At 38.0% G+C, this 72089-nt stretch overlaps 1 protein-coding gene across 1 annotated transcript; it reads right to left on the bottom strand.

Annotated features, from left to right (window-relative positions):
• Positions 1-14685: 14685 nt before the first annotated feature.
• Positions 14686-70127, bottom strand: SLC17A5 (solute carrier family 17 member 5). Its single transcript, XM_036768825.1, has 11 exons — positions 69763-70127; positions 65407-65603; positions 58970-59203; positions 51341-51428; positions 45724-45810; positions 41022-41140; positions 36786-36944; positions 31761-31893; positions 30203-30350; positions 21981-22071; positions 14686-16427 (listed from the first exon to the last, which is right to left on the bottom strand). The coding sequence occupies exons 1-11, from the start codon at positions 69854-69856 to the stop codon at positions 16290-16292; spliced, it is 1488 nt and encodes a 495-aa protein (XP_036624720.1). The 5' UTR covers positions 69857-70127; the 3' UTR covers positions 14686-16289.
• Between the last annotated feature and the right edge of the window lie 1962 nt (positions 70128-72089).

Below are 72089 nucleotides of genomic sequence, written 5' to 3'. Positions count from 1 at the left end.
CCCAGATGGCATCGGAGGAAAAAGTGAGTCTGGTGACCTCGTACACCCTCTGTCACTTAAATCCAATTCACTTGCAAGTCATGGCATCATCTTCCTGATGTCATGGTCCTCTTTGAGAATGAAGGACAAACAACAACGTAGAGGTGGATGAGAAGGGAGGAACAGGAGAGGGGGAAGAGTTGCCTAATATTAATGAATGAATGAAATATTTATTAAGCACCAACTATGTACAAAACTCCTTGCTAAACACTGGGAGGTATAAATAGAAAAGTAACACAGTCCCTGCTTCCTAGGAGCTCCATTCAAATAGAGGAGACAACAAGTATAGAAGGTTTTAACTACAAGTCAGATAGAAAGTTATGATGGTCCTTAGGGTGCAGCCGCAAAACGAATGTTAATACCTCTTGAAAGTCATTTCCATTGATAAAATGACATTAGTTTATGATGCTGAGCCATTTGAAAGTGCCAAGGATTTTGATGGCAAGAACCTTCTTTTCCGGGTCCTCAGGAGCTGTGGTTGTAGCCTCTGCTGGAGAAGTTGTCAGGCTGCATCTCCACAGGGTTGTTTCTCTGGCTGAAGGCTGAGGGCTGGAAGCATTGCTGTTCCCATGACTCTTGGGTCCTGCCCTGCTTCCATCAGCTCTGAGGGTATATGGTAGTGGAGGAGGTGGTGGTGATAGTTGGACTTGCTAAAACATGCTTCCTCTCCCTCCCTCAGGGTTCCCTGCTGTTTCAGCTAGTCAGGCTTGCTTGCCCTGAATGTGATATTTGGTGGGGATGGCTGGCCCCTTCTCCCAGGAGTTGCTTCACCAGTTGATGGGTGTGCAGGCTGGGCTGGAAACAGAATTAGTGACTGTGGGTGGACGTGGGTCTCTAGTTGTTGCTGGAATGAATATTCATTCACATTCACTGACAGGCTGCCTTTGGAGGCAGGCACTCAAATTCTGATGATTAGGCTCAAATTCCATGTCACTGGTCTTGCTGTTATGACATAGACTATCACTCACACTTTGGCAGAGTCTAAGTCCCGTCCCCCCCGCCAAAAAAAATCTTTTTTTCTCTTTATTCATTCCAATAGGTGCTTTAAAAAATCGATGTTATTGATACCTTTAGTTTAAAAAAAAATAATATCACAGTCATCCTAATCTACCTTCCAACTGTTAAACACTACTTCGTAACAAAGAAAAGTAGTGTCAACCAACCCAGTTACCCTGTCGAAAATGTATGTAAAATTCCACAACCATCATCCCCCACCTCTATACGAATGTGAGTGATGGGTGTGTATTTCATTCTCTATTCTCTGGAATTCAAATTGTTTATTACAATTAATCTGAGTTCACCTGCCTTTTGGTATTATTTTCATTTATATTGTTATAATCATTGTATATATTACTTTTTGGAGTCTGTTTGCTTTGCTCTGTATCAATTCACACACCTTCTTCCAATGTTTTTTCTAAATTTCTCATCTTCAATTTTTCATATAATACAATAATAATACTCTACATTCCTATGTCACAATTTTCCCTGCTAGTCTTCAATTGAAGGGAAGCCCCTTGCTTCCAATTTTTGCTACCACAGAGTGCCACTACAAATATTTTTGGGTACATAGCCTCTTTATTTCTGTTATTGTTCTCAATATATATTATTGTTCAGTCATTTCAGCCATGTCTGACTCTTTGTGACCTCATATGGAGTTTTCTTGGCAAAGATACTACAGTGGTTTGCCATTTCCATCTCCAGTTCATTTTACAGACAAGGAAACTAAGGCAAACAGAGTTAAGTGACTTATTCAGGGTCACACAACTAGTAAGTATCTGAGGCTAGATTTTAACTCAGAAAGATATGTCTTCCTGACTCTGCCTGGCATTCTATCCACTGTACCACCTAGCTGCTCCCTAGGGTGTATACTTCCAGCAATTATGTGATCAGGTCAAAGGATGGGTGTAGTTGAGTGACTTCTCATATAATTCATTATTGTTTTCCAGAATGGTTGGACCAGTTCACCACTTCATCAACTGTGTCTTAGGGTTCTTGTCTTCCCACTAATCCCTCCAATATTGTTTCCATTTTTAATAATGTTTGCCAGTTTTATGAATATGAAGTGAAATAGCCCGAATGATTATTTTAATTTGCATGTTTCTCTTTCCCTGTCTCATGGTACAGTGGAAAGAGGACTTTAGAGTTAGAGAAACTGTATTCAAATTCTCCCTTGGATGATCGTTAACCTGTGTGATCCTGGGTAAGTCATTTCATTTCCCCCATCTTTAGTTATATCATCTGTAACGGTTGGGGGGGGTGTGTGGAATTGAACTAGAGAGTCTTTGAGATCCTTCCAGCTCTAGATCTGTTATCAGTGATTTTTTAAAAAGCTTTTCCCCCCACATATTTATTATTTACATTTCCTCATCTTTAAACTCTGTTCATATTCTTTGGCCACTTACCTACTGGGGAATAGTTTTTGCCAATATACACTCATGTCAGTTCCCTATATACCTGGGATAGGAATAGGGACTAGACCAGCGATTTCATTAATATAGGGAACTTCCAGATGAGAAAACTTTCTCTACTAATGAAGTAGTTATCTGCACCCATAGATAGTCTTAGGGAGTTGCCTCTTGAATATCAAGTTATAGTCAGTGATAATATCACAAAGACTTTTTTCCTCACTTGGCACTTTAAAAAAATGATAGTTGTATTAATTTTGCATATATAAAAGCTTTTAAATTTTATATAATTGAAATGATCTATCTCAGAGGTGGGGAACCTGTGGCCTTAATACCACATATGGCCCTCTAGGTCCTCATGTGTGGCCCTTCAACTGGAATCCAGACTTATTTGTTCTGTGAAGTTTGCATTCAGTCAAAGGGCCGCATTTGAGGACCTAGAGGGTCACATGTGGCCTCGAGGCCCCAGGTTCCCCATGCCTGGTCTGTCTGATCTTTTATTATCACCTTTTTTCCTTGCTTGCTTATGAATTCTCCCCCTAATCAGAGAACTGAAAGATGCTTCCTTTCATTCTCCCCTTGATTTTTATGATGTGTCCATTTACATTTTGGTCCCCATAAGAGCCTTGTGAACCTTGTCAGGCAGTTTTACAGATGAGGAAACAAAGTCATAAGAAAAGCTCAGAGACTTGCCTAGAGTCACAAGGCATACCAGGAAGCCAATCAAATATTTTTAGCCACTTCAGTCCTTTTCATAATCCTTTGGCTGTAACCTACACTTTCAGAAATCATTTCTAAAAATACAGTTTCACAAAAATTTTACTTTGTAGAAGCAAGACTCATAGAGTGTTAATCCCTATGTTTCAGACTTTGAATTACAAGCATAATTTCAGATGGAATAATGTCTTAAAGAACCAAGAGTTCTAGTCCAGGAGGACGATCATTTAAATCCTGATCATTCTATGGTCTTTTCCAACTTTCGACAATCTCTCTAAAGCTGATAGGCCAAATTATTACAATGAGGAAGAGAGTATAAGTCATAGGGGAAAGAGCTCTGGATTTTGGAGTCAAAAGGCTTCTGGGGCATCCAGACTTTGCCACGCATTACTTGTTTGACTGCAACAGCTGCAAGAAATTAGTTGTAACTCACTCAACTTTTATGAACCTCCATTTCGTCCCTGGGAAAATGGGAACAATGATGTTAATGCTTTTCACTTCAGAGAGTTATGAGATTCATAGATGACGTGAAAGTGTTATTGATTGCCAGGGAAATATGAGGGATTCTTTTACAAACTTCTATTGTTATATTTCAGTTTTCTGTCATTCATTTCCCAGTATATTCCTTTTCTTATCTCCCAACCAGAGAGCCATACCTTGTACCAAAGAATTTTAAAAAAAGAAAAAAAAAAGGGGGGCAGCTAGGTGACGCCATGAGTAGAAGCACCAGCCCTGGAGTCAGGAGGACCTGAGTTCAAATCCAGCCTCAGATACTTGGCACACTTACTAGCCGTGTGACCTTGGGCAAGTCACTTAACCCCAATTGCCCTGCCTTCCCCCCTCCAAAAAAAAATCAAACAAAAAAAAAGGAAAAGAAAGGCAGTTCAGTAAAACTAATCAACACATCAACTTGGTCCAAAAGCATATGCAGTATTATGTACCCATAATTCTCCATCTCTGCAAATACGTTGTTTTGTGTCCAACTCTTTGTACATTCTCCTGTCTCTTCTTTGGGGCCAAGCTTGGCCATCAGAATTATACAATTTTACTGTTGTTGCGGTTTGCATTTGCATTGTTGTAGTCATTGTACGTATTGTTTTTCTCCTTCACTCTGTCTTCCCGAGCTCCCCTGTTTCCTTCATATTCTTTTTATGGACAGACAGAGTTCCTGGAATCTTAGAAGTTCATATAGACTGGAGCTGGAGACGTTATATCTGCCCGTGGGCACTTATGTATAATATATTATAATATTATATTTATAACATATTATAATATATACAATAATATATTATAATATTATCACCTATGTTCAGCACCATCACTTTCTCCTTCCAGTTTCTGATACGTGTGAGGGCTATCTTGAGGGAGGTAAGAAATCATAAAGAATCCAAGGGTATACGGGGAATGCTGGGTAGTGGAGGTAAAGGAGGTAAAAACGGCACAGGGCAATAACAAACATACCAGTTTTGCTATGGTGATTGCATTGGTGGAGTTTACAGTCTTATCATCTATACATACAAGCTTAGATCCTGACTCAGTCAGGAGGTACCCGGGTTCAAGTCCCATCTCTGACACCTACTGACTGTGTGACCATAGGCAACACACTAAGGATATTTTATTGCTAAGATGCATCAATATAGAGACTTCCTTTCATGGGTGAAATCACAGCTTTAGACAAAAAAAGACACCTCCTCCCCTACAATGGGAATGATAACATGTAGGCCTTAAAGTGATAGGTAAAGGTAAATAAATGTTAATTTCTGAAGTACTGAAGTAGTACCAACTGTCCAGAACTAGTACCAGAACCAGTACCAACTGTCCACTTCTTCTCCTATTGGGATGCTCAGCCATCATCTGGGAGGTGGAAATGGATGAAGGGATTAAGCACAGGCTTAAAATTGTAGGATCACAGATTCAGCTTTGGAAGGGACCCTAAAGGTCATCGAGCCTGTCCTCTTACCCCAAAGGAGTGAAAAGACTTATCCAAGGTCACATAGGCAGCGAATAGGAGAGCCAGGGTTTAATCCTAGTTTCTCTGTCTCCAACTCTCACGCTCTCTTTACTACATCAAACTGCCTCAACCTAATGAGAATGTAAGCCCCTTAGAGGCTGAAAGGGATTTTGCTTTTTCATGTTCCTCAGTGTTTTACATGGTGCCTGTCCTGTGGCAAGCTCTTAATGTATGCTTGTCAATTGTAGCAACCTAGAGACGGCTCTGTTCTTCCAGAAATCATCTGACAAAAAACTTCCCTTTTGTATGTTTCCACCAACTCCGATTTTTTGTTGACAAAGACAGATCAAATATTTGATCTGCGTTAAAAAATATATAGTAGGCTGTTTTTGTAGGTTGCACTTTTGGATACCTAAGAATTTCGATAATGAATTTAGCTAATTGATATTAGATTTTTTTCTACATGTACAAATGAAGCGTGGATATGTGTGCATATAAGAATATATAAAAGAGACAGCCTTTTTTTGAAGGGGGAGCAAGAAGCAAGAAATACACGCTCTGTTGTTGCTAAAATGTGAATTTTCCAGTTTCCACAGAATCCAGTCATGCCATTTTAGGAACTGAACTAATAAAGGCTAGTTAAAATAGTGACCTTTTATTTTGACGTGATATAAAAAGTTGAGTAAAGAGAATGAATCATGCAGCTGCGCTGTATTATTGTCCGAACATCTTCATCAAATTTAAGAGGAAAGTTTGTATCTGTAACTTGAGTAGTCAAACCCTTGCACCAGGAAGCCTGGAGTGATTCCACAATATTTGACTTTTTAATTTTCACTCACCAATTTAAGGCTGGGGGATGGGATTTGGCCCATTGATGTAGGAGGTAGAGCTTTTCTTTCCAAATAGCTTTCTGGAGATAGTCAAGAAGCTAAAGGGACTTCTCAATAGTCAATACTTAAAGCAAATTAGGGTCTCCGAGTGACAGTTAATCTCTATTTCCTCTTAGCGGTGGGTGATGCTGAATTTGGGTATGATATTTTTAGTTTTATCTTCTTATTTATACCGTCCCTGAGATAAGGCCCTGTCAAATACAGCATTGAGGGGTTTTCTTATTAACCAGAGTTTTCATATTGTAGTCTTAATAACTTGTGCTGTGTTTCAGGATCAAATACGCTGAATGAATGTGAAAGGACTGAATGTTTTCCTTCCAGATTCCATCATAGCAGGGCTTCAGCTGTAGCAACCAACATGGTATGGGGGGGAGGGGAGGCCAGGCCCAAGCCGCCCATTGTTTGTAAGAGCTTGCACAGTTCAGCGGCTTGGAGTATCAGTCACTCCAAACTCTTTCTTTGTGTTTTCTAAGCCCTCAGGGATGAAAGTTCCACTGGGAAACCTCCTATTCTAATACAAAAAGAAATATACCTATTTAATTCTAATTTGTGGCTTCCCAAAATATGATTCTTTTGCAAGTTTCTTGAGAGTTAACTGAAAATACCACTCCACTTCGCTCTATTCTAATACGCAAATCTGTTTATATTTCATCAGCCTTCCTTTGTTCCCCACTGTTTGCCTTGATATTATCAGTGACTCGTTAGTGAAGACTTAAAAAAAAAAGCTGTTTTATTGATACCTTTTGTTTATACATTACAGTCATTTCTACATATACCCATTCCTTTTCCTTCCCCCTACCCATTCAATTTGCCCTTATAAAAAAGATAGTTAAAGCAAAACCAATCAAAGCAATGACCACATCCGATAATGAATGCAACCTTTTATTCTTTGAATCCCTTGCCTTTCTGCCAGGTAGAGAGAGGTTTGTTTCCTTGTGTGTTCTCCAGCACCATTATTAGTCTTTCATTAACTCAGAGTTTAGCTCCTTTTTAGTGATCTTTTCTTCTATGTTATTGTAGCCTCTGCATATATTGCTGTTCTGATTCGACTTACTTGATTCTGTATCAGTTCATACACACATTCCCATGTTTCTCCAGATTCTTGATATACCATAGGGTTCCAGACTGGGCATTTGCATAAGGACTCTATTTACTCATTGGTTGAGAGAATGATTACTTGATGTCTGTAACTGGGTGAGAGGTGGAGCTGATAGCTGGGGAGAGCAGAGTTTTGCAAAGAAGCTGTTATATACGCATAGGGGGCTTCTGCCTTGACTAGGTTCACATTTCTAGCAGGCCAGATTAGAGACTGGAAAAATTTCCCCTTGGGTAAGATTTGGGGGACATTCTCTCAGTTGAGCTGACATCTCACTCCAAGTGGGAGAGCTTATTTTTTATAGGTATTGTTTGGTATGTGCTAATCTGTATAACTGCTCTGTTTTTCTGCTATCAGTTTGGACAAATGGGTTTGTTATTCACTTTGTGATAGTCTTTGCATAACTGGCATTTGGTGAGGAATCAAGCCTTTGGATATAGTTTGGGTCATTCCTGTTATGATACACCAACCAGGACAGCAGCATGAAAACAAATTTCACTTCCCTTATTTATTATAATATAACATAATATATAACAGGTTCTCCTGACTTTAGGGCCGGTGCTCTATCCAGTGCACCACCTTGCTGCCTGAAGGCACAGTTTTGAGGGCACTTAGGGAACAATTATTAGGATATCTGAGGTAAGAGAGGAAACCAAATGCCTCTAAAAAACCATAGTCATTATAATTGAAAAAAGGTAATCAAAGAAAATATGTGTAATTGCTCACACATATGCCTACTTTCCCTTCTCTACAAAAAGCTTAATTAGAAAAATGCACACATACACCCTTGATGCGGTTTTGAGAGGAAACAGGAAGTATTTCACAGATGATCTTCTGTAGCAGGCCATATTTTTATACTTACACAGGGGACTGAATTGCCAAGAATACACAATGCCATTGTACTTATTTTTTGAGAATATTGCCAAATTATTCCATATAGATTGTTTGTACTCTGCTGTTTACATGCTGTCTCCCTCATTAGACTGAACTCCTTGGGAGCTTTGTCTTTCTCTGTATTCCCAGCACTCAGCACAGTGCACGGTAAATAGTGAGTACTTAATAAATTTTTATTGACTGACTGACCCTGCCAGGACCCTGAAAACCCTTGAGAATTAGCTATGCCCCCAGGACATCAAATATGCTTCTAGCTCTGCTCCCACAGCCGTCACAGAATGGAGAAATCTTTTTTTTTTTTTAAATTTAATTTAATTTATTTATTTTGGTGAGGCAATTGGGGTTAAGTGACTTGCCCAGGGTCACACAGCTATTAAGTGTCAAGTGTCTGAGGCTGGATTATGAACCCAGGTCCTCCTATCTCCAAGGCTGATGCTCTAGCCACTGCGCCACCTAGGTGCCCCGAATGGAGAAACCTTTGTGGAGAAGGGACCCACTTTCCTCACCACCACCACCAGCAACAACTGCTGGCCAACTGACACCAACAGGTGTTAGGTATGGGGGCAGTAGGGGTGGTAGCTGCCCCCCACCCCACCCCCAATCCTGCTTCCAGCTTAGCCCTCCTGTCCATTGTCTAGAGAGGCAACTCAGCCCAGCCATCCCCACCAACTGCCTACCAACTGTCACCCCCACAGGAAAGGCAGGCCAGCTTAGCTGAAGCAGCAGAGCACTTTATGGAAGAAACGGGAAGCAGCAGTTTGCACCAGAGTGATCAAACCATCACAACCTTGATGATTATCTCTCCTCAGACCCCAGGGAAGACAGCCTAGGATCCTGAAACCCAGGAGCCTTTGGAATAGCAGTATTTCCATTCCAGTCATCAAATGGTTCAATATCAGAGACCAATATGATTTTATTAGTGGAAATAACATTAAGGAAAAGGCATTACCATCTGCTTTGAGAATATACTCTAAGGACTATTAGACCTTTCCATTTCTCTTGCAGCTGAAACCTTCCATATGTGTTATCTCCCCCATTAAAAAGAGTTTCTGTATTTCCTCAGTTCTTAGCACAGTGTACATAGTAAGCACACAATAAATGCTTCCCTCACTCACTCATTCATTCATTCATGATGAAGTATTCTAGGTATTCCTGTTTGCAAAAGACATTGCGCTGATTGCCCCAAGCCCCAGAATACCGTAGAACTTAAATGAAATAATCAATATCCACAAGAGAAAAACGGGCAATAGTCCAGATTATAATATGCAGTTGGATGGACATATCCAAGGAACAAAGATTAGTCCGGCAAAGATTTTCAATTGTAATACCCTAGAGTTATGCAACTCTTCACACATAATCATATAACTTAATTTTGTAAACAGAGAGAAGCCCAATACATTATTTACAAAACTTTTCATGTTTTTCTCATTTTGAGCTTTTGTCCCATAAATGGCAATTGTTTTCCATCTTAAGGAGCAATAATACTAAAGAGAAATAATATTAAAGAAGTCTTTTACTAATTATTACATAGTTTGGGTCCGTTGACTTGATTGAAGGTCAGTGTTGGATGCTATATCCCTCATCCCAGCTAGTTAGTCTCTAAAATTGTTAGTCAAAAGGGGGATAGTGTGGACAGCTCGGTATACACTTACTGTTCTTATTGGAAAAATAGGGGAAAACACATACGGTACTGACAATTCTGTGAAATCATCATTGTAGACAGAGGACAGTGCTGTACAATTTGCTTCCCTCTCTGGATGTATGCGACCCAAGCTAAAGATTTTGCATTGTGGTGTGGAAGTTATTAGAACAAAAACGAGGGGATGATAACAGTAGTTTTGCTGCAGCTACATCCGTGGTGTTTTGTGAGAAATGTCATCCACGTGTCTGTTTCACTCCAGGAGGGGCGAATTCTAGTGCCGGTGAAATGGGCACAGTGAGGTGTTCCATCTGAAGAGCGCTTTATAAAAATCATCAAGTCCTTTGTGGGGTCATAAGGTTTGCTTAGCTCTTGCTCCACCAGGCTGAGGAGAGCTATGAGGGGACACACACAAGGATTTTACAGTGGCTTCAGCTCAGTTGCGTAAGATTGGATCAGCCAGATGGACTGCTTGGTGACTGCCACAGGAAATCTAACCTTCCTTCTCCTCATTAGTCTCCTCCCCCAACATAGATAAAGTGAAAGTAAACAGGAGCTTGGAAAATTACCAGTTTTCTTTCTAATTGCTCCTCACAGAACAAGGGTTGAAGACCCGGATGCTACGCTTCGTTTTCCTAGTCAGTGTGCCTGTTTAGACATACTTTTCTCCCTTGTAAAGCTTTTTGCTAGAACGTATTTTCCATGAGATTCCTTCTCTGCAAGAACCACTTTCATTACTCGCAGTTCTGTAATAATTGGCTGTTTGCCTGAATTTTCTCTAAAAGTCAAAAGCAGCTAAGGAGGATTCATTTGTTTCCAAGGGAAAGAAAAACTGACAACCCTGCTTAATTTAGGATTTTGTTTTTGCCATTTCTGTGAGGGCCCAGCACTCTCCCACATTTCTGGTTCAATTGATTTGGTTGAGGAGGACTCAGAAGGGCCATTTTCCTCAGTGATATTTCCCCCAAATTATTTCAAATGCTGCATCAACATATTACTGTTCTAAGAAACTTTATTTTGAACAGTGAACAGTGTGCTGTCATCGAGGAGATGTAAAATCTAATCCTTAACAAATTCCTCTTTCTGTTGAGCGTAATACTATCCTCAAGCATCCAGGTTCTTTCCCCTTTCCTTTTCTGTTCCATTTTCCTTAGTTCCTGCCCCCCTTCTTTAACCCAGACCATTGCAATAGTTTCCTAATGTGTCTCTCTGCTTCGAGGCCCTCACTTCTCAATCCATCCACATGACTGCCAAAGTGATATTCCTAAAGCACAGGTCTAACCAAGCCACTCCCCAGCTCATGAACCCTTCACAGGCACCATCTTGCCTTTTGCTTACATTCCATTAGGGAAAACAACACATCCATATAGAAGTAAAACAAATACCATATTCTATTTGGTATTTAAAGTCCTGGACAATCTGGCTTCATGTAACCTGTCCAGGCTTATCACATGTTACTGCCTCCTTCCCCTGCATTATGTTCCAGCCAAACTGATCAACTTCCTGTTTCCCATGCACAACATTTCATCTTCCACATCTGTGGCTTTGCCGACACAGGCTGTCCTGGAATGTTCCCATTCCTTATCGCTACCTCATGGAACCTTCAAGGCTCAGCTCAAGGGCCTCTTCCTATTGGCCTATCCTGTCCTCCAAGTTTGTCGTGCCCTTCCACACTCCAAATACTATATACAAATAGAAATACTATATGTAAACCTTATGTCCCCCACAAAGGTCTTAATGATATTTTAAAGGGTTCTTCAAAGGGAACACTAAACTGTGCCCACCTCACCAGCACTAGTATTTATATACTAATTTGGTATATAAATTTGTATTTACTTATTTGTATACACTTTCTTTCTTCTACCTTCAATTAAATGTAAAGTCCTTGAGGGCCTGCAAGGACTATGTTACTTTTCTCTTTGGCACGTAGTTGTTGAATGAATAAATGAAAATTTATTTAATCTCAAACATCTTAAAGTTTCCGATTCTTAAATGAGAAACAAAACAAAAAAGAGGAAAAATAAGCAGTTCAGCAAAACTAATCAACACTTCAACTGAGGCTGACAGTAGATGCAGTGTTTTACCCAAGGCCCCTACCTCAGCTAAGAAAGGCAGGAGTGACCTTTTCTTATCACTTCCCTGGGGCAAGGCTTGTGCTTTTTAATTACAAAGCAGTTTTACTTTTTTTTCTTTCCATTGACAATTTTTGTACACATTTTGTATGTTATTTTCTTGGTTCTATTCTTACTCCTCATCAGTTCATGTAAATCTTCCCATGCTCTCAGAATTCTTCTTATTCATAGTTTGTTACAGTATAACAATATTCCATTATATTGTCATTTGTTTGGCTTGTTGTTCAGCGGTGTGTGGCTCTTCTTGACCCCATCTGGGGTTTTCTTGCAAAGATCCTTGACAGGTTTGCCATTTCCTTCTCCAACTCAATTTGCAAATGAGGAAACTGAAGCAAACAGGGTAAAGTGACTTGCCTAGGGTCACACAGCTATTAAGTGTTTGAAGTTGGATTTGAACTCAGGAAGATGAGTCTGTTGTTATATCCACTGTGCCACCTAGCTGCCAATTTGTTTGGCTATTCTACAACTAAAGGACATCTGCTTTGTTTCTTATTCTTTGCTACTGCAAAAGTACAACAAATATTTTGGGGTACGAGGGACTTTTTTTCTGACTTTTTCCTTGTTGGGGTATATGTCTAGCAGAGGGATCTTTAGGTCAAAGGATTTGGACATATTAGTCACTTATAAAAAAAAAACAACTTAAAGCATAATTCCAAATTGCTTTCTGGAATTCAGGGTGGCAAACTTTTGCTCTCATCAAATTAGAATCGGGGTTATCTAGCCTGACCTCCTGGTCATAAAGTACAGGTTTAAGTTCTATCCCTAAAATATGTGACCCTGGGCAAATCACTTAATTTCTGGGCCTTGGGAACTTACTACAAGTTCCCATTACGGAGTTAGAGAACAACAAAAAAAGTGGACATCCAAATATTTAAAGAATGGGTGGTTAGAGCATCATAGGTTTCAGAGCTTGATAAGAACTTAGAGGCAAAATCCAAAGAGAGATTAGGTGATTGCCTAGGGTCACACAGCTAGTAAGCATCTGAGTTAGGATTTGAACCCAGGTCTTCCTGACTACAGGTCTAGTATCCTATCTGTGACACTATGAAAAATTGGGCTTTCCAAAGAAAGCGATGATGTAAACAAGATATCAAGGGAAATGGTTAGTCTATGGAAGATTAAACTGTTTGCAAGCTAAAAAAAAAAAAGAAACCATTTGTTATGAGGTCTGGTACCATGTTTAGTCAGCTTTTTTGTTTGTTTGTTTGCAAAAACCCTGAAATTTTTGGTACTCAAAAGACCAACACAAAAAGCAAAAGATATGAGCATTGTAGAGATACAGCTTTCTTTCTGTTCTTATCCATTAACAGATGTAATAGGAACAATACCGACTACTAAGAAGACCAAGGCTCTTGGCGCATAATCAAGTTTATCTCCTCTCCCCTTTCTACCCCCAAAAGCCAATGAAATAGTTCTCAAGATTTAATTAGTCAAGGGGACTAAGGCTTGAACCTGTTGACATGAATCAACACATCCTTTGGACCAGGCAAACACAGAGGTGAGGGAATTTGTATCTAACTGAATCAACACTGTGTCTTTGCCGAATATCCTTTCCGTTCTATGGTTAAGCAAACTTCTTTTGTTGAGTATTACATGATCCATGACTCTCATTTTGTTTCAATCCTAAGCCTAAACCACTGGTCCAGTCTGAGACCCAGAACAGCAGGTTATCCCTAAGTAATAATAACCATAGGGATGGCTTGTTATTCTGGGTTTTAGATTGCTCCAGAGGTTTAGGCTCAAGATTGACTCTCTCTAGCTATTTCAAAAATGTATGCTTTAGTTACATCAAGGAGTGAAAGTTGTATGGATGTCTTAGTGACAGTCTGTCAGCCCAACTAGAAAATTGGAAAAGGATATACTATACTTTGCTATCTTGTGGATACAAGGAGACAGTAAATGGATGGCTAGGCTTAAGTAATACAGTGGCCTAAAGCAAAGTTCTTTGGACTTCAGTTCACAGTACCTCATAAAGAATATTGAAAAGGCAACTTGAAAAACTTTAGATATAGTTGAAGCATAGAGTTCCATTGATTAAAAAAGATTACAGTATATTTATATAGTTTACAGTATATTTATATAGTTTAAGAAGTGATGAAGGGGTTGTGAGTAGAAAAAGTTTAAGAAGCCCTGGACTAGGGTACATAGAAGTATTTGAAAAATATATAAGGGTTTGGGTGTGAGCTTTTAAGGACCCCAGCACTCTCCCTGAAACAAAAGTCCATCTTCTGACGTGGGAAGTCTGTAACACATCCACAGTGGAGACGGTGATAGAAGTGGCATAAAAGGTGCTGTCAGTGATGTGACCAGAAGAACAATGCTGGTCATATACTATGAGGGAGGAGGGATCCTTGAAGAATAGCTTACAGGCTTCTCTGGTATCTGCCCCACCATGAGAACTAGAAGAAGGCCCCAGCATGCCTATAGACCCTGTATTGAGGGTTTGCTGAGGTGAATGGACAATAATCCCACACGATAGGGAGGCACAGATGGGTTGTGATCTGCTTCCCTGGAAGGAATACCCACATGGATGAAATCACAGATCTATTTTGGTATTAAAGGAAGATACGGCACAGTGAAAAATTGTGTTCTTGTTTCAAGACAACTTTTTTTTTTTTGCTTTTTGGCAGGGCAATCGGGGTTAAGTGACTTGCCCAAGGTCATACAGCTAGTACATGTGTCAAGTGTCTGAGGCTGGATTTGAACTCAGGTCCTCCTGACTCCAGGGCCGGTGCTCTACTCACTGCACCACCTAGCTGCCCCATATCAAGACAACTTTTTAAAGAAAAAAATGTGCTTATTACATGTAATCCCTTTTAAAAATGTATATGGTATTAATTTTGAAGATGGAAAACATTTTAGTTCTTACAGATAGCTGAGAAACTATAAATCCTTATAAAAGCTATAAGAAAACAGAAAATTCACATTTAATCATTTTAATGACTTATAAAAAAGTAATACAAACATGACAAATTAAAACTATTTACAATAAATGCTGGACTGAACACAGTTTGAAAAATAAATTACATAAAATTGCACCCAACAGGTAACAAAAAAGTTATCCTGGACAAGATAAGTAAATAGGACTAATAGCTACAAAACATTAGCCAAGACCTAAATCAAATAAAGGTTCTTTAAAGCATGCTTTGAAATCACTGGCAGAAAATTTGGTGAAAATCCCTTTGTATATCCCATAGAGGTTTAATCCCAGGGACCAGAAGCAGCAGGGACTACCCCCGGATGATTTGGGACTTTAAAAACCACTTTTACTGTGAATTGCAAACAGAAGCTCAAGTTAAGCCTGGCAGAGGAATGAGGATGGGTTCTATGCCTTTGCAACAGCTCAAGAAGCAGAGACCTATATTTGGAACCAGAAGAAGCAGTGTCATGGATAGCTGGTCCCAAGCATGGTTCGTGGGATGATTTAGGAATGACCAGAAGTCTAAATCTGTGTTGCAGACTATACAACTCAGGGTTCAACTTGCTGAGCAGGGTGGGTAGAAATTACCTCAGATACACACAGAGAAGTTGAGACTTCCCCCAGCCTTGGCGACTCTGAAAGTGCAGCTTTAGTCCCGTAGTGAGAACTCTACCTGAAGCAAGGATACTGAGCTATTAATGGCAAATCTTAGTCTGTGTGGCAACAGGTGGACTCCTTGCCCCAGGAGCCAGAGAAGAAATGTCTAGGTAAAAATGGTTTGTTGGTGAAAATGAAGCTGCCCCAACTCAGCTACCTGGCCAAGAGTAAACTCCTCCCTCATTATCTCTCCAGGAGCCAGCACAGGGCTTTACACACAGTGGACCCTTAATACATTTTGAATTGTTCCAGAACAATTGCAAGGCCAGATTCTATGGATGCTAGCAGCACCATGGAAACTGTAAATTTTCAGACCTGAGTATGAGGGAGAGTAGATTAAAAATAGCTCTGACTTAGAGAACATGTTGTGCTATCCCCACAATAACTCTGTGAGGTAGGAAGTGCAAGTACTGCTATCATTACAGATGAGGAAACTGAGGCTCAGAGAGGTTATGTGACTTAGCTGAAGTCACAAACGCTAATAAGTGGCAAAGCTGGGCTTCAACTAGGTGACGCGCTCATGAGAGAAGTTTAGATGAGAACAAATCCTTACCAATACCTGAGAATCTCCATTTGGCTTGTGGAAAGGTCTAGGGGTCACTTTAGCTTGCTCTCCTAAGTGTATAGCTCTCTAAAAATAAATTGCACTCCTAGTTTATGTTTTTTGACGTTTAGTCAGTATGTTAATCCTGAACTACTATGCATAATTATGTCATTATAGCTGTGTATATGAACCTAAATTACAATTTCTAGCACAGACTTTCTCACTATAAATGATTAAAAATATTAAATTTCACAAAAATCAATTAGTGACGTTTCATAATTTCAAGCCTTAAAATTATATGAGTACATTTTTTGGCGGAATTTTTAAGCATTCAAATATCAAAGGCACTTTTAGGTCACATGATGATAAAAATGAATCAAGAGAATGGTTTTCTCCATGGTTCTTTTAGTTTAGATGCCTGTGATAACTGTTTAGAGCCCAGTCCTGTACTTCACCTCTGGAGAAAGCTGTGAAGAAAAGTGCTCCAAATACATTAATACCAGCAGCAATATAGAACACCATCTGCCATTCTTCCACTGTGTTCTGTAGAGAAAAAAAAAGGAATTCAAAACACTGATATTAACGGCATTCTCTAGGGTCAGGTATTGCTAGTATAAGAGAGTTGATTTCTGGGCTGGGGTGGAGGGAGGGGGAAGGTCAATGGCAAGTAAACACAAGGCATCAAACTATAAAATTTGACCCCTCTGATTACTTTCCGAGATGTAAACATCTTCTTCTGATTGAGTTATAAGGAAATGACCAGACTGGATGAGCAAAAAAAGAGGCAGAGTGCTTTAAATAGTTAAGTCCTGGGCAATTTAGGAGGGCAAGAGAATTCAGACTCTGGAGAGCTTTGTGGAAGAGAATCCTGGCTGGCAGTTTGGGGGAGGGGAGTGGAAGGGCATGAATAAGCTTTCAAAGACTTTCTCAAAGTCTTAACACATGCACCAGTATTGGCTTTTGCAGATCCCAACCAGCCTTCCGTCCTGCATAGAGATGCCAGCCTGGAATGCTTAGAAGCAATCCTGTACCAAGAGAGTAATGGTCACCAGAAACTAGTTATTTTTGCCCACAGAGGCCTGAACAACAGCAAGACTCCTTTACCCATCCACAAACAGTAATTCTTGGCTTTGAAGCATGTGTCACTCAGAAGTCCAAAGACAACATAAAGAGTGAAGTTGTGAGTGTGAGCAGACAACAATCTACTGAGAGTCTAACGTGCCAACTTAGAAGGAGCTTGCCAGAGACGGCAGCAACATTAGCCAACTATAATTCAGCAAACACTACTAGACAGGGAAGACTAATGTGTATGCAGATGTTCTGTCCACAAAACACTGAAACTAGAGTGATATCTAAGGAACGAGTGAAGTCTATGTCCTTACAGAAATGGGACAGTGTGGGAAGGAGTAACACTCAGGAAGCTTCGTTCCAAGCAAATGACAGTGTAGCTTAGGAGCTTGGGAATTCTACCAGATAGCATCCCAGTTGCATATGGGAATTTTGTTTCACTGAACTCATTTTCTCTGCCTTAGTTGTGTGTAGATGACTGGCAGTGAAAGGATTCAAGTTCCAGTTTCCTGAAGCCGCCCCGCTATTGAGACAGTGGCAAAAGTTGAGGTCGTGGCTGTCATTTATGATACCAGGAAGCAGTGAGTGCTGCCCAGGGCATATCATGCTCTGGCCATGAAAGCCTTACATGCTGACTTTGGATATGTGGGTCAAGATATAGGGATATATGTCTTGAGGAGATATGATTCTCTAGAGAGGATGGTGGAGGTAGTAAGAAACATTTTATTGGCCCAAGATGGCTGCAGACCTCACTATGAGTAAGACACACTCATTATGGGAAAAGAAAAGTACTTTCAATTTTTGCTCCCATATTTGGAAAATATAAATGCTAGCAAACTCTGAACTTTTCTGCATTGTCTCATCTCTCTTAGGGGACAGTGAGAAAATAAAAAGGCATACATGGGCAGACCAAAACTAGGTGTCAAAATTTCAACTGTCGATAAAGTATTGTGGGTATTACATAGAGCATGGTCTTTCTACAAAGATTCATTTGCACCAGTGCTAGGCATATACCTCAAGGAGGTCACTGCTAAAAACAAAGGTTCCAAATATAACAAAAGATTTATAGCAGAACTTTTTGTGGTAGTGAAGAACTGGAAAAAAAAGCAGATGTCCATAAATGGAGGAATGGCTAAACTGACTGCGGTTCATGAATATCATGAAATATTACTATGATTTAAGAAACTACAAGAATAATGAACACAGAGAAGCATGGAAAGACTTATATGACCTGATACAAAATGAAAGAGAGTCAGGAAAAAACCATACACAATGCTTACAACAATGTAACTGGAAAGAACCACCACCACAAGATGACTGAAACTACAGAGTGTAAATTTGGCCTCAAAGGTGCCTCTTCCCACTTCTTTGTGGAGGATGAGGTCCAGGGGATGTGGAATATTACATAGAACATGAGACTCTTTGGATGTGTTGATCAGTTTTGCTGATTTTTTTTCTTCATGCCCTTTTAAAAAATATTCTTTGTTATAAGGAATAGCTCTCTGGAAGGGGGGAAGGAAAGGGATTCAGAAAGAAATCTAGGTGATGCAAAAGCAAAAGATATCAATACAAATCTCTCTTTTAAGTTTAGTAGTGCAAACTCTATTAAATTTTTTGATAATTTGCCCAATTTGGACAACTTTTTTCCTGCTGAATTTAATAATTTAAGTTCAGCCAGAGCTGAATAAGCAATAAGGAGAACAAGTAGTGAAAAGAGGAGAGAATTAGGGCAATCAGGGTGAGCTTAAATGGCAAAATGTGAACGGTACAAAGGAGAAAGACAGGAATACTACTGAAAAGTCATACTTGTCTAAAATGAATGTATTTTGTCAAAAAGGAAATCATAAAAGTTCATCTTAAATGTGTTGTGAGTGAGTAATCAGAGAGGCAGGTGTGGTGCCATGGCACTAGAAGAAAAGGGAATAAATCAATGATTATTTATTATACCAGAATAATATGTTTAAGGCAGCTTCTCAGAATTCCTAAGACAAAGCTGCTCTGTTTAACCTACAGCACAAAATAATACTTCAGTGTTACTTTGAGGCAATGGGTGGCTTACAAACCAGTCAATTCATCAATTGTACTGTAATTCCCACACAGCTCCCAGTTTTGAAGATGAAAATTCTACTAGTGATTTTAAAATGTTTCCTTTTATAACAGAATAACTATCCCACAAACACATTTTGGATTTCAATTACATACTTTTTTAAAAAAAAAATTCAACAAAAATTTTTTAAAATAAATACTACTGCACTCAGAGTAACATGCTAGGTTCTAGTGATACAAAGATGAGAAACAACACAGTCTCTGCCTCCAAGGAAATTGTAATCTAATGAGAGGGACAAGGCATGCAAAAGAATAAGCAGATATTAGGTACAACGTGATAAGGATAAACAAGGGTTCCAGATAAAATCTTGTAAGAAATCTGAAGGAGAATTCATCTTTAACTAGGGGAGAGTGGGAAGTAGTAAAGGCTTCATAAAGGCTTTAAGACCTTGGAAGGAAGAAAATAATTTCAACAGGCAGAGGTAGAGAAGGGGTGTTGCAGGTATAGGGGAAGGACCTTTGTCACTGTGCAGCTATGAGAAAGTGCAAGATGAACTAGGAGAATGATAACAGTCTTGTCTGGCTGAACACAACTGTCTATAAAGTGGAGAAAAAAAGGAATTAGAGATAGATTATGGAGGGTCTTAAATACTAAGCTAAGGAGTTTGTCTTTTATTTTACAGGTAATAGGGAGCCACTGCAAGTTTCTGAGCAAGGTAGTGTCAGGGTCAGACTTATGTAAGAGGAAGATGATTTTGGAAAAAGATGCAAATTTAGTGTCAAGAATACTAGGCATAATAATAAAAAAAACTATAACTGTTCTTTTTTGTGGTGCATAGGGCAGTTTGAGACCTATCAGTCCTGGCTCCAAAGTCAACCAGAAAACTCCTTGTTACCACAGGGGTAGAAGTGTGCCTCTCTGTCTGGGGGAATATTTTTGTCATTTCTATCCTTTGCTATCTCTTCTCAGTAAATATTTTGTAAAAGCGAATTGATATCAACTGGCTAATTGATATGGGGGGAAACACACTGGCTGGGAGGGTATAAGCAATAGAATTAGAACTCAGTTCATCCCCCAGAACCATGAAGGGAGTAGGAGTAGTTACTAACCTCTGGGGATTCAACCTGAAGGCTACTGGTGTTAAGATTGTCAGAGGAGGAGAAGGAAGAGAGTGCTACAGAGATATCACCACCAATAACAAATAAAAGTAAAAATGAAACATGCTTTAAGTTCTTATCTTGGCACATCTGAGAAGAGAGTAACATTTGTTATCCAAATTCATATCTTGACCTGGAAGTTCTTAAGTAAACTTTAAAATATATATTTTTTCTCAAATGGTAGAGTAGGAAATAAAAATGGAAGATGGAAATGAGGGAACTATTTAATCATAGCCATGATTAAATATCGTGTACGAAAATTATACATTGCGTTGTAAAAAGCAATTCATCTTAAATGTACAGATATGTTCATTATTTAATTTTCTTAAACAGACCACTTAAAAAGAGAAGGCAGCATAGTGTAAGGGGGATGTTTCACATTCTCCAACCCTAACTAATATAACTGACAGGATGCTTTTCTCTTAACACCTTTATCAGCTCAGCAGGCCTCTGACTGACTGAATCAATCAAATATGTAAACTAGGTGTGAATAATTTGTAGACACCTCTATTGAATCAATCAAAAATATACAATAGGTGCTAGAAACAAAGTGCTTGGCCACTTGATGAAATCAGATGAGGAAGTATACTGAGATTGATTAAAAGTATTAGACACACTTCTGGGCCTGGAAGGTTCCTAAAGAAAAAACATTCTAGCAACTGCTTCCGGTGTGAAGCTTTGAGGAACCAGCCCCTTATACCTATAACCCAAAGCAGCAAGGTGGTTAGGAATGAGCCCAGTGATTTAATATAGATCATTAGGATTGTTTACACATGTTTTATACTTTTGATTGATTCATTGATTCTGCAACTCAGAGAGGTGTTCTCACCTAATAAGAGTGTAAGGGAGTAAAAGCATTTTTCAGTTATGTTAATTGGACCTGATGGGTGTCAAACACTCTTGTTAACAATAGTACTACTGAAAGAATGAAGGATTGGAGTCAGAGGACTGAGGTTCAAATGTTAGCTTACTGAACTTTATTTAGTTTACCACTGGTGTGACCTTGGATAAATCAATTAACTTCAGCTCCTCATCTCTTTTTCTTTTTAAAACAGAGGTATATGTGTGCGGGTGCTACAGATGTGGAATGTTGCATGCATTTGTAGATGAAGTCACTGTATTATTAGTTCCATTAAATTATTTTACTTTGACACAAGACACCTCTCACAGAGAGGGGATAATCTGTAAATGTTTATAACATAAAACCAAAACAAATCAATAAAACTTAAAAACCATCTGTCTTTGCTCATGTTCTCTCCAATCTTGGGAACGCCCTTCTTCCTAACTCTTTCCTTGCTGAATTCCTAGTCATACTTTAAAGCCCAATTCAAATACAGCCTTTTCTGTGAAGCTCTTCTGGACTTTCCTGGTAGTTTATGACCTTCTCCCTTAGAACACCATGGCAAATTTTGTTTTGCAATTCTCTAATGTACTTATGTATTATTTTATAGTTATATGTATATGTGTCATATTCTCCACTAGACTATTGGCTCCATGAAGGCAGGGATTGTATCTTATCTAAGTTCTGCTATCTTGCATAGTGCCCTTCACCCTGAAAGTGTTTAGTAAACATTGGTTGAATATCGACTAATAGAGATAATTCAGGTATCACAAATGTCATACAAATTTAACTATATGGGGGCTTTCAGGCACAAAGTCTTCATTTAACCTACTACTTACATAAAAAGCAATTAAACTATAAATGTACAATAAAAATGAATTTCATAAGCAATAATATTGAAGAATGCACTCAAAATGTTATAATCTCAATATATTCAACTTTTAACTGCTTGTAATGTTTTATGTAACAAGATATTTACTTACATTAGGTGTTAGACTTTTAGCAATGACTGGTCCGATCATTCCTGGAATTGTACCAAATGAATTTGTGATGCCCAGGAGGATACCAGCATACCTATATAAACAATTCCCACAGCAGTTTATTAGTTGATGATAACACTTTCAGTATCATTGTGCTTTTTTGTTACAGCTCTCCTACTGTGAATTATAATCTTGTTAAATCGTCAATATGAGATACTTTACTGGCTGAGCTAATATGGAGGGAAACATGCTTGTAGGGAGTAGGGTTGAATATTTAGGTGAAACATTAATTTTTATTTTTATAGCCAGTAGCATTAAAATTAATTTATTAATATCCTTTAAAAATCACATACTCTGCTAGGGAATTTTAATCAATATTTTGCCAATATCATCATATTTTATTGGTTTTTTTTCCATTCCTTGTCACTTCACTTCCTTGTTGACTGATGTTTGTAACTAATGTATAAAATGACTATCTTGTAAGTGTGCTGTCCTGATAACAGCACACTGACTTTTTTTCCTCTTCCACTAAAGATACATGGGTGTATATCATAATGATGGTAAAAAACAAAACAATAAACAACCCAGATGTAATTATTCAGATTTAGGATCAGTGAGGATAGCTCTCTCTCTTTTAAAAACTATTTTCCTCTTTTAATTCTAAGGTTAATTTTGTTTTTTGCTGATCCAATGTGTATTCAGTCAGCCAGTGAAGAAACATTTATTAAATGGCTACTATATGCCATGCACTACCCTAAGCACTAGGGATACAAAGAACAAGAAAAGGGAATCTCAAGGAGCTCACACAAAGAGGGAGAAAATATGCAAACAACTATGCACAAACAAAGTATATGTAGGATAAGGATATGTAGGATAATCAACAGAAGGAAGGCACTAGAATTAAGGGGTTTGGGGAAAGGCTTCCTGTAGAAGATAGGATTCTTGCTAGGACTTGAAGAAAGCCAGGATAGCCAGGAGGTAGAGATGAGAAGGGAGAGAATTCCAGGCATGGGGGACAGCCAGGAAGTTGCAAGAGTCTAGAGATGTAATGTTCTGTGTCACTAGATCGCAGGCTACCGCAACTGTCCATTGGTGAGATGATGAGGGCCTGTGCCAGGGCAGCAGGCAGTGTCAGAGGAAAGAAGGAGGCCAATATAAGAGAAGTTACAAAGGTAAAATCAACAGGACTTGGCAATAGACTGGATGTGGGGGAGTAAGAAAGTGAAGAGTTGGGTGGAGGGGGGCACTTTAGTTGTGAGCCTGGGTGACTGGGAGAATGGCTATACCCTAGACTGTGATAGGGAAGAGGGGAGGGTTTGGGGGGAAAGATAATGAGTTCAGTTTTGCACATATCGAGGTTAAGATGTCCATAGGACATCCATATGTAATAGGCAGTTGGATATATGATACTGAGGTCAGCAGAGATGTTAGGGTTGGATAAGGTGATCTGAGAATCATCAATTTTGAGATAACTGAATCCATGGGAATTGGTGAGAGAACCAGGATAGAGTAGTGTGACAAAAATCTAGAGAGAAGAGAATTGGGGGTGGGGAGGGGAGGGAAGAAAGGGTGTTCATTAATTGGGAAATGGTACAAACTGTGGTACATCTGTGTAATAGAACATTACTGTGCTTCAAGAAATGACTAATATGGAGAAGGATGGAAAGAGATTGAAACAATGTAAATAGAAAGAACAACCACCTTAAAAATGGAAAGTGATCATTACAAAATCACAAGCATTACAAAGTTATGAAGAACAAACAATTGTGGCCCAAAAGCAGAGATGTAAGAAAACGCCTTCCCCCTACTCCTTGATAGGTGGGAGCTCCTTGGATGTGGATCATTGCATGTTATTTACACAGTGCTGTTCAATTTTGCTGTCTCTTCCTTTTTTTTTTTCCTTTAAAAAATAATCCTTGTTATACAGAACGACTAGAGGAAAGTGGGAGTAGGGAAAGGGGGAAATTTAGGCAATGCTAAAAAAAAACAATGAAAATTTGTTTAAAAATACACAGTTCACTGTTTCTACCCCCACGGAACTTACAATTTTGTAGAACTGAATGAAAAATTTTAAGTTCACGAAGTTGTCTCGACAGTTCAACTAAATCTATTTTCAGGCAAGGCAGTTAATCCTTTCTTGTCCCATACTTGTCCAGAGTAGTATCTCACTTAAAATTATAAGTTTTATTTCCTTACATGCTCTCTGTTCAGAATTTTCTTCTCTAGCCTAAATAATTTGAATTATTTTGGTATACCTGACAAACTATTTTCATAAGTTCTGAAAGAAACCAAACAAGTTTACTTAGCTTGAAGAGGTGTGAGGGAGGAAAAATCTAGCAAAATGCCTGGACTGGATCCAGGTATTAACATTAGACAATCTTATAGTTTTCTATATTCAAAACACCTAATGATAATGAAACTATGGGGCACAGACTCTTCTCTAGTTTCTAATGCGTCTTAAATAAACCAAGCTGGCAGCATAGATTTTTTTTTTTAAAACACAGTTAACATTTTGGCAATAGGTGGACACTGACTGTAATGCTGCCAGAAGTTACAAGAGCCTGTTACTAAGTGTAAGTGTATGCTGTGAAATTCTCAATGTCAGCACCCAGAAGCTTGATTGAGTATTTTTATTTTGGTTGGCCTAGAAGTGCAATGAAAGCATGATGCACTGCTGTGGGAGAAAATGGATTATAAGGATTTTTGTGGGATTTTTGCTTGCATTTTGCGGTATAAAAATTGAAAAAACTTCTCTAAGATTTCCTTCAGGCTGGTCAACAGCCCTAGAACAAGTACAGTGAAATCTTTATTATCTAAAGGGTATATATATTTAGCTGTTATTTCCAAACACTTAGAAATATATTTTTTCTGCCTCTTTCTATTCAGAGGAACTACAGTTTTAAAAAAAGTTCTCAACTTAATAGAAACACAATTTTATCTCTAACAAAGCTATTAAGTGAGTATCTTGCTCCAAGGCAAAATATGGATTTTCAATAAAATAGAGGACTTTCAAGCTTTCTCAGTGAAAAGACCAGAACTGAATAGAAAATTTGACTTTCAAACACAAGAATCAAGAGAAGCATGAAAAGGTAATCAAGAAAAAGAACAAGAAAAAGAAATTGCAAGGGACTTACTAAAGGTGAACTGTTTTGTTGACACTCCTACATGGAAAGATGACAAGTATGATTCATGAGACCTCAGTATTAGGGTAGCTGAAGGGAATATGCATACATATATGTTTATGTATATATATGGGTGAATGTGTATGTATGTATATATCTATGTGTATATATATATATATGGATACCATAAAGGTGGTAAGAGGAAGCAGTTCTGTGGGAGGAGGGGAGAGGGCAGGTGGGGGGGAATGAGTGAACATTGCTCTCATCAGATTTGGCCTAAGGAGGGAATACCATACATACCCAATTGGGAATCTTACCCCATAGGAAAGAAGAGGGAAGAAGATTAAAAAAAAATGGGGGGGATGGTGGAGGGGAGGGCTGATGGGGGTGGAGGCAGTCAAAAACAAACACTTTTGAAAGGGGACAGGGTCAAGGGAGAAAATTTAATAAAAGGGGATGGGTTGGGAAGAAGCAAAATATAGTAAGTCTTTCACAACATGAGTATGGTGGAAGGGTTGTACTTAATGATACACATGTGGCCTATGTTGAATTGCTTGACTTCTTAGGGAGGGTGGGTGGGAAGGGAAGAGGGGAGAGAATTTGGAACTCAAAGTGTTAAAAACAGATGTTCAAAAACAAAAAAAATGTTTTTACATGCAACTAGAAAATAAGATACACAGGCAATGGGGCGTAGAAATTTATCTTGCCCTACAAGAAAGGAAGGGAAAAGGGGATGGGAGGAGAGTGGGGTGACAGAGGGGAGGGCTGACTGGGGAACAGGGCAACCAGAATATATGCCATCTTGGAGTAGGGGGAGGGCAGTAATGGGGAGAAAATTTGTAATTCAAAGTCTTGTGAAAATCAATGCTGAAAACTAAATATGTTAAATAAATAAAAAAAATAAAAAAAAAAAAGAAGACAGAAGCAAAACATACTATTACAACTGGTGCCTCATATTAAAAGCATTCCTTTTCCCTGACTTGAGTCTTTTCTTTAGTCTTCCCTTAACTTTAAATATTTTTCATGCCCCCCCCACTTTTATGAATTGCTTCTTATTTCTTTCTTCTTACAGACTTTTGTCTCTTATTACTTGTATCCCCTTGCATTTCTTTCTTTCTTTCTTTTTTTTTTTTTTTTTGTAAACTGGCCTAGTTTCTACTTTGTAGAATTCACATTTTTCTTTCAGGTCATTATGCTGCTCTTTGTTTAGTCAAGTATGCTTCTTCCCACCCTTCCCATCTTCGGCATAATAAACATAGATTCTTCTTATGTTCTTACAATTGTTCCTTTGAACAAAATTCTACTTTCTTAAACTCCTTTACTGCTTAAACAGCCTTCCTACCAAATCTTTCTGCATATATCCCCAGGCCAAGTAAAGTGGATATTCTTGAAATTCATGTTCTCTGAAATTCCATCATCATTATGATCAAGGTTTACCTTCAACTAATTTTTCCTTATTTTATAGGGATTACATCTTGAAGGCATAGCTTCTTTTTTCGTTTCTATTTTCTCTCTGAAATTATAAAACAGTCTGGGGAAGATTCAATTAAATTTTACGAGGTCTTACTGAGTGCCTAGTGTCAGGCACTGTGCTAGGTATTGTGCATACAAGCACAGAAAGAATGAAGCAATCTGCTTTCAAGAAGCTTGCAATGTAAGCATTTAATTTTAGGATTAAAACAACAGACACTGGTAAGAATTTTGGGGTCACAGATTTATGCTGAAAGGGACCAGGGTCATTATGTCCAATAGCTTCATTTTATAGATGAGAAAACTGAGGCCCATAAAGCTTGCTCAGAATAATATAAGTAATAAGGGGCTGAGTTAGGATTTAAACCCAAGTCTTTTGATTTCAAACGTAGTGATCTTTCTACTACACTAAGTCTCCTCTCTCTCTCCCTCTCTCTCTCTCTCTCTCTCTCTCTGAAAACATGCTTATCTTGCCAGATAAGAGATAAGACACATTTTAGGAATATTTGCTGGTTGTGATAAATATGTGTCTCAGTTTACAAAAAACATACAAAAAATCTTGTTCAGTTGTGTCTCACTCTTTGTGACCCCCTTTGGGGTTTTCTTGGCAAAGATATTGGAGTTGCCATTTCTTTCTCAAGCTTATTTTACAGAAGAGGAAATTGAGGCAAACAGGGCTAAGTGACTTGCCCAGGGTCACACAGCTACTAAGTGTCTGAGGCCAGATTTGAATGTAGGTCTTCCTGACTCCAGGTCTGGCACTCTGTCCACTGTGCCACCTAGTTGCCCATACAAAAAATGATGGTCAGCTATTTTGAATATTAGGATCCTTATGCTTTTATGTATAATATAATATGGGATTTATATCCTTTTTTTGAAAACAAAAAAGTAGATTGGATACAATGGAATTCAACATGAACTTCTAGTTTAAAAAGTAAAAGCTTTATGAAATTGGTTTAAACTTTGAACGTTTAAAAATTGGAAAGAAAATAATGCTTGCTTTTATAATTACATAATTTAATATTAAATTTGAATCAATTTTCTAACTCACAGGTTTTATCAGGTTTGATAATTATATATTCTTTAGCAATGAAGATAACTATGTGCACTGGATGGATGTTTTGTTTAAGAATTAACACAAAACAAATTCATGTCTAGGCAACTTCCAAATCCCTAAAGGAAAAAAGTTTTATAAAGTTTTGTTAAATTAGCAGTTAGCCAGTTTCTGCCTGTTACTACCATATTGTAAGGAAAGTGAGTGCAGCAGGCTAGTGAATTTGATGAAAATTGAACCACCTGTTCTAATTCTAGGCCTAAGGAGAATCTTTCCAACAATATAATGATTAGATTAACATGACATCAATTCATGAACTATTCCTGAGAAGATACTTAGAACTACCTACAGAAATGATCCTGAATGCCCAAAGCCTATCTACTAACCTATTCATTTTAAAATGACTATATCTGCTTTGTGCTATTGTCCCTGCTTCTTTAGAACCCTCACATCAAAGGTGAATGCATAATTTACTGTTCTCATCAGAACCTACTTTTATACTTTAATTTGAGATTTAAATATATTACTTTTACTAAGATTTTTTATTTTAATAAGTAAATACTTTACAAGAAGCAAGACCTGTATGAACTGATGCAGAGGAAAGTAAGTAGAACCAGGAAGACAATTTACACAACAACAACATTATAGAGAAAAACAACTCTAGAAGACTTTGGAATGACAGAAAGACACACAATATAACAAAATATTGAGAGAAGCACTTTTTGTAGTAGCAAAGAACTAGAAGCAAAATGGGTGTCCATAAATTTAAGACTAAACAAATTGTGCTCCATGAATATAATGAGGCATCACTACCATAAGACGTGATAAATGTGGATGCAGAGAAACTTGGGAAGACCTGTATGAAGAGTTGCAGAAAGGCCACAATAATGTGAAGGAAAACAACACTAAAAGACACGAGAATTCAGATCAAAGTAATGACCCACCGAATAAAATATCACTTAGAGAGCTGATAGACTAGGCACATGTTATCACTTGTATCTCCCTCACATCTCTCACGTGTCCTATTCTTTACACTCACGAAGCCACTACCCTAGTTTAGACTCTTATCACCACTTCTGATCTATTGTAACAAACTGCTCATTGGTCTCTCTGCCGCCTCTCCAATTTATGCTCCACCAAAATAATATTCCTAAAGCATAGATCTGATTGTGTCACTTTCCTGTTTAAGAAGCCTCGATGAATTGCCTCTAAGACAAAATAGAAACTCAACTATTTGGAAATAGTCTTTCACAATCTGGCACCAACCTCTCTTTCTAGACTGATTTTTATATCATTGCCCTCCATTCACTCTATGTTCTGGCCAAAATGAGCTCCTTGTTTCTCATATGCAACATTCCATGCCCATCATTTGTGCCCCCAGGCCTGGAATGCTCTCTCTTGGAATTCCTAGTTCCCTTCAAGTGTTGCCTCTTGCATGAGGCCTTTCTTGACTGGTTGGTTGCGAGTGTATTCTCTCAAAATTACCTAGTATTAACTTTGTTCAGCAAATTGTTTTTGTCTGAACCTGTGATTTCATAGGTATGGGGAACTCTCACTGAGGAAGTACATTCTACTAATGTAGATCAGCAACTAATCTTAAACTTAGAGTCTTAGAAAATTGGTTGAGACAATAAGTGTCACACAGCCACTATGTGAAAGAAGCATTTGAATTCAGATCTTCCTGACTCCTAAGGACAGGGGCAGAGTTTCTAGAGAGTTGATGTAAAAATTATCTAGGAATCCAAGTATATTACAAATGCACTAATAAACAACACTGTGATTTGGTATCTAAAATCACTGTGAACCTAATCTGTATTAATACAAAAAATATCCAGAAGTGAGGAAAGCAGTCAACCTATTGTAATTTTCTCTGGTCAGACCACATATGGAATATCGTATTCTATATGACACATTTTAGGGAGGTCTGTGACAAAGTGAAGCATATCCAGAAGGAGAATGTTTAAACTAAATAAAAGATGTATGGGGCATAATGGCAGTCATGTGGGTGTAGTGGAAAGAACACTAGACTTGCAGTAAGGAGCCCTGGGTTAGGATCCTACATATTAGTGCCGAGACTAGGCAAGTCACCTAAACTCTTTAAGCCTCCATTTCCTTATCTATAAAATGGGGAAAATAAACCTATACTATCTACTAATTAGAATATTATGCTCAAGAATTTATTATTGTCAGGCCTTTTTTTTTCTCTCTCTCCTCAAAAGAACACTGGTAGGAATACCTTTTTTGAGGTAGACACCTGCCTTAGTCCTTCTAAGGAAGGGAGGAGGATCTTTTCTCTTTCCTCCAAAAAGGTGACTTCATTTACATTTTTTAAAAATACAGTTTATTAAATGTTCTCTATTATCCTCATTTTATAGAAAAAGAAATAAAGACACAAAGAGGTTAGGTGACCAGGGTCACATAACCAGCATTGAACAGAGGACAATTTTGATATCAGTTGCTTAAAATTGGCAGTTGCCAATTTAAAATTTAAATCATTTCACATTTTATACTATCTCCATATAAACTGACACCCAATTATTCAAGAAATTCAAAGCTTTGATCTTCATATTAGTACTTACGAAGGTGCAATATCCAGATGGTTGATGCTAAACCCAGAAGTGCAAAAACCTCCTAATGTTGTAGATACAGTTAGGAAGGCAATTGCCAAGTAATAATCACAGCCAATGAATCCAGCTGCTACTAGGAATACTGCTGGCCCAATCATTCCTGGAATTCAATTTTTTTTACAAAAAAGAGAAAACAAAACTATTATGAAAGCACTGCATACAGTAGGGTGACATGTAATTCTGACTCATGGTGTTACTGCCACCTAGTGCAGAAGCATTGTACTACACTACATTCTCCCAAAGAACCAGGAGTTAGTCTGTCTTTAGGCATTTCCTTTAATGTTGCTGGGCCAAAGTGTTCATCATCTGCTAGTCCTACTTTTGGTGGTGACTGTAAGCCTACAATCCTTTAAAATATTTACATAAAGCTGGTAAAAGCTTTGCTAACAGGATAGAGACAAGAGTGGACAAGTTATGGATAGTAAATTAAAGGGACAATTAAATTATATTAAATATACACATTATGAACAATGTGCCTAGATATGATAAAACTAAAAATATCATGAAATGCAGTGGGAAAATTATGGGGAGAAAATAACTGCCTAAAAATCCAGGGAGAAAACTATAAAGTAATAAGCTATTTTTCTTGTTGTAATTTTAAATTTGCAAATACAAGATCAATAAAAATAAATCATAAGCTTTGATGCAAGTGTTAGAAATACACAAACTGACAATATTTATAACTGTGTAATTCACAAGTCAATACAGGCAGTTAGTATGATTTAAAGAAAAATAGAAAATTCTAAGTACAGATACACACACACATGCGAAGGATTATTTTTTTTATAAAGAGGATGCTGACAAGTTATTTTCCATGTTCTCAAAGGACAAAATAAGATGAAATAGGATTATATAAAAGAGTCTTTAGCTGCATATATGGAAAAATTTTTTTTGATTGTTAAGGAGAGCTAAAACCACAGAAGGAGCCCTTTGCATTGCAAACATATAGAATGGAGTTACTAAAATTATGTATGGGAATAGAGGTGGTAGAATTTCCATGCTTGGAGATCTTTAAAAAGATAATAACTCTTTGTTTTGGGTGGTTTAAGACATTAATATTTATGAAAACTGGGACTGAAGGCTAAATCAGATCCATGACATGCAGCAAAATTCTGTTCCAGCAAAGTTTTTATGTTTTTTCCCTAATAAGGGGGCTCATAGCCATAATAAACAGTGTTTCCATTTTAAACAACTTTCCTCCCCCAAGCCCAAGACAAAATATAATATACTATAAACATAAATCCAAAAGGCTGGACCATGTTTATAAAACATAGGGGCTTAACGTTAACATTGTTAGAGACACTTACTAAACTTGTGAAGAATATCACATTATAATCCTTTATCTGCATATTAAATACATTGATTTAGGAAATACACAGATGTCATTTTACCAAAATGCACATAAAAACATTTTATATGGAAATAAAAGAAATGACCAAAATAACTCATCATTTTTGCTTTAATGTAAACTGTTCAATATTAAAAAAAAAAAATTAACCGCCGTACCTACCTATTAAGCTAAACACTCTACGGACCCATACCGTTGAAAAATTCCATGTTACTCTTAAGTAGTCAGCTGCTTGACCAGACAAGAGCATACAAACCCAACATCCGAAATAAGGTAGTGCAGATAAAAATCCATTCTGAAAAAAAAAAAACACAAGCATAATAATATTGATGGTAATTAAAAAACTAAAATTAAGCATAATTAGACACACAGAGAGATTAAAATCCAGTGTCTATTTTTCATGGAAGCAGTTTTTGTCAGTAGGAAAATCCTTTGATTTGGTATAAGACACTAGGGCCTTTCATAAGTAGATGCAGAACCCCTAAACTGAAGTAGACATGAAGCAGCCTCAGTGGAATAAGACCTGGGATGAGAGTGAGAAGTTATTCACCTTGTTCAATGCTCTTCCTTGTCATACCACAAAACCAATGTTCACTGCCTCTTTCTAGGATGTACCAGTTTAAAAAATATTGTTTATTATTTCTTTTAAAATGAGGATAATTATACTTATAACACCTGCATTAAGGGGGCTATGTGGAGACTGTTAGGCAAATCTGAAATCATCATATGAATGTGAACTATTAAATTCTTTTCTTTCATGATACTTTCGTCTAACAGCATATATTGGCCTTTGTAGCATGATGTGAGAAGTATTTAGCAGACAGAATATTAGGTTAGGAATCAGAACACTTGAGCTCTAGTCTTGACTTTACCATTTACTAGCTTTGTTTTCCTGGACAAATTACAACTTTTCTGAACCTCAGTTTCTTCATCTGAAAAATGCGCATAATATCACCTATCTTGTTTACCTTACAGAGCTCTTGTACAGATCACGTGAGAAAAAGGATGTGGAATACTTAAATGGATCTATGATCTATAATTTGGAAACTCCTTCCAACAGCACAGATTACGACCTCGTCCACGCTTGACCATTGTGTGCTACTCTTGTCTCTATCTTCCCATAAGTTCATCACAGAGGGTTCACCCAATGTGATGGATGTCTTCCTTACTTTCTCTTGACATTGAGAGAGTAACACTGGTGTACTCTGGTTTTCTGTCATCTCTCATCCTTGCTGTGCAGTCATTTTCTCTATCATGAAATTCCATGATGACATCTTTTATTGTTCTTCTTTGAAGTTATTCACTGGATATATGTTGTATCCTACTCATACCCATCATGTACTCTTCCACTGCCTTCTATGATGCTCATATTTAATTCTTTGGAGATGGTTATACATTTCTATTTTGCTGTAATAGGGCAGAATTGGTAGACTCTTGATATTAAAAAGATAGTTTTGTTTTTATGAGAAGCATGATTTCATCAAAAGAACTTCCTATTCAACTATGAGTGCAACTTACTGTCCATCAAATGCACACTGTAATCTGGGCAATGAAAATTCTTCATCCCATGGTCTGTGTATATTGTCAGGCCAAAAAAGAATTTTTGGGATCTCTCCCAGATGGCTGTGATACAATAAGCATAATGTCATCTGCAAATAGACACATCTGAAAAACCTCACCATTCACAGGGAATCCTTCTTCACCTGGGATTCTGTGCTGGCTCTCCTCTACCACAATGGCAAATACTTTTGATCAGCATACAATTCCTTCTTTATGTTTATGATTAGAAGGGTTGTTGAGCAGGGTCATTTCTGTTTTATCTTTTAAGGACCCTTGGTGTTTTTAACCTTTGGACAGGGGACACTTGAATGAAAAAGAGACTATAATTTTTGAATTATGAAAAAATAATTTTTCATAACAAATTAATAAGCATCTTATACTCTACATCTTTCACTCAACTATGAAATGGTAAAGATGTTGACTACTACTCATAGAGGCTTGCTTGCTTCTAGCTAATATCCTCATCAACCACGTCCTGGATTCATGTACGGAAGACTCACATAAATATTTTGAACAAATATGAGTAAGTAAATAGGTGGGTAGTTAACTGAAGTTTTCTCAGCTCCACTCCTACCCCTTCTCTTTTATGCATTAGCAAGAACTAGGGCTTTTCCCATACTTTAGTATTATCTTTTAAATTTTTTATCTGTTCATTGTCCTTCCATTTACATTTTTAAGTGCCCTTAGTATGACTTGGTCATACTTAAAGGGGTTTTTGCTTAAAGGGGTGTTGGCCAAAATGGTTTTTCTCTTCATTTCTTCTTTGTTTTCTGAAACAATATTGCTCTTAATCATCCATCATTTTTAAGATTTTTCAAATGAGTTTATATTCTAACCCAGTGTCATCTTTGGTAGTCATTTCTATCTGTGTGGCAAGTAAGTCAGATGTCTGCTGACTAAGGAGGTTCTTTCAGACTCTTTACTGTGGGAATTAGTTTATACTAGTTACTTACTGCATAAAATTATTACTATAGGTGTAAATTTTGTTTCCTCCTGTCCATTTCCTATTTTTGACTGTCAATTATTTGTGTAAATGGTCTAGGATTGAGTTGTTTCTATTGTGCACCACATCTTTTTATTTATCTTCTTGCTTTTTACAAAAACCAATCTTAGGTAGGACAAATTGATGGTCTGAATACAGACAGACAGCCAAATCACGGGTAATTTCCACATCAATCAATGAGTCTCTTCTCATCTGTTAAAATAGAATCTATTTTGTGTGTGTGATCATATGGCATAGTAGAGAGAAATCTGGCTGTAAATCCAGAAAGACATAGGTTCAAGTCTAGCCTTAGCCACATACCAGCTATGTAACCCTGGGTAAGACACTTAATTTCTCAGTGATTTAGGCAACTCTCTAAGAGTAACACTATGACTCTCTAATTGTGCAGACAGTGCCAACTTGTATTGGCAGAGGGAGTTTCCTCACCTGGAAGCTCACTATACCCATTAAATCACAAGTCCAGTTCTTTTCCCTATCCACATTTGGTGCTCCTTGTGTTTAGCATGTATTAATTCTTTTCTTGAACAAAGCAACTGTGAAATAAGCTGTGGGATTTCAGTGTAATCTATGAGTCTTTGGTATCTCTCATTCCTCCTTCCTGAACCATGTTTTCCCATATACTTCTTCTCATCCTTAACTTTTCCCATGTTTGCAATGAAGTCAACAAGCATTAGAGTGTATGTTGATTTAATCTGTAGGGCTTATTAAATTCTAAATAGTTTTTCTAACAGTTCACTTTCTGCAACCAATGCTGGCATAAGCTACAGCAATCTTAATGGTGATTTTTTTTACAAGTCCTTATCTATTACAATGTGATTAACAAGTGATTAACAAGTAATGACAATAAATAACAAGTAATAACAATAAATAAAAAATAAATTAACAAGTAATAACAAATAATAAAAAACAACTCCTTTTTTTTGGGTATCTCCATCAAGTACCTACTGTGTGCCAACTTTCTATGTAGCTGTAACTTCTTCTTTTCTCCTGGCTTTATCAACAGCAGAAATATTAAGACTGACAAATTTTGGCTTCTCTAGCAGTATATGCTAAATTATTCTTTATTTTGTAGGTGGTCGTCACCACGAAAAATTCATTACTAACAATCTAGTCTACTGGTGATTTATCTTTCTGTACTTAGCTAGGAAAACAGATTCATTCTGTTTCTGGGACCATACTTAAATCCTTTCCAGCATGGCAAAACCTGGCATAGTACACACTTCAGTAGCACAGCCTTTAGGAACCCAAAGTCACCACCATATTACAATGAGTTACTGGAGGATGAACTTCTAAGAACCTGTTACTAGTGAACATCTGGGAAAGGAAGTGGTGAACAGAAAGAAGGTAGCATGGATGGCTCTACCAAAAACAGGTCATCATTCATAACTACCTCCAGTTCCTTTTTTGAAAGGTCACTAAGTAGAGCTCTTTACCATTAGTTCCTTATATCAATGAAATCACAAGCCCAGTCTCTCTCCTTATCCCTACTAGACTGGTAGAGCAGGGGAATGCTGGATATACAGTTTACCCAAATGATTAAAAAATATTTTTATTGATATGTTTTTTTTAACATCACTTAAATTTTGCAATGAATCCCTCCCCACAATTCCACAGAAACATGTATAACAGAATAAAAAAAGAGAAGGAAGAAAAGCAGTTCAGGAAAATCAACCAATACATCAAAAAAAAAAAAGCCCAACATTACCATTTCCTTTGGGTGAATATTTCCCTTAAACATTTTATTTGGGTTTCTACACAGTGGAAATTTATTTTGTATGACTGCTATACAGATGAACTATAAAAGACTGAATTTTCTAGTTCTTGTATGATTCAATAGGGGCATAATGCTGGTTCTACAATAACAGTGCCTTAAAGGAGACTAGTTTTTCAAAAAGATACAGTTCCATTTTTTTTTCCCACAGAATCTGAGAATTGGAAGGGACTCTGCAGGTTAACCAGTCCAAGTCATACTTGAACAGAAATTTCCTTTACAACGGTTAATGTAAAATCGCAAATTAAATTCTCCCTTAACATTTTAAATTGGTTCCACATATATTTGCCATTGTTAAGCTATACATTCTAAGGATATGATCACATTTGGCACTGGTGGCAGGGGGTGGTAAAGGTGGGGAGGGAAGCTTTATGGAAAAATTCTATCAATTACAGGCAGCACCCTATAGAAGGAATACTGAATTTGGAATCAGAGGACTAGGGTTTAAAACCCAGCTCCACTGTATTCTGTGGTCCTGGGTCTTAAGTTTCCCCATCTGTAAAACTGGAAAGCTGGATTAGATCTTTAAAGTCCCTTTAAGTTCTAAATCCTATGATCTTATGATCTTTTATAACTTTCCTAAAGACTGTGTGTTGCATATAATTTTATACTTCACGTCCTTCACAGTGTCCTGTAAATAACGGAATAAATACTTGTTGGAGGCTTAATGGTTAAGAAGGAGGTAGAAGACCACAGAGGGGGGAAAAAGTAAAGGTGCTATATATAAACCCTGATAGAATAAAAGTTGCAATATTGAAAAATTTCAGAGAAATGTACAAATAACAATGTTATATATATCTACAAACATAGCTACAAAAATACATAAGAAAGGAACTATATTTTTTTCTCTTACCTCTTGAGCATCAAATCTTAGTATCTCTTTCATATATGTTGGCAACAATGTTAATAAAGTATAGAAAGTCCAGTTGTAAGAAAAATGTGCCACAACAATAGACCAAAGTGGTAGTGATTTCAGCATGGATATCCATGGTACAGACTTCTGTGCAGAAAGCTAAAGAAAACAGGTGAGATTAAGAAAAAGATTTATTTTTTATATCTGAAAGTTTTGTCTAAGACCTAAATCTAGAATTCCTATGGGAAATAATTCATATCACCATATTTTGGTGTTCTGAAAATTAATTTACTGAGCATCAATACATATTAACTAAATATAATTTAAATTACTTTAGAATCTTTATAATATGACTAATTACTAACTGTAATATGATTAATTAATCCAAGAACCTGTGGTGCAAATTAGAAGAAAAGCACAAATCCTGGCTTTATAAGGCCATCTTTATAGCACCACTGTAAACTCCAGAAGTCATTCGTGATTTCAATTTCTCTAGAAAAGATGCTATATATTTTCTATAGAAAAGATCAAATAGTTTTAACTATCTCAGAAAAAAGGATTAGAGCTACATATACAAAATTCTGAGTTTCTCCCCCAGTAGAACCCCCTTGCCCTCTGTAATAGAAAAAAGTAAACAGTTTCTGCTACAGAATTTCCAAAGTAGTTAAGTAAAATGTTTATGATATTCATATATTACTGTTTTTCATTCTCCAATAAAAATTTCTGTAAAATGTGCATCAGAATTTTTTTTATATAAAACTGTCTATAGGGTCAGACCATCATGATTCCTATATAATAGTAGGTATCTAATGACTGCTTTGATGAGTTGAACTGAATTGATAAATAGGAGCAAAGTTTATGCTAGCCATTTTTACAAATTACATTCACAAATATACATTTTTACAGTTGCCTTAAAAGGACTGAGAGTGGAGTAACCACTAGCAATATCAGCTATTTATTCCTACTGAGGTTATAAGTAAGGAATTTACTCCCCAGATTGTTTGCAAGGATTGAGGCAAAGAATAAAAGCAATTTGAAGACTTTCATGTTTGAAGGAAATTGTAGCCTAGTTTCTCTTAATCTTGAGTTCATAGGATCATTGGTTCAGATCTAAGGGGCCTTAGAGGTTGTCTAGTTTAACCTTTTTGTCTTCTAGATAAAGAAACTACTGAGGTCACCAAATAGTAAGTGACTTACTCAAGGTAATACAGGTGATAAGTAGTGATATGAGCATTTGAACCTAGGTTTCCCTGATTCCAAATCCAGTACTCCTTTCCTCTATACAGATAAAGTAGACATTGTTTTAAAAAATAATCTAAAATTCAAAACATAAGCAATATTTTATCCATATCAATATTTAAAATATTCTACTATTGGCCCAATGTTTCATAATTTTTCTGAACCCCAAAACCTCCCCACTCCTCATTGTTATGGCTTGAAGATGAGTTTTATGACAAACCCTGAGGTAAATACCAATACTAAACTCACACATAAATCTTTAGTTTAGCTCTTCTATACAAATTAGTGAAGTCCTCAGCAAAATGAAGAGACCAACTTTATGATAACATCTAGTTGCATTTTTATTCTACAAGTTATTCTGAGGGGAGAAATTCCATCATTCGTAAATATTGTCATACTAAATATGCTTTTCCAAAAGCCATTAGGCTGAACAAACATCCTAATATGTTAGATGTAGTCTTTAGACATTTAAAAAAACCCTCTTCGTAAGTCTAAGTGAGGAGAATAATGAGAAAACTTGGGTACAAGTCACTTTTTCAAATATTCTCATTGATGAAACGCAGAAGTTCAGAGCTAAAGTTTATCTAGTTTCACTTATTTTTTTGAAATTAAATTTGGAAAAATTATTAATGACTGGTATTGCATAAAAGTAATTTTGTATAAAAGTCATTTCCTCACTTGCTACAGAAGCCTACCTTGTAATAAAGAAAAACAGTTAATCCAAATCAATGGACACAGAAATTATTTCCGACAGAATATGCAATATTTTTCACCAATATAGTAATCTGTTTCTCTCCTGAGAGGAAGAAACTGTGCTTCATCATCTGTTCTTTAAGACCAAGGCTTAATCTAATTAACTTAACAGATAAAGAAACAGAGGTCCAGAAGGGTTGAATGACTCAACTAAGGTACTGCTTCAGTTGGTTGTTGTCCGTCGTTCTCAGAGGACCAAAATGATATCACTATGCTAGAGTCAAGTTTCAGTGTGTCTGACTGTGGCTGATCAGACCAGTACAAGCTTGGAACGCTCTACCACAGGTTGGGCACAAATAGTCCATGTGAACATTTGGGGTGGATTCTCTAAATTTGCACATCCTGCGTTTCCTTTGAGCTGTTTCAATTCTGCTTTGCTCACAGAGCACAGCACCTTCTCTGATGTGGACACGCCATGCTGAATGGTCCTGTGCCACTGTCTCCCATGTCACTCATAGTTGTCTCTATAAAATAGTCTTTATGGTAAGCGTACATTTTGCATTCAAACAACATGACCAGCACACCAGAGTTGCACTCTCTGAAGCAGAGTTTGAATGTTTGGCAGTTTAGTTTGAGAAAGGAGCCCAGTGTCTGGTATCTTATGCTGCTAGGTGATCTTTAGAATCTTCAAATGGAAGTGATTCAGTTTCCTGACACAGCACTGGTTAACTGTCCAGGATTCATAGGCATAAAACAATGAGGTCAGCACAACTGCTCTGTAGACCTTCAGTTTGGCAGTTAATCTAATACCCCTTCTCTCCCATACCTTCCCAAACACTGAGCTAGCTCTGGCAATGTGCGAGTCAACCTCATTTTCAATCTGTGCATCCCTGAAAAGTACACTACCAAGGTCAGCTACCACACTGATAGTAAATTCTTCAACTTGAAAAGTCTACAAGTCAAGACCAAAGTGGAGGGAGTGCTGGGGCATGATTTTCTGCTTGCCAATGATTGTGCACTCAGTGTAGCCTCTGAAGCTGAGATGCACCAAAGTATGGATCAATTCTCTGATGCTTGTGCTAATTTTGGCCTATAATTAACACCAAGAAAACACAGGTGCTCCATCGGCCACTACCTCACCATCCATACGTAGAACCACCTTGTTACAGCAAATGGAGAAGTTGTGAATGCTGTGGATAAGCTTACTTACCTTGGTAATGTACTTTCCAGGGATGTACACATTGATAAAGAGGTGGATGCGGCTGGCTTTCCCTGGATAGCCTACTGCCTATTGTGTTTCAAATGGAGTTACTGGACCACACTTTTACACCCAAATAACTCTGGCTTTCTTGAATGGCCAACAGCCCCCAGCCCAAGCCTTTGTGGCTCACAGTTTAGATGCTAATGGCTTAGAAGGAGTGTAAATAGTAATTATTTTCTGTTCTGGTTAGAAACTTGGAGAGCCTACCCCTCCCAGACTGATATTTTTGCGATAGTAAATTAGGCTATCTTTTGTCTCAATTCTTGTCTAGCCCTTAATCATTGAAGGAATCTTGCTTCAGAAAGACAGAGGTCAGAGAAATGACCTTTAGAAATCCACTATATCCCTGATCATTGCCAGTTGTCCTGACTTTTGTTTTGCCACTGGACTTTGACGACTCTGGAAGAAAGAATGAAGCTGACCAGAGACCACAACTCTGCCTCAGTTAAATCCAATTTATTCCCAAGTTAAGACATCACCCTGGCGATGTCATTGGTGCTCTTTGAAACCAAGAATGGAACAATAACAAAGTTAAAAAGGAATTCCTTGTGTTGATAACATCAGCATCACAAAGGCTTGTTCAGACAGTACTCCCAAGTGACAATATTCTACTAGTAAATAAATGCAACAAAGTTAATGGGATTTAAAAAAAACTTTCCCAGTGAATGCAGATTGAAAATCTTCATGGAATATATCACTTCCTTTTGTGTTCTCTTTTATTTAAATAACACCAACATAAAATAAACAAATACAATTCAAGCAATCATCTAAGGTTAGAATTTAAAAGAACAAAAATTTAGAACTTAGTCAATAAGCTTCTTTTCAGTTATGTTGTAGTTCATTTCCTATTTACAACGGTAAATTTGTATGATTCTGATGGAATGACAGCTGCCTTAATGCATATCACAACAAAACCACATTTACAACTTTTATTTCACCTGCTCAGGGGTTTTAATAAAAATATTAGTGTAAACTGTGTCAACACAGAACCAGACTTACTTTCCTCGTTAACGGTCAAGCAACAATATGCTAAAAGTCCATACCTGATCTTTCAGAGAACAAAGAATGTATTCCTTTTCCGAAAGAGAGATTGTCTTGTGAGTTTCTGGTCTATCACTAACCAACCAGATCCATAAAATGAACCAAAGTATTCCAAGAGCACCTTAAAATTGAAAGGCAAGTTTAAATTATGTAAATATGTATAGTGAAACATTTAGTATAAAGGGATAAAAAGGATTTATTCAAGTAATGAAAAAAAAAACCTATTTCACAAAATGTTACCATTAATCACTGAAACTATCAACATGAAACTGATAGGGATGGGATATATGCTGGACGCCTAAAAGGAAAAGACCATGTCTTTGGGACCTGGACCCCAAAGCCCCTCAACCAAATCTGCGGCATTCACCAGAGGCATTGCCCATGCCAGTCAATAATCCTTTTAACTGCCCTTTCATTGTGGCCCTCATTGTCTGCACTTGGCTCCACCCCAGGCTGTTGGCCACTCCTGTATCACATCCAGATCTTTCCATGGTCTATCTGTATAAAAGGTTTATCTGCCCCCATTAAATTACTCGGATTCTTAAAGTCTGGCCCCCTTGTATTGGTGTTACAATAAATCTTGTATCTGACTGGAAGGAGGCTTGAGAGGTGGAATTCTTTCGAGGAAGAACCTGTGCCTTTTGCTCTTGAATTTCGGGGTTCCCAGCACCCCTAGACTGAAACATGTGGTTCCCTATGTTACAAGATGGACCCTATGTTATGGGCAAGATGGACCTTTTATAGAAGAAGACCATGGGAAGATCTGGATGTAATCTAGGAGTGGCCAACAGCCTGGAGTGGGGCCAAGTGCAGACAATGAGGGCCACAATGAAAGGGCAGTTAAAAGGATTATTGACTGGCATGGGCAATGCCTCTGGTGAATGCCGCAGACTTGGTTGAGGGGCTTTGGGGTCCAGGTCCCAAAGACATGGTCTTTTCCTTTTAGGCATCCAGCCCAAATCCTGTCTCCGCCATTACCCTTATTAGAATGTGAGCTCCTGGAGGGCAATTCTACATACTACGGGTAGCACATAGTAGATACATAACTTTTTTCATTCCTTCTTGAGTCCATGGTGTCAGAATAGATGGGATTTCATACACATTTCCCTCAGCCCCTGTGTGAGGTTAATTTCTAGAAACGTATCATTTCCTAAAACGGTTACAGAAAAGGGAAAGAGTTTCCAACCACATGACTTGGATACATAGTCTGTCGCCTAAAATGATTTCCTGAAAAAATTTCCAGACTATACCTAAAGCTTCTGGTTTTTGTTTTTAAATGAAAAAAGCTGGAGAAAATCATGAAGCTGTGTTGACTGGGTCCACTACGAGTTTATGTCACATAATCTCGACTGGATCACTGCATCAAGGCAGTCCTTTTACAATTCTCTAGTTGATTCACTATCCCACTCACCACAGTGTCTTTCCCAAGCCATTTCACCCCTTCTCAAACCTCCCATGGCTTTTCCTACCCTCGCCTTCTCAACTCAGAACCTTGCTTCCTATTTCGTTGGAAAAAAAAAATGAGGCCATTAGCAGAGCTCCATCTTCTCCCCTGCTCTTCATTTCACACCATTCAGATGGCTCCAGTCACTATCCTCTCCTTCGCCCTTGTCTCACATGAAGAATTAGCCCTTCTCCTTGATATGGCCCATTCCTCTATATGCACAAGTGATTCCATTTCAGCCTGTCTGCTCTAATGGATCGCCCCCTCTACCATCCTTACTCTCTCACTACTCTTCAATCTCTTTTTGTCTTTGTGCTGCTTACAAACACGACCACATCTCTTCCATCCTCAAAAAAACCCTCACTTGCTCAATCTATCCATGACAGCTCTTGTCCTGTATCTCTCTTCTCTTTTATGGTTAAACTCCTTGAGAAGGTCATCTACAGTGGGTATCTCCACTTCTTTTCCTCTTCCTCTCTTTAACACTTTTGCAGTCTGGCTTCTGACTTTATCACTGGACGGAAACTACTCTTTCCCAAGTTCTAATGATCATTTATTTGCCAAAGTTAATGTTTTTTTTTTTCTCAATCCTTATCCTACTGGACCTCTGCAGATTTTAACATTATCAATAAGCCCCTTCTTCTTGATTCTCTCTTCTTTCTAAGTTCTGTGGCACTACTCTATGTGAGATGGGTTCCCAAAGTGGGTGATGCTGCCCCCTGGGAGGCTCTGGAAAGATCCAAAGGGGTGGTAGTAGCCTCGGGTACAGTTAAGGGGGTGGTGGAAGCATAAAAAAAGAAGAAAATTTTGAAAAAACGTTCATACATGTTTCATCTGGTGTTAAAGTTTTAATGATTACATTATTTTCCAAATAAACACACAAAATGCAAGTTATAACTGACCAGTGGTTAGTCCGTTGACAGGTCTTAACAAGCAAGTGTTGGCAGGTGAGCATGGTGGGAAGTCAAGCATGCACTGGCAGAATATAGGCATGTAATGACTTATTTACAATATGATACTATATGGTTACATGATGCAACATTCATCATTAAAATTTCAATGCAGGAAAAACCCTACAAATTTACAATAAATTATTAAGTTTAAGATGCATCATTTAAAAAATATTTTATATATTTTTTGAAATGACACAAATTAAAAAAAACAAAGCTGTTAAAGGAAGTAGATTTCCAGGGGGGCATCAAGTAATTTTTCTTTTTTGAAAAGGGGGTGGTAGGCCAAATAAGTTTGGGAACTTCTGATCTATACTATCTCCTCCTACCTTTCTGATTGTCTGTATTCTTTTATGGTCTTCCTTCATATCATGCATATTGACAGTGGGAGTCCCCAAAAGCTCTGTCTGGAGCCCTTGTTTATTCTCCATCTATACTGTTCATTTGGTGAGCTTATCAACACTCTTAGTTTCAAAGGTCATTTCTATTTTGATAATTCTCAATTCTACTTATACAGCCCAGACCTTTCGGCTGAACTCTAGTTTCTTCTCCAACTGCCTACTGGACATCTCAAACTGGATATCCCACAGAAATCTTAAACATGACATGTTTAAAACTGATCTTTCCCTCCCAAAATCTCCCTTCTTCTAAATTTCCCTATTACTGTTAAGGGTACTACTATCCACCTAGTTACCCAGAAGTCATCCTTGACTCTTCACTCCCCCCTCCCCTCCTACATCCAACCTGTAGCCAAGGCTTGTTTCTTTTCCCTTTGTAACATTTCTTGTGTAGGCAGGGCCCTCTCTGACACTGCCAGCACCCTTGTACAGGTCGTCATCACCTCATGCCTGGACTACTGCAATAGCCTCCTGGTTGTTCTCCCTGCTTCAGGCCTCTCTCTGTCACAGTCCATGTCAACTTAACTATCAAACTGGTATTCCTAAAATGCAGGTGTGACTATATCAACTTCCTATTCAATAAAATCCAGTGGCTCCTTATTACTTCTAGGATAAAATATAAAATCCTCTGTCTGGCTTTTGAAGTCTCTCATAATCTAGCCCCATTCTACATTTCCAGTCTTATTATAATTTTACAATCCTCCATATTCTCTGTGATCCAGTGACACTGGCTTCCTTGCAGTTCCTCAAACAGGACCCTCTATCTCCAGACTCATGGTATCTTCACTATCCGTCCCCTATCACTGGTATTCTCTTCCTATTTGCCTTGGCCTCCTGGTGTGCCTGGATTCCTTCAAGTCTCAGGTAAAGTCTCACTTTCTGCAAGAAGCCTTTCCCAGTGCTCCTTAATCTAAGACTACAACAAATTATCCTGTATATGGATTATTTGTACATAGTTGTCTTCATATTGTCTCCCCCGTTAGACTATAAGCTTCCCAAAAGCAAGGACTGTTTTTAGTCTTTCGCTCTGCTCCCAGGGATTAGCAGAAAGCCTGGCACAGAGTAGGTGTTTAATAAATGCTAGGTAACAAACTGTAGGCATACTTCCTGTTTTTATCCTAATACGCATAAATATTAAGGCCTTAGAATAGAAATATTTGTGGTACAACTTCATTAATGAAAAATGTGTACAATCTTGCCACTAGAATTTTAACAAACAGAAAACTTTGAGATGAAGATGGAAAAGAACTGAAAATGTAAGGGAAAGGAATTATATAGCAGTACTCTATACGAGTATTTATTATTATAATTTTTGCTAATGAGACTCTCTTAATGATTAAAACTTGAAAAGTTAGGTGTAGGGGATTTTTTCCCTTCAAGTTTCAGATCATTACTCTAAAACTGGTACAACTCTTTACCAGATAATTTTAAGAGATGCATATTATAAAAACCTGAAGAACAAGTTACCTGTGAGTTTTTTTGGAATTGTTTTAGCTCTAATACATGGCTATTTTACTAAATGGGTTAAAATTTCTATTCTAATTTTCAAATTTTTACCAAATTAGAAGTTTTTGACACACTCTATTTTAAGGAATGTATACTGGTTTTGTTGTTGATGTTGTTTTGTGAAGGGAAGTAGGCTTGGACCTGTTCATTCATCCCTCTGGGGAACTCCTGGTGTGAAAGCTTCCTCCACCACTACAGATCTGCAATCTGTCTGTAATTTCTAGGATCAGAGTTGCCTGAGGTACTGAGAGATTAAATGACTTGCCCATGGTCACACAGCCATTATTTTTATATAAGAAGCAGCACTTGAACTTAGGTGCTGTGATTCCAAAACCACCCCTCTATCTACTTTGCCATATATCTTCTATTAAATTTTTAAAAAAAATTATGTTTAGAATAAACTTACCAAAAAAGTAGAAGACATAAGTCCAATCCATATAGAAACAAATTATTCCAGACAGTGGAAGTGAGATGACCGTTCCAAGCTGCGCTCCTAGGCAAGAAAAAGTCAGTATAGTTACATTAAGAGTAAATGATCCGGTTGGGAGAAGCCATCTCTTCGGAGAAAAAGGTTGGTACATTGCAGGAAAAACATGAGCCATCTCCTACTTTGTTTCTGCATTGTCTACCAATGAAAGCGATTTAAACAAAAAAGGGTAGAACAAAATTCATTGAAGGTGTCAGCAAGCAGTCATAAGTGCAGAGGACCCCTTAACCACCCTTAACAAAAGCAGGGATTCAATCAATCAGCAAGTGTTTAAGAGCCTATGTGCTAACCCAAACTAACTCAACCAAAATTAGAAACAAAGCAGAAAACTGGGAAAAAAAATCTACAGCAGATTTTTCTGATAAAGGCCTCATTTCTCAAGTATATAGGGAAATGAGCCAAATTTATAAAAATAAGAGCCATTCCTCTATTAATAAGTGGTCAAGGGATATGAACAGGCAGTTTTAGAAGAGGTCAAAGCTATTAATAATGACATGAAAAAAATGCTCTAAATCAGGGCTGTCCAAAGTGCAGCCCATGAGCCACATGCAGCCTACAGTGAGATTTTATGCGGCCTACCTGTGGGTTTTAATTTTCACGAGCAAAAAAATAAAATAATGATTTTAATGGGATGCTTATTAGATTTTTAAATTACATCACTAATAAATGATCTCAATATTAATTTTCTTTGGTGTTTTTAAGCAGTATTAAGGATGGAACACGTTGCACGCAATTTTCAGTTGATCTGTGGGATGCGTTTCGTCTGTATGATGCAGATTAGTCACTATGTACCTACCTTTATACTGTTGTGTTGTCACTTTGTTGTTTTGTGTTTGCTTTCACACTTCATGCCTTTGCCTGTCATACTGATGACACATGTTCCCCTACTTTCTATTAGTGTACTGTATTTTTTATTCTGGGTGCGGCCCTTGAATAATTATTTTATTTTAATGCAGCTCTAAGATAACCTAAGGTTGGACAGTGATGCTCTAAATCACTATTGATTAGAGAAATGCACATTAGAGTAACTCTCAGAGTCCACCCTACACTAATAGATAATGTGATAGAAAGGAAAATGACAATGCTGGAGGGAATGTGGAAAAATTGGAACACTGTTGGTGGAGTCATGAACTGGTCCAACCATCCTGGAGAGCAATTTGGAACTACATCCAGAGGGCTACAAAACTCTGATGACTAACTTTGATAGACTTGGCTCCTCTCATCAATGCAAGGTTCAAAGACAGCTCCAAAAGACTCATGATGGAAGAAGCTATCTATGCACATCCAGAGAAAGAGCTATGGAGTCTGAATGCAGATTGAGGCAAACTACTTGCCTTCTTTTTTTTTCCTTCTTTTTTGGTTTTGTTTCTTCTTTCTCACGATTCATTCCATTGGATATAATTCTTCTTTACAACTATACTATTATGTAAATAAGTTCAATGGGAAAGTATATGTAGAACTATATGAGATTACATGCTGTCTTGGGGGGGAGGCAGAGAAAATTTGGAATTTAAAAACTTGTGGAACTGAGTGTTGTAAACTAAAAATAAAAAATAAACTTATAATTAAAAAAAAAACCAAACTGTATGCTCAGTTCATACTGCCTTTCTTTCTTTTTTTAAATTAATGTACATTTTTAGATATATCGTTTTCCCCTGGAGAAGGCTTTAGCTGTGGCCCTGAAATTTTTGTAAGCTGTATTTAATTGCTATCTTTCTTCTTCATAGTTATTCTTTCCATGATTTATTCTTTGGCCCTGTCATTATTACTATTCCAGACATTATTATTAAGTTTCCATTTAGGTCTATCTTTTGGCTTTGTTCCCTATGTTAATGACTGTTTTTACTGAGTTATAGTCTCCTTCCTTCTGGACATCATCTTCAGCTCCCTGATACCAGAATGCTGTACTCCATTCCTATGTCCTCTACTCTGATAGGTGAGCTTTCATATTCTATATTACCATGTGCAAAACTCTCCCTCAACCCCTTGTTTTCCAGCACACCTTGATGTGTCATCTTCCCTCAATTGAATGTAAGCACTTGAGGGACAAGGACTGTCTTTCTTGTTTCTATTTGTATCCCCATTGCTTAGCAGAGTATTTCACACAAATCTTTCAATCTGTACAGGATATGTTCAGAATTTCTGTTTCATATTTATTTGTAATTTCCTACTGCTCTAGCACATGATCTATTTTGCAAAGATAGTACTTGGTAATATGTATAGTCTTTAATGTTCCCATTCAGAAGATGCTTTAAGTCAATATTATTCAAGATAAGAGTCCCATGTGGAGGTTTTAACAATTTAACAAGTCATTTTAAATTACTTTTTATCTCCTGACCCAAATGAACACAATGATATGGAAAAAATCTTGCAGGTATGACTGCAGAACCACTTGTAAATCCTTGAGAAATAACTAAGGAGTAGTGCCAAAAGACCAAAGATGGAATGCAGTTACCACCCTCTGAAAAGTCACAAATAATCTTCTAATGGATATTAAATGCCAAATCCATTCCTTTTGCAGCATTTGGCACTGCTGTCCATTACTCCTTAATATTTTTGCCTCCCTTGGTTTCCAAGATATTGTGTTCTATAGATTGTCTCTGAGAACTATGTCTCCTTAACTGGTTTCCCTTCTTTTCACACTCTTTAAAACCTGGAATTTTTCAAAGCTCTGCCTGCAACTCTCTTCTCTTTTCATTATATACATTCTTCCTTGGTGATCTCATACACTCATATATAGTTTTAACTATCATTTCTTTGACCGTAACTCTAAAATCTATATCTATAGCTCCAATTTCTCTCATAAAGTCTAGAATAGACAATTTTCTGGCTGATGTACCTGGCTTCTTTTGGGAGTATTGAAACAATTTTTGCACTAGGAGATTTAAGTTTAAATACTAGCTCTGCCACTTAATATCTGTGTGACTTCAGTCAAGTCACAACCTCTCTATGCATTGATTTCCTCATTTGGAAAATGATGAGCTTGGACTAGTTGATCCTTAGGAACCTTTCCAACCTTCAAACTTTATGATGTTAAGCCCAATTAACTATTAAATAGTTCCACCTTGATTACCCATTATTAGTATTTCAAATTAAACATGTTTAAAAATGAACTTTTCCTCCCCTGGAAAATATGGTCCTTCAACAAATTCAATAAATAATTAATAATTATTAATATTTCATATTTATATTACATATTATTATATAACATTATCATATATTATATATCATTATAATATCAATATAATCAACATAATGTATATTATATAATTATAAAATATAATGAACATAATCATTACATAATTCATTAATAATGATATAATAATATAAATATCTAATAATTAAAGAAATGTGCTAGGTATTGGGATATAATGGAAAAAGTGAAATAAACAGTCCCTTTTCTTAATTAGCTTACCTGTACATTATTTTTTTAAATGTTAATTTTTTATTTTCCCAATTACATGTAAAACCAATTTTAGCCTTTGTTTTTTACAATGTTAGTTCCAAATTCTCTTCCACTTTCCCTTCTTTCTCACCTGATTAAGAAGGCAAGCAATTTGATAAAGGTTATACATTTGCAGTCATGCAAAATATATTTCCATATTAGTCATGTAATGAAAGAAAATACAGACCAAAAAAAACTCAAGAAAATAAAGAGGGTAAAAAGCCATCATGATTAATTTGCATTTAGATTCCATTAGTACTTTCTCTGGAGGTGGATAGCATTTTTCATCTTAGGTCCTTCAGAATTATCTTGGATCTCTGTATTGCTGAAAATAGCTAAATCATTCACAGTTAACCATTGTACAACATTTCTGTTACTATATACAATGTTCTCCTGGTTCTGCTCACTTCACTTTGCATCAATTCATGGAAGTCTTCAAGTTTTTTCTGAAATCATCCTGTTCATCCTTTCTCATAGCACAATAGTATTCATCACGATCATATACCACAACTTGTTCAGCCATTCTTACCTGTACGTTGTTAATTACTTCAATAAGCCAGGTCTGAAACTTTACAGTCATCTTTGAATCCTTGCTTTCTTTCATCTGTCACAAAGGCTGATATCCTAAGTTCTGTCCATTTTTCACAATCTCTCTTTCATCCCTTCCAACCTGAGTTCAGATCTATATTACTGTTCTCGACTATCACAATAAACCTTGATTATTATCATAGTCCTCTAACTAAATTCTCCATACTGAGTCTTTGTCCTTATTCATCTACCTTCCTTACTAGAATACTTCAAGGGTATGTAATCTCACTGACGTGGATATTGCTTTCACTGATACAGATTAAAATCTAAGTCCAAGAACACTGATCAAGCAATAAGCATTTAGTAATATCTTTGTGTTGTTGTTGTTGTTGTCAGGCACTCTGTTAAGTACAGGGAATATTAAAAAAAAAAAAGCAAAACAGTCCTTCCCTCGAAAAGCTTATATTCTAATGGAGGAGACACTAATCTTGAAAATGGAGGCCTGGGAGGACCCTGAAAGGCCTCTCACAGAAAATGGAATCTTGAAAGAAACCAGGGATTCTAGGAAGCAAAGGTAAGTAGGAAGAGCATGCCATATACAGGGGACAGCCATTTATATCTAGTAAAACATGCAAGGGTACCATAGTACCCCCTTGGAGAACTAATGACTTAGAGCGATCAGTGGAAGAGGAACTAAGGGTCGTTAGTCATATTTCTAATGCATATGCTTTGCTTCACCTCTGTGCGCTTGTGTATAGTCATTTCTCACCTGTAAATTAAAATGTCTACTACAGCAGCAGTTCCCAAAGTGTGGTCGGAGGACTCTTGAGGCTACGTTAGGGGGTCTGTGAGGTCAAAACTATCTTCATAATAGTACTAATACATCATTTACGTATTAAAATATTCATTCATTTTCCAACTGCAAATATCTTTGTGAGGCTGAATTTTCTTCACATATTTCAACCAAAACCAATATATTCCAACAGACTGAATGTAGATGCAGATATGAGAATCTAGCTGTCTTCTATTAAATCAGATCTTAAACATATTTGCAAAAATAAGTGAAAGAATGCCATTCTCACTAATTTTTGGAAATTTGGTCATATTTCATTAAAATGTCATTTATATTAACATGTAATAGATTTACTATTATTTTAAAATAAATTAATAAATATTTTAAAAAAATTATCAGTCTTAACTTCTAATATAGTAAACACTAATAGATATAACCCATATAAGCGAAAGCTTTTTGGGATCCTCAATAGTTTTTAAGCTGTGTAAAAGTGTCCTGAGGCCAAAAAATTTGAGAACCACTAATTTAAGCTATAATGCATCTACGTATAGATACAGAGAAAAACTGTATAAACAGGAAGAGGCTGAAAATCATGTTATGTGCTTTAGACACCACCCCCCCCCCCAGCCCCCATCAAACAAACATTGATTTTTTGCTGGGAGGCAGGGGAGGAACCCCTTTGTAACAATTATGCATGATCAACAAATCCCTACATGTTCCAAATATGTGTGTTTAGATATGCTTCTTAAAAGGGAATTTAATTATCTTACCTGCATATGAAATACTAAGAAGTTTGCTTCTTTCAAGAGGAGGAGCCCAAGAGGACCACATAGCATGCATAGCAGGATATGTAACACCCTGGACAATAAAAAGAAATTCTGGATGAAATATTTTGTTTGTATCCCCTTAATAATTATTAGTCACAAATGTTATTGCAAACTTGCTATTCAAGAAATTCTTGAAATAATTTCTTGAAATAGATGAGATTCTCACTACATCATCCTAGAGTTCAATACCATGAAATATGGCATATAGTGTAAGTGGAATTACCAGAGAATGCAGTCCTTTTGTTAATCTAGCAATTTAATCTACCTCAACAGCTTGGAAGAAAAGGCATCATTTCATTGCGTTTGTTTCTAGAAATTTAGGATAGATTAGGTTCCAGGCATTCTCTTCAAGTTTTAAATATCGTACTTATCACCCACTTACTAAAGGCAGTGCAATGAAAAGAATGCTGGGAGGAAAAAGACCCGAGTTCAAACCTAGCCTCAGGCATTTACTAGTGGGGTGAGTTTGAGCAAGCCACTTAATCTGTTTGCCTCAATTTCTTCAACTGTAAAATGGCACCTACCTCCCAGGGTTGTTGTAATGGTAAAAAGCACTTTTTATCTTAAAGTACTTAAAGTGCTAGCTATCATTAAGTATTAAAGAGTTAATAGGACTTTTTTTTTTATAAAAATGTGATTAATTTAAAAAGAATTTCAGTTTTGATATAACTGGAAGAATGATTAGATTTGTCCTGTGTAGCCCAGAACCAGAAGCAATGTGTGAATGTAAGAGGGGAATTTAGGCTCTAACAGTCAGAGCTGTCCAAAACGAGAACAGGCTGCCTTGGGAGCTGGTGGATCCTCCTTGACTTAAGGCCTTCAAGAAGAAGCTGTCTGACCACTTTTCAGGTTTCCTATAGTGGAGAACCTTTTTGAGGATTGGTTTGACTAGTTGGTCACTGAGGTCCCTTCAAACCCTCAAAATCTATGTGGTGTCTTACTGAGATCTACACAAAATCCCAATTCGTGCTTGTATGATGTGAATCATACAACTCCTAAGACAGCCAGGGTGTTTGTCTAAGTTATCGCAAAAAGATGCTCCCTGGCATATGGTCTAAAATTCCAATATTTATTAAGCATCCAGTGAATGAATGAATGAAAAAGCATTTATTAGGGAATTAGGAAGGGAATAAACATTTAAATAGTGCTTGTGATGTGCCAGGCATTGTGCTAAATGCTTTTTGAAAATATCTCATTTGATCCTCACAACAACCCAGAGACAGGTAGGTGTTGTGATTATCCCCATTTTAGAGCTGAGGAAACTGGGGCAAACAGGTTAAGTGACTTGCCAGTAAGTGTCTGAGGCTGAATTTGAACTCAGGTCTTTTGACTCCAGCTCTCATGCTCTATTCATTCATTCACTGTAGCACCTTGCTGCCTCTTGACACTGACAAAGCCATGAATACAGAACTGAGTCAAAGACTGAGATAATAAGGCTGTGTAAATGGCATTGTACCTGGCATATGTAAAACATTATATAAAAGTCAGTTATTAAAATCTAGCTGGAGGAGACTATATATATATGAACATCAGGTAATTTTAGGAGAAAGATGAGAGCAGCTGTTTATATGGATTTGATTACTATCTCTATACCATTGCCTCCCAGATTTATATATCCAGCCCTAATCTCTATCCTTTAGTCCTATAATCACTGTCAGGTATTGTACTTGTTTGTCCCCTAGGCATCTCAAAGTCAAAACAGACCTTATAATCTTCCCCTATCACTACCCTTCCACCCCAAAACGCCTTATATTTAGTTCCCAGTCCTTTGCCAAATCTTATACTTTCTACCTTCACAGTATCTTTTTAATGCTCCCTGTTACTTTAGTGACTTCCACCACCCTAATTCTGACCCTTGTCTCTCTCCTCTGGCATCAGCTATTGCTCCTACTTGGCCAGTCCATCCTCCACATAGCTGACAAAATGATTTTTAGAGGTTCAGGTTTAATTATGTCATTCTACTCAATAACCTCCAATGCCCCTATTTCCTTTAGGATCCTATAAATTCCTCTGTCTAGGATTTAAAGACCTTTACCTTATTCCAACCTACCTTTTCAGTCTTATTACACATTACTGTTCTTTTTTTTTTTGAGGCAATTGGGGTTAAGTGACTTGCTCAGGATCACACAATTAGTGTCTGAGGCCACATATGAACTTGGGTTCTCCTGACTGGAGGGCTCATGCTCTATTCACCACTTATGTGCCACCTAGTGGTCCCTCATATTATTGTCCTTCACGCACACTACAATCTATCCAAACTGGCCTTCTTCTATACATCTTACTCTTTATTCTTTCTCCATGCCTTTGCACTGCTATCTCTCACATCTAGGAATGTTTTCTTTCACCTTCACCTTTTAGAATTCCTAGTTTCCTTCAAAACTCAGCTCAAGCACCCTCTTCTGCATGAAACCTTTTCTGGACATGGCAACGCTTGAATTTATTTTGCTTGGGGTTTTTGTTTTTCTCTTTTTTTAATGGTAAGGAGAGGGTGAGAGAAAAAAATGATTTTTGTTAATTTAAAAAATAATAATTAAAAAATAAGGCTTTTTCAAACAAAACCCCCAATAACACCCCCATCCTTAAAAAGTACATTCCTCTCAAAACTGTTTACCAATTGTTACAAAAAAAGGATTTTTGTTACCAAAAAAAGGGATTTAAGTTTCCCAGCATATACTATTGAAAGTAAATTTCTGGAAGAACATAACTGACTTCATTTTGTTCTGTATTAACCATTTTACTGTATATGACCCCTTGTGAACTGCAAGACCAGATGAAGCAGCTGGTGTCCTTTAGTGACTCCCTTTTTCCTCTTATGTGTACAAAAAGACTTAGTTGCTGAAGGTTTCCAGAGTCCTAAGAATGACCTCCTCTCTGTCTGGCCTGATAGGCAGTTTGATGTTGTATAATTAGCTATGCTAAGAAGATAACTTCCATATCTATCTCCTGTAGCAAATGATACACATTTTCTTTTAACAAGTATACTACCAGATTGGCTAAAATGATAGAAGGGCAAAGTGACAAAAGTTGGAGAGGACGTGGAAACATTGGGACACTAATTCATTGTTGGTGGAATTGTGAAATGATCCAACCATTTTAGAGAGCAATCTGAAATTATGCTCAAAGAGTTATTAAACTAACTATAGGGTATACCCTTTGACCCAGCAATACCACTACTTGGTAATTAGAGAAATAGGAAAAGAACCTATATGTTCTAAAATGTTTATAGCAGTTCTTTTTGTGATAGCAAAGAACTAGAAATTGCAGAGATGCCCATCAATTGGGGAATGGCTGAACAAGCTGTGTTATATGAGTGTGGTGGAATATACTACTGTGTTATAAGAGGTGATGAGCTCAATGATTTCAGAAAAACATGGAAATAATGAAATAAAGAAAAAATGAAGAGAAATGAGCAGAACCAAGAGGATATTGTTACAGTAACAGCAATATTGTTTTGAAAATGACTGAGTGAATAATTTATTTTGTCTATTATAAATACCCAAATTAACTATAAAGCACATATGAAAAAAGATGTTATCTGTACCCAGAAAAACAACTGATAAATAGATGTATAGAATAGTTTTACATATATATATATGTGTCTATGTGTATGTATGTGTATGTATGTATGTATGTATGTACATACACACCTATTTGTGTCTGATGGGAACCATATGAGGGTGCCAGTGAGAAGGGAAGGAAAAAAAAAGAAATTTTCATGATAATTTTGGTATATATTTGAAAAGAATAGCAAGTTGTACATAATAGATTTGCAGTTTCACGTACAATCATCTTTTTTTATTGTACTATGTTATGGAAATACTTGGTCTATTCCATAAATTAAAAATAAAATTTATTTTAAAAAATCCCAATTATATTACATTTCTTTGTCTGACCACCACATTTTAATGAAGATGGTCTTTCTTTTGTTTCATGTAATATATAAATATTCCTTGCTAAGTTGTGAATGACACGTTCCCCATCAACTGCTGGTGGAGGATGCCACACTTTTGAGTATGATAAAACCTGTTTCTTATTTGTTTTGGCTTCTGGCACTAGCTAGTCAAATTGATTAAGAAGTACTAACACAGTCTATTGTCTTTGACAACTTCTGTTGTCTCTACCTGTTGATTTTGTTACAGTTTGAAATCAATAAGTATATTGTTCTGCTTTTTTCATTCTGTCTCACTTTATACATATTCACAGTGGTTCAATGAATTACAGCTGTAACAGAACTTAAGAAGTCATTTAGTTAAATTTCCTTATTCTACAGACAAGGAAACTGAGTCCTAGGAAGATTAAGTGACAACTGGTAAAAATCTTTTTATGTTTCTTTGAATTCTGCATATTTATAATTGCTTATGGAGCATTAAGAGTCTATTTCATTCACGTATCACTCTTCAGTCTATGGGTACATATTTTTGTTTCCAGTTTTGGTTATGACAAATAATACTGCTATGAACTTTAAAAAAAATTACACACACACACACACACACACACACACACACACACACACACACACGTATTTTCTTACAGTCAGTCACTTCCTAGGGAAAAGCAGCATCCTCACAGACCACTGGCTCTGCTTCTAATCTAGCTCGAGAAACATCACCTAGGGGAGCAATTCTTGTGGTGAACGGGCCTGCCATCCCCACTACCACCTCCACTACCACCACCAAGGAAGTAGGTAAGCCAGTCTACCTAAAGCCCCAAAGCACCTTGAGGGATTGCCTTATATGTAAGTGTTTTAGGTAATGAGAATGTAGTGAAGAATATTTATCTTAGAGCAATAAATCCTGGGCTCAAGTTCTAACACTAATGTTTATTGTGTGATTTTTCAGAGCCTCAGTTTCTTCAGTTGTAAAATGAGGATAATATTGACACTTTCTACCATGTTGTCAGCAAAGCTCTTTCTAAATCTTAAAGTGCTAAATAAGTATGAACTACTGGGTGTTTAAGCTACTAAAGTTTAGTAGATTAAAGCTGTTCTAAGACTTTGGGGACATCCTGTATTATTGTTACTTATAAAAAGAATAGTAAAAGAAAGTATATTTACTTAACCTTTTATTGCCCAGTTAAAAAGAGAACATGAAGCAAAGAAAAGGATTAATAAGAGAAATGAAGAGCAGGTTACACATAAATAGAAGTCATGAATGAGGACATAAAAAATAAAAGTGCTATAGAATAGTGTGAAATAAGTTGCACATCCAGACACTGAAAAGGGCAGAGATAAATAAGTGCAAAAGCACAATCAGGGTACAGATAATTAACCTGAACAATATTAAGTGGTTCAATTTTTTTAATCTTTTACACTATGACCAATTTAGAAGTCTCTCTTGGGAAATACTGTTCTCTATTACTGGAATGAGACTTCTGGTTTGGGGCTGCTCCTTCTAAGATATGATAATTAGCAGATTCATGAGAGCTCATTAGTTACAACTTAAAGTTCAAGTAAATTTCTAGTTTTTCTTTCCTACAAGCAATCCAAGTTTGATTTTGGATACATAATGCTGTCCAACAGTGAAATTCTTTATCTCCAGCAGAGGCAACTGTAAGTGTATGGAACTCCTTATGATCACAGACACAATTCTAACCAAAATAAATGAGTAAGTTTATCTGTATCTATGTAGTGACATCTTCAGGCCCAAACAATGAATTGCTAGGATTGAAGGCAGAAGAGTTCTGGCCTAGAACTCTCATGCTGGCCCTCTTTCCCCTCTAAACTGACTAAACACAAGGCCTATACCAGGGTACCCCACATGGATTCCTTTCCTTAGTCTCCATTTCCCTTCCCCCTCTTTATATAAGTATATGTTGTCTTTGCCACGAGAATGTAAGCTCCCTGGGGGCAAGCTCTATTTGACTTTTATGTCTTTGTATACCCAGTGCTTAGCATAATCCCTGGCACATAGTGTTATTTAATGTTTTGACTGTCAATAAACGAATATGGTAAATTTATAACAAATGGGACAAGGCTACAGGAGTTCCTCAGGGCTCTCCCTCCAGTTCCTAGGCTACACATTTACACTGTAAGGAGGGCCTTTTGGAGACATAGAAGTATTATCTGCTACTTGTTGTTGAGTCATTTCAGTCGTGTCTGACTCTTCATGACCTCATTTGAAGTTTTCTTGTCGAAGATATTGGAGTAGTTTTCCATTTCCTCCTCCAACTCATTTTACACACGAAGAAAGGGAGGCAAACAGGGTTACATAACTTGCCCAGGGTCGCATAGCTAATTAGTGTCTGAGGGCGTAGTTGAACTCAGGTCTTCCTGACCCCAGGCCTGGTATTCTATCCATTTTGTCACCTAGTTGCCCCATCATTATCTGCAACTAGCATGATACATTTCCCAAAGCCACAAAAATTTGTAAAAGAGGAAACTGCAGAATGTTTAAGACAAATGGAAGAAGAAAGAAAGAGATGAAGAATTTAAATGAAAAAAGACAAAAGAAGTGGGAAAAGCAAAGAAAGAATTGATAAAAATCAGCAATAATGATTCCACTTTCACAAAAGACTGAAGTCCCTGTTTAGGGTCTGAGGTGCTTAATAAATATAAAACTTAATAGTACAAATGGAATTTCAAAATACAAATTGTTCATCAGTATAGATAAGGTTGGTAAAACAATCTCTGGTACTAATCGAAAAGTACATATGATAATATTCTTCAAAAAGTTACATTGTAATGTAGAGGGAGAAATGAACCCAGGGATGTAGAACTCCCAAACCAAAATTCCCAAGGCAAGGCTGCATGGAATGAATTCGCGGACCCAAGCATTCTTACGTCAAGGAGGCAAAGATTTATTACGCTTTACGTAAATAAAGCGGACAAGAGTTCTTAGGGAATCTGCAACCACACAGGGCTACAGGGAAAGTTTAAGTACAAGTTTTAGGGATGAAACCAGTCAATTAGGTGTGTTGGGGTGGGATTAGGAAGTGGTCAAGGCGTGATCAGGGGGTTGGTCAGTTCTTAAAGGAACATATACTTTTTGTATCTACTACATAGTTATCTTACCCAGAGTTCACTGGGAAATAGCCCACAGAGGGGCTACCCAGGGGTGTGGTTTTGCCTGTGAAATGTCACTAAGTCACCAAAAGTTCACGGCTGACTGGGAACATCCAGGTGGATTCCATCACATGTCTTGTTAGACAAGATTAATGTAAGGGAGTATACATTTGACTATGTCTAGGATACATGTTAGACTCAGTGTAGTCAATTATCAGATCCTGAATCAATCTATAATTGGGCATAGCTGCTTACTGAGGAAGAAGCAGAGATAATTTTGGGGCACACTGCCCTTTAGCTAGAGAGAGGCTGCCTGGGAAAGAATATGTTTGAGAACTAGATGTGTTCTGAAATTGGAACTCTGCCACAGGCACAGGCACCCAAGCAGAGGCTAAGGGGAAATGTGAGGTTAGAATTAGGGTCCAAGCACAAGCACCCCATCACTAAGAATATTACCAAAAAATGGCCATTTTACCTCAAAAGGATACTGACCCCACCCCTGAAGTGTGGAATTTTCAAGAAACTTAAGAGAGAATGCAGGATGAGTAATGAAGCAATGATGAATAACTTACCTCTCCTAGTCCTTCTAGGGCTCGGACGGCAATGAGAAAGCCCACTCCCAAATCTGCAGCAATGGGGGTCAGTAATGTGAGCAAAGAGGTACCAAGAATTCCAAATCCCAAAAGCAGCTTTCCACCCACTTTACTGGCAACATATCCACCAGGAATCTGAGTGATGATATAGCCATAAAAAAAAGAGCCAAGAATCCATCCCTGAGTTTCGGCATCCCAATGGTATCTCTTTCCCTAGAATAGCAATAACAATTATTTTAGTATTTGACTTTAGTATTTGACTTTGAGAGCTTATTTTTCACTACAAAATTAATCATCTTTGTCCACTATTTTAACCTATGTGATAGTCAAGAAATGAGAACTTTTTGATAGCTAATGTGACTAAGTGAACTCCAGGAATACAGTCTGAAGGAATTGTATTGATATGCAAGGAGCTGAAATCTCCAAGCCTTAGCAAAAATGGCTGTTTTATGGAACACCTTAGGATAAAGGAAACAATCTGATCGGCTGAAGGTGTTTTATAACTTAGGAGACAAAGAGGTCTTTTAGATCAAAAAGCTTCATATGCTTTATTCAGAATATTAAACATTCTCTTTATGTTCACATTCCTTTCAACTTTAGAACAAGTGCAGAGATACTTTAATTATCCTGGCATCAAATAATATATTGTTGCTATTCAGTCATTTCAGTTGCGTCCAACTCTTTGTGATCCCATTTGGGATTTTCTTGGCAGAGATACTGGAATTGTTTGTCATTTCCTTCTCTACTTCATTTTACAGATGAGGAAATTGAGGTACACAGGGTTAAGTGACTTGCCCAGAGTCACACAGCTAGTATGTGCCATTTTCTTCTCCAGCTCATTTTTACAGGTAAGAAAACAGAGGCAAAAAGGGTTGAGTGACTTGCCCAGGGTCATACAGCTAGTGTGTCTGAGGCCATATTTCAACTCAGGAAGAGTCGTCTTCCAGTCTTCAGGCCCAGCACTCTATCCACTGCACCATCTAGCTGCTCCCCAAATAATATATATCCCCCATGTGAATTATATTGTCAACTCACTGTAGGTAATGATTTTATTTAATTTGCGGGGGTGGGGGGAGCTCAATACTTAATTTTTAAGCCTCAAATAGCTTTGTTTTAACTCAGTTAACATGTGAAAACCTATCAAGAATTTCTTTATCATAGATATATCTGCATACACACACCCACATATAGATATATCAACAACATTTTAATTATACAGTCAGCTTTTGGATTATATGTACATAGCCTACATTCAATTTGTGGATTATCTGTGGTTATCTGCCCACCAAACTGGACTGTGGATTAAAACCAGAAATGGATGTCAGGACTATTATATACATCTGACTGTATGATTTATCTCTATTCCAAAGCCAAACATAAAGATTTTGAAGCATTCACACTCTGTCCTTTGGTAATATCATTCATTCCCACAGCATCAGCTATGACCTCGATAAAGATGACAGACAAATCTCTATTTCCTACAGGTCAGCTGGGTCAAGTGGCACATCAAATCCCATATACTGAAACCAAGCTCATTATTTCTACTTCTAAACTTGATTTTCTTTCTGACTTCCCTATTTCTACATGTGGTACCACCATTCACTCAGTCTTTTAAATTTGAAATTTGGTTGTTTTTTCTGATTCTTCCTTCTCTGTCACTTGTCATATCCAGTCAATTATAAAGTCTTACTAACTCTATCTCATTAATGGAAGCATAGTACTCTAAATAAGGTAAGGGAGAAGTCCTATTAGACTCTGATCTGGTCAGACAACATCTTAGAGTTTTGGATGCTGAATTTTAGGAAGGATGTTGATAATTTAGAATGTGTCTTAATAAAGGCAACTAGGATTGTGAAGGAATCAAACCTGCCATGTGAGGTTTAACTGAAGGAACTGGCTATGTTTAGCCTGAAGAAGAGAAGATTTGGGGAGAGGAGAAAGGCTAAGGAGGGGGGCCAAATGACGCGGCATTAAGAGGGCTGTCAGGTGAAAGAGGAATTAAAATTATTTTGCTTGGCTTCAGAATCTTCAACAACCATGAACATTACCTTGTACAAAGAAGGTCAGCAAGTGGGGATCATATGTGAAATCATACATCTACTACTGCAGTGCTTGTTCCTTTTATTTATTTTTGAAGCTTTGATTTTTTTATTAATAATTTTTATTTTTATTATTGTGGGACAGCTTAGTGGCATGATGCATATAGCAACTCGGGAAGACCTGTGTTCAAATCCTGCTTCAGATACTAGGGCAAATCATATCACATTTCTCAGTCTTAGTTTCTTCATCTGTAAAATGGGGATGATAATAGCACCTAAACCTCAAAGGGCTGTTGTGAGGATTGAATAAAATGTATATAGCTTAAAGTACTATGTAAATGCTAGCTAATATTATCATCATTATTTTTATGAATCTGAAAAACAAGAATTAACATGAACATTTCCATATGTAAAGAACAGAAAGAGGATCATGCAGGAAACTGGGTATCTCTACTATGAACAGTTTGCTTTCTAAAAAAAGCATATAATAAATCAACAGTTATCCTACTGTCTGGTCTTCCTCTGAGCTTCCTTCTTTTGTATTTAAAAAAATACTGCAATGATCTCTCTCTTTTCTTCTTTTTCGAGTGGCATTATCACATGTCTCCCTCACCTCCAAATCCTCCCCAGTGTGTTCCTTTTAATATATAGTACTAATGTTGTCCTGCTATGTGTGTGCTCCTCTGAATCTCTCACTGGTCTCTTCTGAGTACTTGAAAAATGTTTCAATGATGATCTTTTATTTCTTTCCTTTTTATTTTGCATCACTATCACTATCCTCCAAATAAAATCCCCACCTCATAACAAAAATACAGTTACAAAGAGCAATTTTGTACTAATGGTCATGATTAAAGATGTAGAACTTGGTTGACACCTCACTGTTGTTGTCACTATTTGGTCATTTCAGTCATACTTGACTCTCTGTGACCCCATTTGGGATTTTCTTGGTAAAGATACTGGGGTGGTTTGCCATTTCCTGCCCCACCTCATTTTACAGATGAGGAAACTAAGGCAAACAGGGTTAAGGGATTTGCCCAGAGTCACACAGCTAATAAGTGTTTGAGGCCAGATTTAAACTCCCAATCAGTCTTCCTGGCTCCAGGCCTGGTGCTCTATCCACTGTGCCATCTAGCTGCCTCTGGCACTCTATGGCAGGTAATTTCAAAGAACATAATTTGACACAGCAACTAAATCCACATCCATGTTAGAGAAACCTTTGTTGTTGTGCCAGGTTCTATTGCTCTTTTAAAGTAGCAAAGGCATAAGAAGTAATATTTATGTTGTATTGCAGTCTTCTTTGGCAAAATACAGGATAGTTTTTCCCATCTCTGGCTGATTTATTTTGGATAGTCTCTCCCTACTCTAATTTGTCCTCCATACACTAATCACAAAGTGATTTTCCTTAAGCACAAATCTTATTATACTGCTATTCTACTCAATTCAGTTGGTTTCTATGGCCTCTTTGGCTTTTAAAAAACAGTCATAATTTGGCCTCATCCACTTTTCTTCCCTTGATTTACATTACTCAGCTTTCTACATGCTATGATGTAGCCAAACTGTCCTTGCTGTCCCACTCTCTCTGTTACAGCACAGTAAACAGGGCATTGAACTTGAAGTCGGAAATAACCTGGGTTCAAATCCTGCCTAATGTACTCACTTGAGTAGCTGCATGACTCTAGGCAAGTCACTTAATTTCTCCATGCCTCAGCTGTTTTTTTTTTTTAAATAAACAGCATGGTACCTAGTGGATAGAACACTAGACTTGGAGTGGATAAAACGTTCATTCAAATCCCTTCTCAGACACTTACTGGCCTTGGGACCCTGGGCAAGTCACTCCATCTCTGGGCCTCAGTTTTCTACTTTGTAAAAATAAAGGGGTGGGTCTCAATAACTTCTAAGGTCTCTTTCAGCTCCAAGTCTAAAATCCCATCTCTATGCTAATTGTCCCAAACGCCTGGGAAGCACTGTCTCCTCACCTCCAATCTCTTATTTCCTTCCAGACTTAGCTCCAGCACCAGCTCCTATAGGAAATCTTTCCTGAAATCTACAATTGTCAGTGTCCTTCCTCCCTAAACTGCCTTCTATTTATTCTGTATATATGCTGTTGTTGCATGTCTTTCCCAGTAGAAAGCAGAGACTGCCTTACTTTTATCTTTGTATCCTCAGTACCTAGCAGAGTGTATACAGTGGGTGCTCGATAAATGCTTGTTGATTAATTCCATTCCCGCCCCCCCATTAAGGTTCTAGAGAGAAGGAACTATTAGTTTATGTTTTTCTTTCCCTGGTGCCAGAGGAATACAGTAGGCACAGTGAATTTAAACAACTAAATCGAATTTAAACAAAAGTGGAGACTAAAATTTCCACTCAGCTTAAGGAAAAACAGCTGCTCAAAAGAGAAATGGGATGCCTTGGGAGGCAGTGTGTTCTCCCATTGAAAGCCTTCAAGCAGAGATTGTTAGGAATGCTGTAGGGTCAAGCCAGAAGACCTCTGAGATCCCCTCTAGCTATGGGATTCTGTAATGACCCCTCTCACCTCTGTGCCCTGGCCTCTCTATTCCCATTGCAACAACTCTAGTAAGAATAGGTCCTCGTTCCCACCTGCCATGACTACCAAAATTGCCTAACAAATCTGACTGCTGTCACTCTCTTATCCCTCTTCTCTAACCTTCATGGAACTGCCAAACTAATCTTCCTTAAGTTTAGATTAAAATAAAAAGAAAAACCCCCTCCAGTGGCTCTCTGTTACCTCTCAGGTAAAGTTTAAACTTTTGGCATTCGAGGCCCTTCAAAACCAGATATTACTCTACCTCTCCAGCCTTATCTCATGATTTCTTTCCAGACATTGCATTCCAGCCAATAAAACTTTTCCCTGTCTCCAGCACATCTTGCACTTTCCAGTTCCATGCCTTTGGTCACACTGTTATGCCCTTAATGTCTTTTCTTCTTCATTTTTTTTTTTATTCTTACCTATACTTTAAAACTCAGCTAAATTGTCACTCCTTCCTTTTCTAATTCTTTCCTTTGATAATGACCCTCTGCACCTCGGGCTTCCTACAGCACTTTGTTTTGCAGAAGACCCCTGCATCCCACCCACCTCCTCCCCCAATGGCTCTCCCCCCCCCCACCCCAACACTGTGATCCAGTGACACTGGTCTCCTTGCCATTTCTTGAACAAGACAGTCCATCTCCTGACTTCAGGTATTTTCAGTGGTTGTCCTCCACGCCTGGAATTCTCTCTGCCTCCTGGCTGCTCTAGCATCCTTCAAGTCCTAGCTAAAATCTTACCTTCTATAAGAAGCCTTTTCCAATTCCCCTTGGTTCTAGTGCCTTCACACTGTTGATTATTTCCAGTTTATTTTGTACACATCTTGTCTGTACATAGCTGTTGGCATGTCCTCTCCCCCATTAGGCTGTGAGCACCCTGACAGCAAGGAATATCTTTTGTCTTTCTACATATCCTTATCATTTAGCATAGTGCCTGGCCTGTGATAGGCACTTAATAAATGTTTACTGGCTGACTATTCTTAAGCCTAACTTTTTGATTCTTACAAAAATCTTTTGATTCTTACAAAGAAATAAAATCGGCAGATGGATGAAAGGAAACAAATACTATAAAAATAAGGCCATCAATTTCTTCTACTTGTACCAGTGACCTGACCCTTGCAACAAAGAAAATACTTACAATAAAATTATTTTTTAATAGTTTAAAAAACTATCTGGTGTTCACTTATCAATCCCCACTTCAATAGTATTTGGACATGTACCTGTGGCCCATTTGCCCATAGGCATGTCCAAGTGTGGAGAAAGTTTTTCTCCTTGATGGTCCAGGGTTTTGATTTCTGATCTGCAGACTGGCACCTTTCCATAAACAAGTCATAGTACATAAACCAATTACAGAGTACAGAAAGCTGACATGATAATATACCAGCTCTCCTGGAAATAGTAATATTAGCAACAACAATAAAAAAGCAAGCATTAAATAACATTCCTTTTAAAAGCTGATGTTGCCAACATTTATCTTCTTGGACATGTCCAGAGCGGAACTATATAAATACTTCTCAAACAGATCAATGTGTACTATAGGAAAGGACCAGAAATTATTGTTAGCCTATGTTCAAAATAGCATCAAACTAAAACAGGTGGACCTGCTACCCAAGAGGTTCTATCTGCTATATCAGAAGTGTGATCCTGAAGGTAAAACCTGAAGGAGACAACCTTCATGGGACTTGTGGGTTAAAAAGAAATCCTATTACAAAATTGTGCTTAGCTTTTTGCCCCAAATTTGGACTTATTCAACTGACAATGGTTATTCTGCTTTAAGGTTATTTAGCAAAACTACTTCTTTTTTTGTTTTTAATTAAAGAGCTGAACACCTACCGTTCGATTGTGAAAATCTCCTATGGGAGCAGAATGTTCTGGGCACGCCTCAGAAGTTGTGTTTCTCTCCATACTTTTATTTGAATCTACCATATCCACTAATGCTACACTTAGATTCACACGTAAGGCATAGAGGATGAAGAATCCAAAAAAGGCTATCATTGCTAAGTTGTAACGAGTGGAACAGCATACAGGAACTGAAACAAAAAAATTAGTTAAAAGTACGTTAAGCAGAAAGCACCTCAAAATACCAGATATAAGTGCATCCAAAGTAATTTTAAAATTAAGTGTAATTCCATTATTTACAAGCAATAAAACAAAACACAAACTACTTTGCAGTATCATGCCATGTCAAGAATATATATTAAATTTTAATATTTAAATAAACTATGCTTACTACATTTTTACATCTGATATTTAATTCAACTCTACTTATTTGTATCTGTATCTGTAGGTAGAGCATTATATACTTCTAGGTCCTATGGGAGTGTGATTCACAAACCAGAGTGTCAAAGACAGGACTTATAAAGTTAGTTCTTTATCTACTGATTCCATAGATTCAAAGACTTTAGAAATCCTCTAGTCCATACCCTTCACTCTATAGATGAAGAAAATCAGGCCTTATGAGGTTAAGTGACTTGCCCAAGGTCACACAAGTAGTAAATGGCAGAGCGGGAATCTACTACCCACCTTGTCCTCTCTCAGGAGTGTGATGTGGATGCCATTAATCCTTGGCTGCATTAAGAGGGACATACTATTAAGACCTACAGTAGAGAGATAGTATGACATAGTGCAGCTGTCAAGATGGGAAAACTTGGGTTCCAGCCATGCTTATGATACAAACTGTTATTGTGTTTAAAGTTAATATATTTAAAGATAAATTGCAAATAATTTGGAGACAATAGTTCTATGTATGAACTCACTTTTAAAACTGTACTTGAATATTGTTTTTGTTATTAATTTAACTTTAAAAAAATTCAACATTTATTGAGCACCAGCCACATATAAGGCACTGTGCTAGACTATGGATATGGTTACAAAAAATAATATTCAGCCCTTTAAGAATTTACTAGGAGGCAGCTAGGTGGTGCAGTGAGCAGAGCACCAGCCCTGGAGTCAGGAGGACCTAAGTTCAAATGTGACCTCAGACACTCGACACACTTACTAGTTGTGTGACCTTGGGTAAGTCACTTAACCCCAAATTACCCTGCCTTCCTCCCTCAAAAAATTTTTTTTTAAAAAAGAATTTACTAGCAGGGGAGAGAAGAATGAATAACTAATATGAATAAATGAATATTTATGTTTAGTAAATGAATAACTAATAAAAAGAGTACTTAAATTTTTAAACTACTAAAATGTTTACATTTACTTGATGACTGAAAGTCATTATAAATATCTATTATTGAATTATATTTAATAGATGAACACTCATATTCTCCACTTTCATTCAATTCATGAAACATTTAGTGATTCTCAAAGCTTCTTAGCATAACCACTTACTCTTCTCCTCTACAGTCACAGAAATGGGGTACCCCTATTCCTTATCTTGATTAATTCCTCTATCTGTGCCTCTCTACTGCTCTCTTGTACCTTCTACAAGACAGCATGTTTAGGTCTCCCCAACACTAAACAAGCCTTCTCTTATACTAGTACATCTCTTCTCATCTTACTACTAAACTTAGTGAAGAAAATTTGTCAATATCCAGTATCTGTTTGCTCCCTGACCCATTCTCTCCATATTGATGCCACAAGAATCTTTCCTACCCATAAATCTGATGTCTCCACCCAAAAATCTTTGGTGACTTCCCTATTGCCTACTAAGTAAAGTCAAAATTTCTCTTCAATCCACTTTACAGTCTGACCTCTCCCAACTTTCTTATCTTATATTACTCTCCTCTACATTACAGACAAACTGGTTGGCCTTCTAATTTCTGAACAGCCCATGTCTCACGGTGCCTTTGTTCACATCTTCTCTGTGTCTGAAATTCATGCCCACTTTGTCACGTGCTTCATTTTCTACATATTCTAATTCAAATGCTACTTTCTCCACAAAGGCTTTCCTGCATCCTAAATCCCTCAAAGATTTTCATCCAACTACCACATGCTATGTTTTGTTTTGTAACTACTGTACTTACCACAGAATTTTTGTATCATATTTACTTGTGCTTGTACCTTTTTACCTACTGGACTACCACCTCCCAGAAGGCAGAAGTTTTTTTTCTCCCTTCCTCAAGTCTAGTGCTCTGCATGGGGTGGGCACTTTATGTTTGTTGAACAAATCATAAATTACATTGAAGGCCCAAAGTCTCCCTCTCTGTCACCTGTCATTACCACAGGGACAGAGACGATTTTCAAAATCTTGCTCAGCATTCACAGATGACGTGTACCAGTTCTGATCTAACAAGAAAAGCCACTCCAAGTACATGGTAGTATTTATTTTGACTGATCACAGGTCTTTTTTTTGGCTTATATCCTAGATCCTTGTGTTACATATAGGTCAGGTTGCCAGATGACAGAATTCTGGAGAGAAAGGGTATTACTGTAAAAACTTAAGTGAGTTACAGGGAACTTGATGGTCTCTCTGTGAGAGAAGACCAGGGAGGCAAGGCTAAGAAAGCTCTTGTGGCCAGAGTGGCCTTTGTTCTCCTTGAGTGACTCAGCTTACCTCATTGAGCCTCTCTGGGTGCTGGGGCTTCTTAGCCTTGCCTCCCTGGTCTTCTCTCACAGATAGACCAGCAGGTTCCCTGTGACTCACTTAAAGGGATAAGCAACTTAAACCATATGTACCACCAAATAGCAGTATAACTGTGGTATTCTGGCATTTGTCTGGCTCGGTAGATAGAATGCCAGCCCTGGAGTCAGGAGGACCCGAGTTCAGATCTAGCCTCACACACTTACTAGCTGTTTGCTTCTGGGCAGCTCATTTGCACCTGTTTGCCTTAATTCCTCATCTGTAAAATGAGAAGGAAATGGTAAACCACTCCAATATCTTTGCAAAGAAAACCCCAAGTGGGTTTCACAGACTAAAATGCTAGTATTTGTCATCATATGTCTCTTTGCTTTCTACTTCTTAGCTTTGTTTTTATTCTATCTTCTTTTTCCTTTACTTCCTGCTTTTACCTTTGGAGGTGACGGTGACTTGATTAAAATCACTTAGGCAGTATGCAGGAAATTGAACTAGGGATGACTTCAACAAAGAAAGATGACGATAATGTTGTCGTTCAGTCCAGTCTGGCTCCCTGACCTCATTTGGAGTTTTCTTGGCTAAGATAATGAAGTGGTTTCCCATTTTCATCTCTGGCTTTACAGATGAGGACTCTGAGATGAACAGGGTTAGGTGACTTGGCCACGGTCACACAGCTAGTAAGTCTCTATTCACTTGGCCACTTAACTGCCTACTGATGATAACAGCTAGCTTTTAAATGGCATCTTATTTGTGCCAGGCACTGTGGCAAGTGCTTTATGACTATTATTTCTTTTGACCCTCACAACAAACCTGGGAGATAGATGGTACTATGGTCCTCATTTTACAGTTAGGTAAACTAAGGCAGACCTTCGTTAAGAGACTCAGCCAAGGTCACACAGCTAGTTTCGGAGAACTGCTTCTTTACTTTAATCACAGGCTGCTGGGGGAGGGCAGAATGAAATCTTTAGGAAATCTTTGAGAGCCTCACTATATAAATTCAAAATGCAGCAACATTATGTAATACACTTTCCCACAATTTTAAAGAATTAAAAATGCTTAAATGTATGTGGTGCATCTATATATGCCCCCCCCCTCAAATTTTAAGTGCTCAAATGTAGCACTATGTCCCCTCCCCCCCACCCCCAAATCAGCTGCCTTAAGACAATCATCCTTTTGCAGATGGGAAAAGGAAGAGGAGCAACAGCAGATTCCATGCTGGGGTCACGAGGCTACCCTAAGTGCCTGGGGCAGGACTTCCACCTCAGGTCACTCAGCACGGGAACAGACTGAGTCTCTGGGGCCAACGGTGCTCGCTGGGGCGCAGCGCCTGCCCCACACCTGTCCCGCACCAGGTGGTGGCAAAGCCTGCCCCATCTCCATCCCAGCGGGGACTGGGGGTGGGGGTGGGAGTGCGGTCAAGTTCAAGTCCCGCAGCTCCAGTCCCACTGGCTCCAGCAGTCCAGGGAGGCGCCTTGGAGGCTGGGGCGCTTCCTGGGAAAGGAAGTGGGGGGACGGAGGTAAAGCGGAGGGTGTGTGTGACTCCATGGGGGAAGGGGCCCTTCCAGCCCCCCCTTCATCCTCTCCTCCCGGGCGTCTCTTCTCCGTCACATCCCGGTTGAGGAGAGGGGACTCTGGCCGGGTCTGTACCCCGGCTTTGCAGCCCCGCTCACCTGGGCCATCCCGCGGGGGCTTCTGCAGTAAGGGGGTGTTGTGCAACGCGTCCTCGGACTCACTGTCGGTGAAGCGGCTTTCCGGGGATCTCATGATGTCTCCGGTGGGAAAGGGTAGAGTCCGAGACTAGACGGGAGAGAGGATGCGGCGAGCCGGTGCCTCGGAACCTTCAGACACATCAGCTGCCACGGCACTCGTCCCGCCCCGCCCCGCCTCTGCCCTCCCCCGGAGGCTCCTCCTCCCGCCCCTATCCGGATGCCGAGTTGCCTGGCTGAAGCCCAGCGACGGAATTGCCACCTTCGTCCCTGGCCGCCATCTTGGGAACGGGCACTTCCTCGGGAGGGTACCGAGGCGGAGTCCCCCCGTGGCCGCCATCTTAAGTACTGGCATGGCTTCAGGGAGGGCTGTAGGCGGACTCCGCCCCCCCCTACTGGGCCGCCATCTTAGGTGTGGGCATTGCCCGGAGTGTTGCGGAAGCCTCTTCTCAAGCTTTCTCCACCTGGCTAGGAAGAGGAATCGCCTTGTCCACTTATCTCTCTGACCTTTGCTCTTTCGCGTCATCTGCTCCCACGCCTTTTCTTTGGAAGGGCCTCATCTTATCCCTTGCTATCTCTCAAAAATCTTAACAGTACCTGGTGCATTTTGTTGTTCAGTTGATTCGGCCCTGTCTGAATCAACATGACCCCATTTGGGGTTTTCTTGGCAAAGATACTGGAGTGGTTTGCCATTTGCTTCTCCAGCTCATTGTACAGATGAGTAAACTGAGGCAAACAGGGTTAAGTGACTTGCCCAGGGTCACACAGCTAGAAAGTATCTGAGCTCAGGATGATGAGACTTCCTGACTCCAGGCCTGGTTGCTCTATCCACTTCCACCTAGCTGCCAGTAGGCGCTTAGTAAATGTTTATTGATTGTTTAAGAAAGTTAATGATCCCATTACTGGTTGAAACAAAGCATGGAGACCACCGGCTCCTCTTTGAAGAGGGAACGGCAATATTTGCTTTAACTCCCAAGTCTGTCTATTAAGCAAGCCTTGAGGTACTGCCAGCACCTGTCAGGCGTGTAGCCACGTAAAGACCATCAGTTTACAATCTATTCTGAGGAGACAGCATGGCCCTAGATAGGTGTATATAGGATAGAGGTATTTGGAGAGGGGGATGTGGGAGGGTGGGGGAAGGTCAGGAAAGGCCTCAATGAGAAAGTGGCATATGAGCCAAGTGCTGAAGGAATGTAGAGAGCTTTGAAGAAAGTGCTCTGGAACTGGAAAGTGCCCAGAAAACTTAATTTTGTGAGATACTGTTGCTCCGCTATAGCCACTCTCAAGTTGTTTGGGGAGGGAAAATCAGTCTCAGTTTATCTGTAAATGGAATGGTAATAGCTGAAATTTACTTAGGTTTAAAGTTTCCAAAAGGCTTTACGTACTTTGTCTCTTCAACAGCATTGCCTTAGAGCTTTAGAGCAAGCCTACAGTTTTAATCTCTCCACAATAATCCTACAAGGAAAATACCAAAGCTAGTATTATCTCCTTAGGACAGATAGGCTATGTGGCTTAGTGAGAGTGAGGAAGATCTCGATTCATAGATCTGCCTCTAACATATGGAGTCTTACTCTTTTTTGTGTTCTTCAGTCAACTAGCATCTATTAAGCCCTTACTGTGTTCAAGGCTGGGAATACAAAAGAATGGCAAAAATAGACCCTGTCCTTAAAGAGCTCATAATCTAATGGAGGAATCAATATACAAACAACTAGGTACAAACAAGATATACACAAGATAAATTGGGAGTAATCTCAGAGGAAAGGCACTAACATTAAGAAGGACTGGGAAGAGCTTTTTTTCCGCAAAGGTAGGACTTTAGCTGAGGCTTGAAGTTCTGAAGCTAGGAGGTATAGATGAGTAGGGAGAGTGTTCCAAACGTGGGGAACAGCCAGTGAAAATGCTTGGAGGCCAGAGGTAGAGTGTCATGTTCCAGGAACAGCAGAGAGGACCAGTGTCAGAGGTTTGAAAAGTGAGTGGGAGTAAAGTAATAAGACCAAGAACTCTTTTGCCCCTTTGATGGTCTGTTAAAGCCTATAGACCCCTTCTCAGAATAATGTTTTTGAAATACATAAGATTACAAAGAAAACCAGCTGCACTGGAATGTAAACAATTACTGTTATCATGATTATTTATGCAGCTGGGCGATGCATTGGATATAGTATTGGGCCTGGAGTCAGGCAGACCAGAGTTCAAGTTTGGCCTCAGACACTTCCTTAGCTGTGGGCCCTGGGCCAATTAACCACTGTTTGTCTCAGTTTCCTCTTCTGCAAAATGAAGATAATAATAGCACC

This window comes from Trichosurus vulpecula, chromosome 7 (genome assembly GCF_011100635.1).
Source record: "Trichosurus vulpecula isolate mTriVul1 chromosome 7, mTriVul1.pri, whole genome shotgun sequence".
In the NCBI taxonomy this organism is placed as follows: domain Eukaryota; kingdom Metazoa; phylum Chordata; class Mammalia; order Diprotodontia; family Phalangeridae; genus Trichosurus; species Trichosurus vulpecula.
This window is presented reverse-complemented; position numbering and strand designations above follow the sequence as displayed.

What these genes read in the sequence shown, in the direction of transcription:
- SLC17A5 (XM_036768825.1), bottom strand. Translation starts at nt 69,856, where the DNA reads ATGAGATCCCCGGAAAGCCGCTTCACCGACAGTGAGTCCGAGGACGCG. An exon ending in TTATGTCTTCTACTTTTTTG is followed by an intron (nt 41,141 to 45,723) that starts GTAAGTTTATTC and finishes TTCAATTTTAAG; the next exon opens with GTGCTCTTGGAATACTTTGG. An exon ending in TAGAGTGTTTAGCTTAATAG is followed by an intron (nt 30,351 to 31,760) that starts GTAGGTACGGCG and finishes ATTGAATTCCAG; the next exon opens with GAATGATTGGGCCAGCAGTA.